The sequence below is a fragment of the Grammomys surdaster genome, unplaced genomic scaffold (assembly GCF_004785775.1).
Source record: "Grammomys surdaster isolate TR1022 unplaced genomic scaffold, NIH_TR_1.0 140, whole genome shotgun sequence".
NCBI classification, from domain to species: domain Eukaryota; kingdom Metazoa; phylum Chordata; class Mammalia; order Rodentia; family Muridae; genus Grammomys; species Grammomys surdaster.
Window position 1 is genome coordinate 2,022,458 of NW_021604598.1, and position 69,150 is coordinate 2,091,607.

The 69,150-nt window shown below is 49.2% G+C and overlaps 4 protein-coding genes across 6 annotated transcripts in view; all 4 read right to left on the minus strand.

Moving 5' to 3' along the window:
• Nucleotides 1–23,459: 23,459 nt before the first annotated feature.
• Nucleotides 23,460–28,255, minus strand: Zglp1 (zinc finger GATA like protein 1). Its single transcript, XM_028763946.1, has 5 exons — nt 28,108–28,255; nt 27,209–27,559; nt 24,401–24,483; nt 23,971–24,064; nt 23,460–23,791 (listed from the first exon to the last, which is right to left on the minus strand). Exons 1-5 carry the CDS (start codon nt 28,245–28,247, stop codon nt 23,662–23,664), a joined length of 798 nt encoding a protein of 265 aa, XP_028619779.1. The 5' UTR covers nt 28,248–28,255; the 3' UTR covers nt 23,460–23,661.
• A 428-nt stretch (nt 28,256–28,683) lies between these two features.
• Nucleotides 28,684–34,316, minus strand: Fdx2 (ferredoxin 2). Its single transcript, XM_028763735.1, has 5 exons — nt 34,181–34,316; nt 34,056–34,110; nt 33,860–33,966; nt 29,214–29,301; nt 28,684–29,098 (listed from the first exon to the last, which is right to left on the minus strand). The coding sequence occupies exons 1-5, from the start codon at nt 34,296–34,298 to the stop codon at nt 28,942–28,944; spliced, it is 525 nt and encodes a 174-aa protein (XP_028619568.1). The 5' UTR covers nt 34,299–34,316; the 3' UTR covers nt 28,684–28,941.
• Nucleotides 34,317–34,963: 647 nt separating this feature from the next.
• On the minus strand, nt 34,964–52,779 carry Raver1 (ribonucleoprotein, PTB binding 1). 2 transcript variants are annotated; one of them, XM_028763736.1, is made up of 13 exons: nt 52,545–52,779; nt 51,044–51,110; nt 46,560–47,029; nt 41,478–41,669; nt 41,270–41,399; nt 40,937–41,049; nt 40,327–40,414; nt 39,826–40,037; nt 39,434–39,739; nt 37,409–37,483; nt 36,804–36,947; nt 36,385–36,468; nt 34,964–36,296 (listed from the first exon to the last, which is right to left on the minus strand). In XM_028763736.1, the coding sequence occupies exons 1-13, from the start codon at nt 52,761–52,763 to the stop codon at nt 36,150–36,152; spliced, it is 2,247 nt and encodes a 748-aa protein (XP_028619569.1). In that variant the 5' UTR covers nt 52,764–52,779; the 3' UTR covers nt 34,964–36,149. The 2 variants fall into 2 exon arrangements, with proteins under 2 accessions (XP_028619569.1, XP_028619571.1); XM_028763738.1 differs by having other exon boundaries at nt 40,327–40,416; nt 40,945–41,049; nt 52,545–52,771.
• A 10,230-nt stretch (nt 52,780–63,009) lies between these two features.
• Nucleotides 63,010–69,150, minus strand: part of Tyk2 (tyrosine kinase 2) — a 24,664-nt gene continuing 18,523 nt past the window's right edge. The window contains exons 18-25 of one of the 2 annotated variants that reach the window (XM_028763725.1): nt 68,960–69,110; nt 68,647–68,744; nt 67,871–68,063; nt 67,465–67,583; nt 66,482–66,654; nt 66,093–66,210; nt 64,217–64,327; nt 63,010–64,136 (exon numbers count right to left, since the gene is read on the minus strand). In XM_028763725.1, the coding sequence (XP_028619558.1) occupies nt 64,002–64,136; nt 64,217–64,327; nt 66,093–66,210; nt 66,482–66,654; nt 67,465–67,583; nt 67,871–68,063; nt 68,647–68,744; nt 68,960–69,110 (1,098 nt within the window). In that variant the 3' untranslated portion in view covers nt 63,010–64,001. The remainder of the gene's footprint in view (nt 64,137–64,216; nt 64,328–66,092; nt 66,211–66,481; nt 66,655–67,464; nt 67,584–67,870; nt 68,064–68,646; nt 68,745–68,959; nt 69,111–69,150) is intronic. The other variant, XM_028763726.1, reaches the window with a different exon arrangement.

A 69,150-nucleotide genomic window follows, 5' to 3' on the forward strand; every position in this document is an offset into this window, starting at 1 on the left:
TTGCCACAGGGTCTGAGGAAGCAGAGACAAGGAGATCTCTGAGTTTGAGCCCAGCCTAGACTACGGCGAGAGCTCCAGGACAGCCAGGACTACACAGAGAAACCATGTCTTGAAAAAACATGTTCTCCATTCAGAGCACTTCTTTTCTTCTATTGTTATGAATTCCCATGTTTCCAGTATGCTCCAAGCTGTCCCTGTGCCGTGAGACCTGGAGTGTAACCTCCTGGTACGATCCAGCTTCCTGTAATCAGAGGACACTTTGGCAGGGTGGAGACTAGCTTCTTTCCCTTTCTGTCTTAGTTAGGGTTTTACTTCTATGAACAGACACCATGACCAAGGCAATCCTTATAAGGACAATATCTAATTGGAGCTGGCTTACAGGTTCAGAGGTTCAGTCCATTATCATCAGGGTAGGAACATGGCAACATCCAGGCAGGCATCCTGCAGGAGGAGCTGAGAGTTCTACATCTTCTTCCAAAGGCAGATAGAATACCAGCTTCCAAGCAGCTAGGACAAGGGTCTTAAAGCCCATACCCACAGTGACATACTCCCTCCAACAAAGCCATACCTCCTAATAGTGCCACTCTGGGGGCCAAGCATATGCAAACCACCACACCTCCCTAATGCTTGTCTCTTCTGCCCAGTGGCTGGCCTCTGCCCTCAGTCCTCCAAGGTGTGAGTATAGGTGGTTCTCCCAGGCCCAGTTCTAGACAGAGCAGGTCCCTTAGCCAGCATGAGCACAGCCATCTTGCCCCTATCCTTTTCCCCAGCCTGAACCCAGTCTGTGGGTTTCTGAGATGAAGAAACCCTGTTTTTCTGGCACTCTAGACGGGAGAAGGGAGGCTCAGAAGTTGAAACCAGTCCTTGGATGAGCGTTCAGTTGGAGGCCAGTCTGAGATAAGAGTTCTCTACCACAAAAGCAGAGCAACAGAATGTTATAGGGGCTCAGTTGGTAAAGGGATTGCCACAGGGTCTGACTACAGCACCCAACACTGACATAGAATTAGAGGCAGCTGTGGGCTGGACAGACAGCTCCAAGGGTAAGGGTACTTGCTGTACAAGTCTGCCAACCTCAGATTGGTCCCCAGAAACCAAAGGAGGGTGGAGACAACAGAGGTGACCTACACACACACACACACACACACACGCACACACACGCACACACACAGTGGCACTCATGTCCCTCATAGCACACACAAGGGGTGTCACAGTCATGGGAGGTGGAGACACGCAGCTCTCTGTGGCTTTACTGTCCAGCCAGTCTAATGTTACTGGCAAGGTCCAGATCCTGGTGGGGATGGGCAGGGGAAAGGGTTTGACAACAAGCCCATTGATGTGAATTCAGTCCAGGACCTCCACGGTAGAAAGAGAAAACTGACTCTAAAAACTGTCCTCTAACCTCTAATTGCCCCCAGAGTGGCATTTTTAGGAGGTGTGGCCTTGTTGGAAGAAGTGTGTCACTGTGGGCATGGGCTTTAAGACCCTTGTTCTAGCTGCCTGGAAGCCAGTCTTCTCCATTCTGCCTTTGGATGTAGAACTCTCAGCTCCTCCGGCACTGTGTCTGTCTGAACACTGCTATGTTCCTTCCTTGATGATGGACTGAACCTCTGAAGCCAGCCTCAGTTAAATGTTGTAACTGCACACACACACCCTCAAGGCAATTTAATTATTTAACTAAAAAAAAAAGCCACAATGTGGATGACACCTGAGAAAGCCAAGGAGGTACACCTGAGGTTAGTTTCTGGCTTTCACACTCACATAAACATCCATACACACGCTCACATGCACATACACACGCTCACATGCACATACACATGCACATGCACATAGACACACAGCAATGGGTTCTAGCTTTTGAGGTGTTCCTCCACTTGAAGAGGAAACCACTGCCCAAGTGTAAACACTTTCTCCTTCCTGTGTCCACCCATGTCTCACTTTATCCACCCCCCCACCTGCCTTTCCACTTTGCCTCTCACAATTCACTGTAGATAAACAAGGGGATCAGCTGCAACCCCTGACAGTATAACCTCACCCCCCTCCCCCTCTGAGGCAGAGGCAGAAGGAGAGAACAGCTGGGCCTTCTCCCTGCTGCCTCCTCCTCATTTTCTGCTCCCTGAAAAGCAGGAACACACAGCTCCGGGAGGGATCTGGGTCTAGGCAGCTCCTACCTCCATTGGTTGCTCAGATGCAAACATGTAATGAGCAAAGATAAGAACAGGAAGCAGAGCAGGAGACAGCAAAGCTATGCCAGGGACAGAAGCAAGACAGCACAGGCGAAGTGTGAGCCTCTGCTGGGCCCTCCCCCATCTCTGAATCTTCTCTTCATGCCTATCTGCCACCTCAGGCTTTCTTGAGGTTCACAAAGTCCTGGTCCAGGGCAGTTTCTGTTGGCTTTTGTTGGTTTGGTTTGGGTTTTTTGAGACAGGACTTCTCTGTGTAGTCCTGGCTGTCCTGGAACTTGCTCTGTAGACTAGGATAGCCTTGAACTCACAGAAATACAATTGCCTCTGCTTTCCCAGTGCTGGGATTAAAGACCTGTGCCACCATGCCCATCAAATCAGAGCTCCCAGGAGAAAAAACACACAGAAGCTAGTCTGTGTGCCAAGGAGCTTCTAGAAGGCTGTAAAACCTAGGGAACCGTTCCCAGAAGACCTGTGCTAGCACGATACAGGGGGAAGATAATCGAGCCTGTCCCAAGGCTGGTAATTATCCCCCAGACTAAGGAGGGTACATTTTTCTCCAGCAAGGGTTATGTTAGAGGTGGAGGTGGCTTGCCTAGTCACAAACTCCCTGAACGGCCAGGTGTGTGAGTGGAGAAGCTACAGCCATAGTGCCAACCCATGGACTGTCTGACACCAGGAGCCAGCGGGAGCACAGGGGTGAAAGCAGCCACATTCACTTCTGTCCTTGAGTAGGTCTGCAGAGATCAAGTCAGACTCACTGAGCTTATCAGAGGAGTAGAAATGTAGGGAGGCTCCAGGGAAGAGCTCTGGGATATGGAAAGGTAATGCCTCAGAGAGAATGACTGAGAGTTACAGGAGTTAATTAAGTTAGCACCTCCTGTCCATTCTTTGTACCCAACCTTGATCTGTGGAGCAGGCACCTGATACAAATGGATGGAGGGTCCCTGCTGTACTAGAGCTTGCTTACGTTTGACTTTAGTATCTTCTTAGTTGTGAGCCTCTGGTATCACCTAACACTTGACTTTCAGAGAGCTTCCCCAAGGTCACCTTTGTAACCCACCGTTTGTTATTGGATGATGGCTAGGGATGTCACCTTGTCCTATCTTCTAGAAGAACTAACTTATATGTGTGTGTGTGTGTGTGTGTGTATGTGTGTGTACTTATATAATATATTGTATATATAAAGTATATGTACTTAAATATAACATAGAATCACATACACATAAAGTAGATTTTTACAATGGCTCCCAGGCTATGATCTAGATGGTCCAACAATGCCTGTCTAACAACAGAAGCTCCAAGAATCCAGTAGTTGTTCAGTCTACAAGGCTGGATAGCTCCTCTGATCTTCAGTATATGTCAGAGTCCTGAAGAAGTAGACCCTAATGCCAGTGAAGAATGGACTTGCTAGCAAGAATAAGGACAAGCAAGCAAAAAGAGAGCTTCCATGTCCTTTATAGAGTGTGAGCAGAAGGTGTGGCCCAGGTTAGAGGTGGGTTTTCTGCCTGCCATTGAGGGGGCCTGGAAGAGCCAACTCAGCAGCTGTCTGGGCCCAGACCCAGTCCTCTGATTCAGCCAACCCCAACACCTACTCCATCTATAGGCTGCTGGACCTTGAAGAGGAACTGGTGTTGCAGAACCAGATCTGAGAGCACATCATTACCACCAAACCTGAAGCATAGCTGTGATTGAAGAAGTCCTGGTGATGGTCTGGTATTTATGGTGCTTCAGAGACCAGAGGCCTTGAACCAGACCAGTGACTTATGGCAATGAGTATTTGCAAGTGACACTCTGCAGTTTCCAATGCTGCTTTGCTATGGAGAGGTGGGAAGGATGGAGGAACAGAGAAAGCAGTGCATATAAGATGAAGAGAGGTTGAGCCACGTCAGTGACTGAGGCCTGAGGCCTGAGCTACTGTCAAGAGGTTGTGTTGGTGTGCGTGGCCTATATTGCCCCCTGAGGCCATGTTGATGTCAGTGGTCCATGCTACTGCAGGCTATGTCTTGGTCCAGTTGCTGCCTGGGGTCATGTTGGTGTCTGTGGCCATGCAGATGTCTGTAGTCTGTGCTGCTGCCAGGGACCATGTTGGAGTCTGTGGCCCATACTGTCACCAGAGATTATGCTGAGGCTTGTGGCATGTGCTGATGCCAGAGGCCAGGTGGGTGTCCATGGTCTGTGCTGTTGACAGATACCCAGTGGAAGTCTATGATCCGTGCTCCAGCTGACCATAAAGAACAAGGAAGCTTCTTCTGCAGTGGTATCGGTGGCTGCAGACTCAGCTGAGAAAGAGGGACATAGAAGGCTTCTGGGACAACCCCCCCCTGAAAAAGTAACAGCCTCGACAGGAAGCAATCAAAGAGAACTCTTTGCAGTTGTGATAGGATGCTGAAGTGTAGCTCTCCACAACAGAGGGCTGCTGGTTGGGTGACCATGGGGAAGGACTAACTTTTCCTGAAGGGGCTGGCTGCCAGGAGTCTGACCGTGCTCAGTGACTATGTGAACCGCACAAATTGGACTTGTTGTTGTTGTTTGGGTTTTTTAAATCTTTTTTGAGGGGACAAAAGAGTGGGGGTGGGGAGTGGGCCTGGGAGGGTTGGGAAGTAAGGGTGATTGCCAAATAATCAATAAAAGTATTATGTTTTTTTTTTTTCTTCCTTTCCCCTTCCCTTCTCCCTCTTGCTCTGGCTCCTTCTTTCTTGGTGGTGAGAGGGGCCAGGTACAGTAACTTATCCTTCACCCTAGATCATGGTGATTCTAGGCTTAAAATAGTTATTAGTCATGTCATCATACAGTTCACTTTGCGTGTGATGTCCATTACAGGTCAGGGTATTATTGACACTTCTTTGTCTATGCTGCCCAGTATGATAACTGCGGTCACCTTGCCTTTGGTGACTTAGTGTTACCACTTGGCCCCTGCTACCTCAGAGGCCAAATGAGCCCATTGTATTTAATTCATTCAACTGAGCAGCAGGGTCTCCAATCCTGAGGCCTGTCCCAAGGGAAAGAGCAACAATAAAGCCCTTCTCAGGGACTAGTGCCCCTCTCACATTTTGCGTTTTACAGGATTATAGAAGGCCATGTAATCTGAGCCTTTCCATTGTGAAGGATTGGGTTTTACACAGAGTGCCCTCTACTAGCAGTCCAGTCTCCTTGAGCCTTAAAATCTTCATCAACAGTAAACAAGGGATATGAGGCATCTCCAGCTCCTTCTCGGTAGGCCATCTTTTGACAAATGCTTCAGCCAATCATTTAAATAGACTTCGACACATTTGTTTTTAAACTGTGAGCTTCCATATTAAACCTAGAACCTCCACTCCGAAGGTACATATCAACAAATGCAGCCTAATCAATTTCATGTTCATTCTCTAGAACATGCCCATTCTCCAGAAAAGGTTTGTTATACAAACAACATAAAGCTAACCGCTGAGTGTTTTGCAGATTTGTAAAGTCATGAGAGAGACAACTAGGTACAATGGTACTAACTGCCTTGCAACCCTACTGGGGCTGGGTTAATTAAAATAAATAAATCCAAAAGGTACTCCACATGGGTGAAAAAGGACACTCCCATAAGCCAAAGAGGTCAGCTCAGGAACTTTGGAAAGGTCATGGGACACTGGCATGATGAAAGAGGCTAATTAACATTCCTTAGACCACAGGGAAGGGAATCCACCTGTGGATGGGGAAGGCCCAGAACACGTAGACACATTCTGCAGGACAGATTAACTCTTGCCACCTACAGACAAGGGAGGTCCTTGCCATCTCATTCCCTAATGACCAATCAGTTTAAAAGTCACACTGTTCTGCCAATCATATTGTGCCTAGTCACTGTTTCTCTAGTCTACCCCTTAAACTGTATAAAAACTGACCAAACGAGCTGCCTAGGGTCACTGCCTCTCCTGTGCAGGACGACCCCAACACATTGGAACAATAAAATTCCTCTTGCTTTTTGCATCGATTCATGACTCTGCGTGGTTCACTCAGGGGGGTCCCCGGTAAGCTAAGGCTCCCCAGAGTCTTATAAGGCCATGAAATTACTGAATGGAATAGGGGTCAGGCTTCCTGTAAGTGTTACAACTATGAGGGAAAAGGCCTTCCCCAAGGACGTGTTGCTGCTGTAAGGGAAAAGGAATCCTTTCATTCAAATCTGAGTCACCTAGAGACCGGACCTGGAACAGCTGTTGAGGTCAGCCTCTGTGGTTGCCCTCGTGAACTCTGTATAAAAACTGCTCTCAGATTTTGCTCGGGGTTCCTCTTGCCTGCATGTGAGGGAATCCAGTGCACTGGTTATCATTAAACCTCATATTTTTGCAGCGAATCCCCTGTCTGTGAGTGTTTCTGTGGGAGTGTGTCCCCCGGTTTTGGATCTTTGGGTCCAACATTTGGAGGTTCCACCGAGATATGCATGCTCTCTCAGACCCTGAGGCTCAGGGATTGGAGGTCCCCTCAAGCAGGTGTTTGTGTGCTGTCTGTTTTGTGTTTTGTGTCTGTGAAGTGTATAACCTGGTTTCTATGCCTGTGGCAGGGGCAAGAACCGGGCAAGCCATGGAAAGCAATCTGTTTTGAACCCTGGGAAAGGGTCAGGTTTTGAGTTCTGGGAACTCATCAGAAGTGGAATCTGTAGGGTAGACATGCCGGCACACTGCACACTGCATTGGAGGACACTCCAGAATCTGTTTGGGAGGTAGGATCGGATCTGTTAGATTTGGTCCAGCGTAAGCTGGCCAAGTCACCTGGTTAAACAGTCCTCCTCCGTCTGGCAAGCCACCTGGGGCAGCATCTGTTGCTCTCTTGTGGCAGTCTTGTGTCAAACGTCCATGTCTGATTCTGTTTGTGTTGTTTATTGCTTGTGGTGTTGGATGTGCCTGTGACAGGGGTGAGCTGTCTGTGTTGTCTTTCTCTGTTTTCTTGGTGAACTGTCTGTGTGTTGGTTGTTGTTCTTTGTATTCTTGGACTTTGACTGACGTTATTTTGGACTGATTCTACTGTGTTAAACATCCTAATTAATTACTAGAAGAAAGTTAGAGCCAGGCGGTGGTGGCGCACGCCTTTAATCCCAGCACTTGGGAGGCAGAGGCAGGCGGATCTCTGAGTTCCAGGCCAGCCTGGTCTACAGAGTGAGTTCCAGGACAGCCAGGGCTACACAGAGAAACCCTGTCTCAAAAAACCAAACCAAAAAAAACGTAAGCTCTTCCGATCTGTGAAAATGAAGAAAGGAAGAAAGAAAGAAAGAAAGAAAGAAAGAAAGAAAGAAAGAAAGAAAGTTAGGAAAGGAGGTAGGTAACATAGTCACCAGAGGAGGAGATAGAGTCTGTGCAAAAGAGCTGCTACAGAGCAGAGACACAGGTCCTTTGGGGAGTGGCCACTGCAGTCAGGCAGCCCACTGAGTGTAGGGTGTTCTCCAGGTGGCACTGAACGGAGGATGCCCTCGCCCAGCCTGAGCTTGGCAAGTGACAATTCGCGGCTCCCTTAGCATGTTGTCCTTGACCTGCTCAGGTTGGCTGCCAAGAGAAGGAAGCTCTGTCCCTTCCCTCTTGCTGCTGTCGGGGTCCCCACCCCATGGACTCCACCCTGTAGTGGGTGAGCGGTGTAGCCCTTGGGGACAGGGTGATCCAGCAAGGCCGAGGCAGGGCAGCAAAGGCTCAGTGCATGCGGACAGCTGCCTAGCCTGGCATGCATTGAACAGCCCCAGAAGCTTCCCACTTGCCGCTTGTAGGGACCTTGGCCACTGGCCACTTCTAGTGCAAGAACATGGTGGTCCAGGTAGCACCGTGTATTTTCGAATTCTCACCCATTTCAGGTGGTGTGTTGGGAGCCGACTCTGAGCAGAAAGCGGCTATCACCTTTGCAGCCATCTCGAGCCATATACCCTGACAAGAGACTTGTTTTCAACAGCCTTCGACAGCTGAGCGCACTCTGATAATTATCTTGATATACCCATGATTTCCTTTCAATCAAGGCCAGGCAGTGGTGGCACACGTCTTTAATCCCAGCACTTGAGAGACTCAAGGCGAGACTTGAAGAGACTTGACCAGACTCCCTGTCTTGTCTTCATTCTTCGCATCTCCGTCCCCACTCTCTCTCTTGCTAGGCCCTGACCGTGGACTGGAGCAGCAGAACGGGCCGTTACAGTGGTGCACCAATTTCAGGCAAAAATTCACTAGAAATTTAAGACCTCTGAGACAAACTGCCTGCAGGCAGGTCACCTGCTGCGAAAAGTTACAGGCTGCCCTGAGTCAGAGAGCCAAAACAATAGGCCTCTGTTTTGGCGCAAATACTAATTTATATTAAAAAAGGGTAAGTTAGTTACTCTCTACTTCTCCAAATGGCCCACCTTCCGAGTAGGGTAGCCACCCATAGGGACCTTCAGACAGGTGATCAAAGCAGTAAAAAAAAAGGAGTCTGTTGTTTTTTTTTTTTTTTTTTTTTTTTTGGTTTTTCAAGACAGGGTTTCTCTGTTTAGCCCTGGCTGTCCTGGAACTCACTCTGTAGACCAGGCTGGCCTCGAACTCAGAAATCCGCCTGCCTCTGCCTCCCAAGTGCTGGGATTAAAGGCGTGCGCCACCACTGCCCGGCTAAAAAAAGGAGTCTTTAGACCAGGATCCCTTGGGCACCCAGACTCTGTATAGCTACCTAGATAAATCTAGTAGAGGAACACCCTTCCTCCAATAAAAGCCCTTCTTCCCCAAGACCCTTGTAGGTTTTGGCCATCAGGAATGCTCTTCAGGACCGAAGAGCAAGACAGAATACCAGAAAAAAGAATGTTTCCTCAGACACGGGGGCACCATCAATTGACCAGGCTGTGGTCAACAGTGGATTGCTTCTGATCAGATCTGTCTGCGGCCTTCATGTGGCAGAAGGTAAAGGGCACCTAAAAGCCTACGCCAGATTCCAGTGGCAGGTCTCAAGGGGGCTACATGAGGCCCCGCTAATTTTGACCCAGGCACGTGAGGTTAAGCAGGGATCAGATGAGTTGCCCACAGCCTTTCTAGAATGGCTCACAGAGGCATTCTGTCAGTACACACTGTGACCTTTCTAGACAAGGCTATTAGATATCAGAAAAAACGCTTCAGAAGCTAGAGGGACTGCAAGATAAGTCGTTAAAGGATTTAGTGTAGGTTGCTGAGGAAATCTACCATAACAGGTAGACATAGAAAGAGAAAGAGCAGAGGAAAAAAAAAGATGAAAGAAGAAAAAAAGGGTGACAGGAAAGGAATTTATAGTCGTTATGGGAAAGCAGAGAAGGGAGACTCCAATCAAAGGGAGATAGAAAACTCCTTGAAAAGGACCAGTGTGCACATTGCAAGTAAAGGAGCCAGCTGCTGAGCCCCAAAGTGCCTTAACAAATGGAAGCTGGGGTCAGGAAATCCCAGGCCTTGGGAAAAACACCCCCAAATGGCGAAGATATTAGCTCTGAGTGAAGACAGCAATTGGGGTAGATGGGGCTTGGACCCACCCAACTCTTGGTGGACATAGGGACTCAGTATTTGCTCCTCCTCTAAGCCGATGACCCCATTTCCAAAAAAGATCTTGGTTCCAAGGAGCCACTGATTCCAAAATGTATTCATGGGCTACCCGAAAAATGGTGGACCAAGAGATGGGCTAGGTATCCCATTCATTTATGGTCATCCCAGACTGTCCCTACCCTTTTTGGTGTGAGACTCTCCAGGATGGGGGCCCAGATACACTTCCTGCCCTATGGGCTGCAACTAGCTGGCCCAAAAAGAGAGCCCACAGGTGGAGAAAAGACTTCTACTAACCCCTGCTGGGAGCTGAGGCAACCTGCTTTACAGACAGGAGCAGTTTTCTCTGTGCTGGTCAGAGACAAACTGGTGCTGCTGCAGTAGATGCTGCAAATGTCATCTCGGCTGAACTTCTACTCTCCTCCCCCCCCACCCCCCGGGCTCGTCTGTGAAGAAAACAGCCTTGGAACTTGGGGCTGGCAAGAAAATTAACATCTACACAGACAGTAGGTATGCCTTTGCCACAGCCCGTGTCCACAGGGCTATATACCAAGAGAGAAGACTGCTTGCATGAGAAGAAATCTTAGATTTCTCGGATGCCCTGATGAAGCCAGCAACTGTGAGTATCTGTTGCCCGGGACACCAGAAGGAAGGAGACTCAGCGGCCTGAGGCAATAACCAGACAGATCAAGTGGCTCCAGAAGTGGCTATGCAGGAGCCTGTCCAAGTTATGGGCCTACAAGAGACACCCACTAAAATATGGAACTAGATTAAGAGATGGCCTCACTTGAAACACACAGAAGAAGAAAGGACTCAGATTGCTAGCCACCCTACCAACTATTACCTAGAGAAAAAAGGGCAATGGCACACAAGAAGGGAGAACTATCCTCCCCAGAAAGCAAACAAAAGACTTACTAGGCCAAATGCACAGATGGACTCTTGAGAGATAAGCACATACAATCAGTCAAGAGATCTAAGGTGTATAATGGACCTCAGATTTTGGGCCAGAGAAATAGTAGAACAGTGTAAGGTATGCCAGCAAGCAAAGCAAAGGCTTATGAGGCTAAGAGTAATCAGGAAAAATACCTAGGGGAGAACAGCCTAGAGTATATTGAGAGGCAAATTTTTCAGAAGTTAGGCCAAGAAAATATAGATACCCTGTAATATTTGTAGACATTATCTCTAGATGGGTTGGGGCTTTCCCCATCAAGCAGGAAACAGCTACTGTGGTGACCAAGAAAATAAGAGAAGAAATCTTCGTGAGATTTCGAGTGTCTGAGGTAATTGGATCAGATAACGGTCTCACTTTTGCTTCTAAGGTAAGTCAGAGATTGTCAGAGATATTGAGGACTAATTGGGAGCTCCATTGTTCGTACTGTCCCCAGAGCTCAGGACAGGTAGAGAGAATGAACAGAACCCTAAAAAGAGACCTTAACTAAATTGCCCTTGGAAACTGGTGCTGGCTGGGAGGTGTCCCTTGTCCTGACCCTGTTCCAAGCCCAGAACACCCCTCTTGTGTGGGACCCCCACTCCCTCGACCCCAGCTCTTGACTTGCCCCTCTCCTGGAAATGACTTTTCAGGCTAATAAGGATATTATGGCTCAATTGTAAGCTTTCCAGATCAGACACCAGGAACTGTGGCCTACAGTTAGTGATCTGTATAATGCAGGTCCCCCAGAGGTTCCACATGAGTAAACAAAGTAAAAGAGGCTGTTCCTGGTGCTGTTGACCATTCCGACCTCTGTTGAAGTAGATGGAGTAACTGCCTGGGTTCACATAACTCAGACCAGTACCTGCACCTGATGCCAACTGGAGAACAGCCAGACACCTGAGCAACCCCCTCAAGCTCAAGATCACCTGCTGTTCTGCAAGGATCTTCCCTCTTGTGTGGAGCCTTAGTACCACACACAACCTTTCCAAAGTGACTTGGCAAGTACTCTTAGCCACTGAAAATGTGGCTTAGTCCGCTACAGTAGAACACCCGCCTTGTGCCTGGCTGCCAGATCTTGTCTTTGATCTCTGTAAGTTAGCAGCAGGCCTTGACTCCTGGGATATCCCCGTCCTAGAGACACAGGGGTGGAGATTACCCAAATGTCAGGGACAAGAGATTTTTGAATCTAAACTGTGTCTCAGAAACAGCCTTAGAGGGTGGGGCTTAGAGTGTGTACACCTAAAGTTGAGAAGTGTCCTGCAAGAAATCTCGTACATGTGTGCTCCTGAGATGAGAGAAGCCGGCAACAAGACCATCAGTGTATGTGTATAAAGAGACAGCTACTTTTTCTGTGTTACCTATGGGTGTAGAAAATTGAGAGGTACATACTGGAGACCATCCAGGGGGTGGGAAAAAGTTAAATCGATTGGTTAGACTTGTTAAAGATCGTGTTAATACCATACAAGTGTTATGCTTAGACAACAATATCACGCTGTACACCAGGATGACAGCTTGTGATTTCATGATTGGAATCACCCACAAGAAAAGGGGGGAATGTAGGAATTTCAGGTCTTAGTTTAAACTTAAAATTGAAACAAATCTTAGGTTTCAATTTAAACTCAAGAATTAACTACCCCAGGACACATCTTGGGAGGAACACATTCCAAAGACTGACACACACATTCCAGGGGAAGGGCCCAAGATAAGAGGTAATCAGGAAGCTAGGCCCTTAACATAATAAACCTGGGCAAATGGAAGCCACTTAGCTAACACTGATTGTCATAAAAATAATGTGTAAATCTGAGTCACCTAGAGACCGGACCTGAAACAGCTGTTGAAGTCAGCCTTTGTGGTTGCCTTTGTGAACTCTGTATAAAAACTGCTCTCAGCTTCGGCTCGGGGTTCCTCTTGCCTGCGTGTGAGGGAACCCCAATGCACTGGTTATCATTAAACCTCATATTTTTGCAGCAAATCCCGTCTGTGAGTGTTTCTGTGGGAGCGCGTCCCCCAGTTTTGGATCTTTGGGTTCAGTAGCTTCCAGGCAGCTAGGACTAGGGTATTAAAGCACATGCCGACAGTGACACATCTACTCCAACAAGGCCACACCCACTCCAACTAGGCCACACATCCCAATAGTGCCACTCCTTGGGCCAAGCAAATTATGTAGTTGGATGAAGAGAAGGGTTATGTTAGGCTATAGAGCATTTTGGGGTATCCCATATGCAAAGATGCACCTGGGAGACTGCCACAGGAAAAGTATATAAGATTGTATGATTTGGAGACGGAAGGAACAGGTCCTCAAGCCTGGGGTCAAAAGGATTGGGGGAACAAAGGAAATAGAGGCTCCCACTTTGGTTAAGAGGGGGTCTCTTCCAAGCAAGGGGACACGACAGATTGGTACCACTAGGAAGGAGTGGGTAAGGTAAATACCCCAAAAGATACAACTAAGTGCTGGAGTTTGCTGAGTAAGGTAAGGCTCTTCTCCTACCCTCACAAATCTCAAAAACCCCGTCAGGACTATGTAGGTGGCCCCAGTGTCCAGAAGGAAGGAAATGGATTTCCCTGATAGTGTGACTATCTAAGGCTCTCTCTTGGAGATGGCAGTAGATGGGAAAAGGAAGCCAGCACCCTAACCCCAGTTATCCATGGCCAGACCTAGGACACTGGCTACAGGGTAATATGGGCTTGATGTCCCCATGCTGTGAGAGCTGTGGTCGCAGTCAGCAGCCCAATGTCCCTCTTGGTGTCACCTTGGACATGGTCAGTGGAGTTTGTGAGGGTTTGGGCAGACCCAGGCCTAATGACCTTCCTGACCACATTTGAAGCAGGGACTGGGAGGTTCTCGGGCTTTGGGAGCCTTCAAAGTTGTTTTGGCTGCTAAAACCCTTAACCAACATGAGATATTTTTGCTTGGGAGCTTTTTCATCTCTCTCATGGGTACACCTTGAAGTCATGGCTAAGACATTTGCCTATGAAGTCAGAAGTCCTTTCTCTAGACGTTTAAATTTGGCTCCAGTGTCAGGAAAACCCTGGGAGAAGAAGTAGGCCGTAAGGAGTTGTTTTCCTTCTGGGGTCTTGGATCCATATTGGTATATTGCAACGGAGCCTTTGTAGAGAGGTCTAGGAATTGAGATGTGATTTTGTATTTGTTCTGGATGATCTTTTTGATACACACACACACACACACACACACACACACACACACAGACACACGCAAAATTATCTTTTAGAGACTGACCAGGAGGCAAGTTATAAATTAGTCTTTAGCTAAAATGTCCCCCACCCCCAGGGTACTGTTGTTCCCTTCAGGATCACAGTTGGGGAGCACCTTAGCCCAAACTAGGTAAGCAGCATTCGTTTGGTGTATTTCTTCTGTATGCCCTCTAGCCTGTTCTCAGACTCACCTATGCTCCTTGGGGAGAAGGTTGCTGGTGAGTGTCATGTAAATGTCATGGATGGTGAGACTGTAAGACTGGGTGATATACTGAAATATTTTAGTGAAAGTGGAGGTTAGTGGTGTAAGAGCCCAACCTCTTTTCTATCTGAGAGAGATCACTTAAGAAGAAAGGCACATGTACCCTGACAGCCTTCTGTTGTGGATTTGGTTTAGTAATTGTGTTATGTTAATTGGGTTCCCAAAATTATACAGGAATTAGCACACGTCGGCATGTAAGACACTGAGTGTCCCTGCCCCCAGTTGAGTTTGATTGGTAAATAAAGTTGCTAGCACCCAATGGCTGGGCAGGGAGACAGAGGCAGGATTTTTAGGATTCCTGGGCAAGAAACACAGAAGAGAGAGAGAGCAGGTTCACCATGCCAGGAAAGGGAGAAGACCCAGACTTGAAAGTGGCAGAAGAGAAAGTGTGCCAATCATGTAAGGGCCAGGGAAAGCGGCCCAGGGCCCCTCCCCTCACTGGGTGTAGGTTAGAGAAGATAGAATATAGATTTTAGTAAGTAATAACTCAGGAATATTGGAGGGGCGATGTTAGCAATGTGAAAGTTTGGGAGTGGCCCTGCTATTGAGATGATTAAGGCATATCAAATATAAGGCTGTGTGTGTGTGTGTGTGTGTGTGTTTCATTCAAGAATCCACAACACTGGGGCAGTAGCAGTGGAGAGATTACAACTATAGCAACAATCTTCTGTAAAGAGAGAACTGGGCTGGGTTGGTCCTGGCAGGGAAAGGAAGAGGGGTCACATGGTGGAGCAGGAATGAGTAGTGAGAGGACTAAGGGCTGCTAGTGGGCTGACCATGAGGGCAGGGGGATTTGATTAGGCAGCCCGTCGCTGGAAAGAGAGAAGAGAACAATGGAGAGGCCCAAGGTGAAGACGCTATGGATTGAGCCAGTGTGGGGAGGCTCTCTATGCGCCATCATCTGGTTTGGGATTCATAGCTAGGAGAAGTTAGCTGAGGGAACAGAAAGAACAGAGAGAGGGCTTGGAGCAAGGAGGAGAGAGGCTGGAATGCAGGCTGGGACATCTCTTCCCATTCCCCTGCGTACTCGCAAGAAAGGATCCAGAATAATATTGGGATCTAGGGTGGCATTAGGCAGCCATTTGAATTGCTTATCTAAAGGTTATTGAGGCCAAATTTTAGTGCAAAGGTGAATAAATCTGAGGCCCTACAGGTCAGGTGCCAGGTGGAAAGGCATCCCAAGGGGGAATGAGAAGATATGGATGTGCCTGACATCAGAGTTTTCAAAGAAACCCAAAAGCTTGCCTAGAGGCAAAGCAAACAAACCAACCTGAGCTCAGGGGCAAGGCCTCATCTACAGGAAAGGGGTAGGGGATAGAGTCAAAACAGTATCCTAAAAGTCATGAAAGTCTTACAGAAGCTGTGGGATTCCAAGCAGCTCTGAGAGGAAGGTGGGCGAAGATGGCGAGAAGAGGCTCAACAGCATAGTCAGGTCTAACTGCAGGATTATACCCCTAAGGGTGGAGGAGGATGGGGTCAGGTGAAGAAGGCCAGATGTAACCCTAGAGACAGTGGCTGGGGGTACTTCTGTCTCTAAGTGTATCAGAGGGGTTCTGGACACTCGACAATCACTTCCTCAGGACTTGGACTGAAAGGGGGAAGTTACTGAATTACTACTGGCAGATGGGGTGCTAAGTGACCAATAACTACTGGGAGATGGGGTGCCAAGTGACCAGTAACTACTGGGAGATGGGGTGCTAAGTGACCAGTAACTGGGACGGTGGCTCTGCTGTAGGTAGACTGGAGATAAGGGATAGGATCCCAGTGAGGCTCAGACCCTGAGGGTACCAAAGGCACTAGAAGAACCTATCCAAGTCACAGTGAAGGGAGTTGGAGAGATGGCTCAGTGGTTAAGAGCACTGACTGCTCTTCCAGAGGTCCTGAGTTCAATTCCCAGGAACCACATGGTCGCTCCCAACCATCCCTAACAGGATCTGATACCATCTACTGGTGTGTCTGGAGATAGCTACAGTGTACTCATATGCATAAAATAAATCTTAAAAAAAAAAGTCACAGTGATGATATTAATAGCTCTGAAGGGAAAGGCTTCCCCAAGGGATTAGCAGATTTAGAGCTCAGATTGGTGGAGTTTTGAGCCCAGGATCAGTGGGGTTTGGTAGGTTTTGAAACCTGGAAGTGAGCTCACATCTTTACTCTACACTTCCTACCAGTGAGTTGTTGGTCTGGGAAGTCCCTAAGGCCTCACGGACTGTGTAAGCTACTGCTTCTGCAGTAGATTTTATGGCAGAACTAGACGGGTCAGAGCCTATAGATGAAGACACTGCATGTACATGTTTTGACTGTAGCACGTAGAGAGATTAAGATGGGACTGAACTGGAAACTGCCACCCTGTGCCTGGCTTTTGTCATGTCAGAAGGGCCCATGTAGGCTGCTAGTGGAGAACTGTCCCCAACAATCCCGCTTGGCTCTGGATCTTGTGTGCTAAAACACCAGCATGCCGGGCAGGATGTGCCTGATTGTGTGCAATAGTGGCTCAGCTGTCATGGGTAAGACCAACACTCTTCCAATTGTATTTAAAGCCCACTCCACAAGAGGGAGTTTGAATTTGGTACTGTAAGCCAGGGCAAAAACTTGTGGCTTGGGAGGTCATAGGTCCCCATGGAAAAGCACCTTGTATGGTTCTACTGGATGGATGTGATGTGCCTGTCAGACTGCCTTCTAAACATGTCTTTACACCCACTTGTCATCAGCCTCAAGTCACAACGCCCGGTGGGCTCCTAAGAACAAGTGGCTGTTGCTCCGGCAAGGTGGCCTATTTCTTAGCTACAGGTGGACATCTATAGTCACCCGCACCAAGACTCTGTGATCATCGTGGAAGAGGGGGCAGAAAGAATGTAAGAGTGGGAGGAAAGCCAAACAGTTTGCTCCAAGATTGAAACATTTCATCCTGTGGTTCTTTAAAAGGGAGGTAAACAACTCAGACTAGCTTTTTGGAGTCCCTAAAACTGACCAATTTGCTACCCAGAGCCACAAGGCAAAGAAGGATGTGAGAGCAGACCAGTTGCCTGGAAGAGGTTTAGACCAATTGAGGGACCTGGAACGGACACTCTCCAGCCTGTTGGGCTGCCTGCAGGCTAGGCAGTGTGCTTCTCAAAGAAAGAATGGAAGGATCTGAGTTCTATCCCCAACAACACAGAAAAGCTAGGTATGAATGTATCTGTCTGTAATCTCAGCGCTAGGGAGGCAGAGACAGACAGATCCTGAGGGTCACTGGCCAGGCAGCCACCCCAGACATTGAGAAATTTTGTCTCAAAAAATAAAGGGGAGGGCCTGGAGACATGGCTCAGTGGTTAAGAGCGCTTGCTGTTCTTGCAAAGAACTCCAGTTCAAGGACTCTAGTTCCAGGTGATCCAGCTTTTGACCTGCACATAAAGAAAGAAAGCAAAAGAGAAGAAGGAGTAGAGAAGGAGACGGGGAAGGAAGCGGAGGAAGGGGAGAAGGAAGAAGAGGAGGAGGATCTGAGTGAGTTGGTGTATGCCTCAAATCCCAGCATTTGGGAGGCAGAGTAAGGGAATCTTAGAGGGGCAGAAACTGGAGGAGAGACCATCCAGAGACTGCCCCACCTGGAGATGCTCCCAGATGCAATCACCATATGCAAACACTGGTGTGGATGGCCAGAAGTGCATGCTGCCAGGAGCCTGATACACCTGTCTCCTGAGAGGCTCTGCCAGAGCCTGACATACAGACACGGATGCTCACAGCTAACCATCAAATTGATCACAGGGTTCTCAGTGGAGGAGTTAGAGAGAAGACTGAAGGAGCTGAAGGGGCTTGTGGCCCCCTTGGGGAGAGCGACAATACCAACCAACCAGAGCTCCCTGGGTCTAAACAGCTAGCCTGGGAACACACATGGAGGGACCTATGTCTCTAGTTGTATTTGTAGAGGAGGATGGACTTGTCAGGCATCAGTCAGAAAGGAGGGCCTTGGTCCCTTGAAGGCTGGATGCCCCAGTGAGGGGAAATTCAAGGGAGGGGAAGTGGGAGTGGGTGGGTGGGTGGGTGGGGGCACACCCTCCTAGAAATAGAAGGAGGGAGAATAGGCTAAGGGGTTTCTGGGGTGGGGAATGGAGAAAGGGGATAACATCTGAAATGTAGATAAAGTACCCAATAATAAGAAATAATAAGAAACAAACAATCAACAAACAAACAGATAATGGAACTGGCTATGCAGGCGAACGTTTGAGACACTTAAGCAGCAATTTAACATTATTCATACTACAGGGACTCCTTGTAACTGTCAAGGACAAGAGACTGTGGGACGGGCCCGTGGAACTTTAAAACAGTACCTTCATAAAATAAAAAAGGGGGACATACCCCTGTATACCACAAATTTATTTAAATCATATTCTTTTTATTTTTTATTTTAAAGTTTTTTTTTTTTTAAATTTGGAGGCCAAGGAACTTTCTGCTGAGTGTCTATGTCACTCTACAACTAGGCATACTTATGCATAGGTGTAAGGGAAGGGTCCACTTACTGCCATAAGGCATGATCCCGATCAGGTATTTAATATGGGGAAGAAGGCATGTTTGTGTTTTTTTCTGCAGGATGCTGAAGGAGCATGGTGGCCACCAGAGCAATGGGTGAGACATGATGATGCCAGGACAAAGAATGATGCTGACCTGTGAGCTTGCTGAGTGCCCTGACAATGGTGACTGGGAAGCTGTATTGGACATAAAGTTCCCGACCCACCATTGCTTACCTATAACCCTGATGGGACAAGCTGCCTTGCCTCAAGTTCTTAGACCTTGTGGAACAGAGAATCAAAAAGAGAAGTTATAATGCCTCTTGTATTGTTATTAAATGTGACCAGTTATTCGGACTCAATCATGGACTGATCTAAAAAGAGTTCAAGGCTATCCTGATCTCTACTGGTGACTGTAGCTTTTCTCGGCAGACATACACTCCATGCTCTTGACATTGTCCAGCATCCTGAGGGGCTTGACTGCAGCCTTCCCTTCCCTCCCCAGCTTCCTACAGGGTCCCTTCAGACACTCCTCAAGTGTAATCTGTCTTTGCTTCACACTACCTTGATCCCCAGGCTTTGTTTGAATCTGGGAGAAGTCTCTGTGATGCTGTGATCTTCGTTGTGTGCATGCTGTGCAAACCAGCATCCACTGGACCACACCAAACTCTGACACTGGCTTGAACAGCACTCTTATCCCTTGGACCACAGCTATAGCAGCTTCTAAGTGCTTGTGTAACTGAACCTAGAACCACATTTGTCTGAGTGACCCTTGAGTGCAGGGTATCCAGAGCTCTGGTCTTAAAGCAAAGCATTTCAACTGAATTAGAATCCTTTTTGTTTTTTGTTTCAAATTTTTATTTTTATTTATATGTTTATGTCTACACAAATATATGGCACAAGCATGTGGGTATGTTTTAGTTTTGGTTACTGTTGCTATGATAAAATACCATGATCAAAAAAGTTGGCCGGGCAGTGGTGGTGCACACCTTTAATCCCAGCACCTGGGAGGCAGAGGCAGGTGGATTTCTGAGTTCGAGGCCAGCCTGGTCTACAGAGTGAGTTCCAGGACAGCCCGGGCTACACAGAGAAACCCTGTCTCAAAAAAAAAAAAAAAAAGTTGGAGAGGAAAGGGTTTATTTAGCTTACATTTCCAATTGTAGTCCATCAGTGAAGGAAGTCTGGACAGGAACTCAGACAGGATTGGAACCTGGAGGCAGGAGCTGATGCAGAGGCCTGGATGGGTGCTGCGTACTGGATTGCTCTCCCTGATTGCTCAGCATTTCTTCTTATAGAAACAAAGAACTGATAGCTCAGGGATGGCCCCACTCACAATGAGCTGGGCCCTCCACCATGGATCGCTAGTTAAGAAAAGGCTTTACAGATGGATCTTAAAGAGGCCTTTTCTCACTGGGCAGTGGTGGCACACGCCTTTAATCCCAGCACTTGGGAGGCAGAGGCAGGCGAATTTCTGAGTTCGAGGCCAGCCTGGTCTACAGAGTGAGTTCCAGGACAGCCAAGGCTACACAGAGAAACCCTGTCTCGAAAAACAAACAAACAAAAAAAAACAAAAACAAAAAAAAAAGAGGCCTTTTCTCAATAGAAGTTCCCCTTTTCAGATAACTCTAGCTTGTGTCAAGTTGACATAATACTAGCCAGGGAACATGGGTTTCTGTGGAGGCCAGAGAGGCCCTGGAACTTGAGTTACAAGCAGTTGTGAGCCACTTGACATGGTATTGGAACTGAATACCACAGCACGTGTTCTTTAACTTCTGAGCTGTCTCTCCAGCCCCAAGGTTAAATGCAATTTTTTTTACCTCTATTTGTGTGTGTACTAAACCTCTGAACCTGTAAGCCAGCCCCAGTTAATTTTTTAAGTGTTGCTGTGGTCATGGTGTCTCTTCACAGAAATAAAACCCTAACAAAGACAAAAGCTGCTATCAGGAGTGGAGTATTGCTGCGATAGGTTGGACCATGTTTCTGTTTGGAGGAATGTGGAACACTTTGGGTCTTTGGACTAGAAAAACAGGGTTTAGTGAACCATCTCAAAAGGAACATTGAAGGCAGTGGTGGTGAGGGGGATTTGAACTGTGGGAGTCTAGCTCAAGGGAGAATGTTTGTGTGTGGCTTAGAGACCATTCTTGTGATATTTTGTTGAAGAATGTGGCTGCCTTTTGCCCTTGTGCAAAGAGTCTGCCTAAGGCTAATTTGAAGAATTTGGGGATGAGTAGGTAGTTTCCTTTCAAGCCAATAAGTTTCAATTTTGCCCTCAGGTCTCTGCACTGACAACATTGTCTGGATCTGTTTCTGCCTGGGGAAATCCCTCTAATCTCCTGCAAGATGCTTCCCCTGCTGGCCTGGGCTTGAGGCCTACCCCTCCAGAGGGGTACTAGGGCTGACAGTCAACTTCTTAAGGTCCTCTGCTAAGATTCTTGCTTGAGTTGGCTAAAATCTCAGGGGCATTGTGTACATAGGATATCTGAAAAGTCCTAGAGTCAGGTTTGGTTTTAACATTTGTGATAAGTTCTGCAGTCACGGGCAGAAGCCTCAGAAACTAGCACCGATTTCACTGGTGAGATGGCTTGGTGAGAAAAAGTGCTTGCCGCCAAGCCTGACAATCTGAGTGTGATTCCGAAGACCCACTTGGTAGAAGGAGCATAGCAACTCCTGTGAGTTGCCCTCTGACCTCCACACCAGGGCGGTAGTGTGTGTGCCATGGACACCCATGCAGATACAACTAAATACATGTAAAACAAACAAAAACAGCTTTGAATAAGATTGCTTAGCCCTGGAAGAGATGAAAGGCTAAACTTTAACAAGCAGTATGAAGCAAGAGGACCTATGTATGTGAATACACTGCAGCGGTCTTCAGACACACCAGAAGGTGGAATTCCATCCCACTTCAGATGGTTGTGAGCCACCATGTGGTTGCTGGGAATTGAACTCAGGATCTCTGGAAGAGCAGTCAGAGCTGTTAACTGCTGAGCCATCTCTCCAGCCCTCTTTCCCTTTCTTTTACTCTTTCTCTCTTTCCTTCTTTCAGTCCTCCCCTTCTCCCTTTGTATGCAGGTATGGCGCTACTGCACAGATACCACAGTACACATTTGGAAGTCAGAGGACAACTCAAGGGCTTTGGCTCTCTTCTTTCCCCATGTGGGCCCCAGGGATGTAATTCGGGGCAACGGGCACCTTTGGGGCTTCTGCCATGACAAGATCACAAATGTTTAAATTAGCTTTGACCCTCTCCCCTCCCTCCCTTTTCTAACTCTTCCTTCTTCTGTTTCTTTCTTTCTTCTTCTTCTTCTTCTTTTTTTTCAGAGCTGAGGACTGAACCCAGGGCCTTGTGCTTGCTAGGCAAGCGATCCACCACTGAGCTAAATCCCCAACCCTCTTCTTCTCTTTCTTTCTTTCCATTCTTAACATAATCTTGCTGTGTTGACCAAGTTTGTCTCAAACTCCTGGACTTAATCCTGACTCAGCCTCCCTAGGGATTTGCTAGAATTGCACTCCTGCACCCCTGGGCCCTCTTCTCCTATGCAGGATGTATTCATTTTAGTATTGACACAGCACTGCTTGGCCTGGATCTTATTGTGTAGACCAGGCTGGCCTAGGCACAGAGATCCACCTGTCTCTGCCTCTTGAGCACTAGGATTAAGTGTGTCACCTGCCCTGTCTTCACACTGCATGCCTGTATGGGAGCTAGAGGTTAGTGTTGGGGGATCTTCCTCAATGGCTTCTTCTCGTGTGTGTGTGTGTGTGTGTGTGCGTGTGCGCGCACGCGCTCACATATGTGGGGGGACCTGTGCCATGTGGAAGTCAGAGTACACTTTTTGGGAGCCTCTTCTTTCTGCTGGGGGTGTCTGGAGTCCATGCCAACATCCCTAGTTTAAGAATCTGACTTGAAAACTAAAAAGATGGGGCTGGGAGGCCACTTGTCTATAACCTCAGCCCAGGGAAGGCAAGACAGGTGGATCCCTGTGTCTCCTGGATGGTCCGGGTCAGTTTAGCTAAAGTGGTAAGCTCTGTGTTCAGGGAGAAGACTTGTCTCAAAGAATAAGGTGGAGGGCCAGCAAGATGATTCAGGGCCTACCTAATGGCCTGACTTAGGACCCACACAGTGGAAGGAGACAGCCAATTCCCACAAGCTTTCTGCCTTCTGAACTACACAGGCATGCTGTGTCTGCATTTGCAGACACACACATGTACACACACAATTAAAGTATCAAAACAGCAAGGAGTGGTGGTGCATGTCTACAATTTTAGCACTGCAGAGGTTGAGGCAGGAGGATCAGGACTTAAGGTCAACCTGAGTTACATAATAAATTCAAGGCCAGTCTGGGCCACACAAAACCCTGTCTTAGAACATAAAAGAAAAGCAAGTATTGAAGCAATTCTGCTACACCCAGGCCAGTCTCTGGTTTGTAGTCCTCCTACCTTAACTTTCCCAATTCCCTGGAAGAGCAGCCAGTGCTCTTTATCGACCCATCTCTCCCCAGCCACCCTCTCTCCATTTAAAATGTCTCTCACTCTGTGCCACAGTATATACTGACTGTATATAATCCGTGTTTTTACCACCCAAAAGTGGAAACAGGCCTTATGTTCCCAGGCTGGGGACGTATGTGGAGACACACAGGGTAGGATCCAGAGCTCCTCAGCAGCTCGACCTCTAGCACAGTGTTAACAGCAATGATGAACATTGCCTCAGCTGGGTTGTGTGGCTCTGCAGGTAAAGATGTTGGTAGCCAAATCTGATCACCTGAGTCCAATTCCCGGAATCCACATGGCTTTGGACAGTGAGAATCAACTCCTGAAAGTTGTCCTATGTTTTCTAAAACAACACCAGGACACACATATACATAGGCACACACAAAAACACACACAAATACATGTAAAAGCAGCTCTGAAGTAAAATAATTAAAAATAATTATTTCTGAAATGATTTTCTTTTATTTGGGGTTCATCCAGGACTGAGTGGAGAAGGGGAAGCCAGAGGGTGGGTGACCCCCACAGGTGGGACTCTGGGCCTGAGGCCTGACTCTCCTATGGGGGTCCCTGCCAGCCTCCCAAGTGATAGCCCCCTAGAGAAACTGACACAAAACTGACTCAGCTAGATAAAGAAGGGTTTACTTTACAGTTCCTGAGTTGGGCCTAGGTGGGGATCTTGGGACACCCCACACCTGCCACATAGCCTTTTGGGCTGGATGCTTTTCCTTGGAACCAGCCAGCAACTGGAACAACGGGTGCCATATTTCTTGTACCTGGAGGTGGGAATGAGGGAGTAGGGTATGAGAAACCACCATTTAGGATACAGTGGAGAACTAGAAACCACCAGGAGGACACTGTTTTCTTCAAAAGGTGGCTGCTTTTCTTTCCCTAGTTCCCACACCAGCTGAGCTCAGATTGACTGCCCCACCTCCCATACCCCTAGGTTGAGGACCTGATGCCACAGGCATTGCAGAGGGGGGTTCCATCTTCAGCATCTCTCCAGAGTGGAGTCCTTTGGGTCTTACAAGAAGCACATCGCCTGGGCCCTAGAGGGTCAGAAGTCAAAAGACAACAGGGTCAAAGGCCAGAGGTCAATTCTAGAGGCCTGTGAAGGGCTGAGAATCTGGTAGTGGTGGTGATGGGGGATGGGGAGGTTCTGTTACGGCTTCAGTAGCTCTGGGTGTTGTCAGATAGAAGGCGAAGGAGAGCCAAGGAGCCAAGACAGATGGTGAGTCAGGTGGTAAGGCTCTGCTGAGGAGGAAGCTGGGGGTGGGGTGACTCAGTCCTGGAGAGAGGCTCCTCTGAGTGGGTCTAAATGAGGAACTGGGATGATGAGGGACACGGAGAACGATGACAGAGAGGATGTGAAACGGGAGCCTCACCAAGGGTCTCAGTGCTTCCTGGGCTGGCAAGGGCCTTGGAAGGGCTTGCAGGGAGCTTTTGTGAACAACTTCTGCCAGGCAAGCTGTGAAAGGACAATATGTAGCGTTGTGGGGGGGGGTCCTGTAAGGTGGTCCCCAAATGACACTTCCCAGGCCCTCACATGCCCAAGCAAACGTCACCACGGAGCTAGCTCCAGCCCTCTACCTTTTTAAAATCCAATAATTTTATACACTTACTTATAGATATATTAAATCACAACAGAATAAATTTAAAAGTAAAGTAACACTGTCACAGGAAAAATAAAAATTATTAAATTCTTTTTTTACTTTTCACTTTGAGACAAGGTCTTAGCATCTAGTTTGGTTGGACTACAGGCCTGCACTATTTCTTTTTTTTCTTGCTGTTGAGACAGGGTCTCTATCACCAAGGCTAGCCTAGAACTTGCTCAGCCTCCAGAATGCTGGGATTGCAGGTGTGTGGCCTAAGACCTGGCTGGAAACAGCACGACCTCATGGAGCCCAGCCTGGCTTGAGTCCCCATTGGCCCAGTGTTCCATCTGGTTCCATCTGGAAAATGCTGATTACAGGCATGCTCCCTGTGTCACTGCCAGCTGACTTATTATGCACAGCTGGGGATAGAACCCAGGGACTTTGGAATGCTATGCAAGAGCTCTACCCACTAAGTCACAGCCCAAACTCATCACCAAGGTTAACAGACCCCCCTCAGGAGGTATCTGATACCTCAAGGTCCTGGCTTTGTACCTCACTAGTAGCAATGAAATAATTAATATTTTATTTAGTCGGGTGTATTGCATTCCTGAAATTCCAGTTTCAAGAGGCTAAGGATACCATATGGTGAAATTCTAGGCTAGCCTAGTCTACATGAGACCTTGTCTCAACAATTAAAAAAAAAAAAAAAAAAAAAAAGCTGGATGTGGTTGCCAGGTAACCCAGCATGAGGGAAGGAGTGGGAGGCAGCAGGATTAGAAGTTCAAGGCCTGGCTGGGCTACGTGAACTCCTGTTTGAAAAAACCAGTAACATAAAGAGAATCCCAGGGCTGGAGAGATGGCTCAGTGGCTAAGAGCACTGACTGCTCTTCCAGAGGTCCTGAGTTCAATTCCCAGCAACCACATGGTGGCTTAAAACCATCTGTAATGGGACCTGATACCCTCTTTTGGTGTGTCTGAAGACAGCTATAGTGTACTCATATACATTAAAAAAAAAAAAAGACTCCCAACCAGGGCCTTTGTGGTGGCTCAGTGGGTAAAGGCACTTGCTGCCAAGCCTCAGAAGCCTAATGACCTCAGACTGACCCTTGGAACCCGCATGATAGGAGAGAACTCCTGTAAGTTGTTGTCTGACCTACATTCTCTCTGACCTACAAACCTATATGTGTGTGTGCACGCACACACATGGCACATATATGCTCCCTAAATAAATAAAATAATAATAAAATATTTGGATGGGTGGTGGTGGCGCACGCCTTTTGTCCCAGCACTTGGGAGGCAGAGGCAGGGGGATCTCTGAGTTCAAGGCCAGCCTGGTCTACAGAGTGAGTTCCAGGACCTACGGAGCTACACAGAGAAAATCCTTCTCAAAAAAGTTTAAATAAATAAATAAATAAATAAATAAATAAAATGTTTGCATGAGGATGTGTTCTAAGCAAACACAAACAACAAGTGTTTTAAAAGCCATTTATGTGTGTGTGAGTATCTGTGTACCACAGTGTTTGTTAGTGTGTGTGCGAGAGGGGAGCAGAAGATAAGCTTTGGGAGTTAGTTCTCTCCGTCCACCACCTCTGTCTTACGGATGGAACTCCGGGCATCAGGCTTAGCTACAAGCACCTTTACCCACTGAGCCACCCCACCTGCCTATATCTATGTACTTTTGAGACAGATCTTCAACTCAAGTTCCTCCAGCTTCATCATCCTGGATGTTGGGATTACAAGCTTTTGGATTTAGGGTGGGCTTTTGTTTGTAAAGATTATCATTATCATCATCATCATCATCATTTTGGTTTTGATGGCCTCAGATTCAGAGATCTGCCTGTCTCTGCCTCCCAAGTGCTGGGACTAAAGGTTAATTTAGAAATTATTTGTATTTATCTACATTTGCCTGTGTGCATGAGTTTATGGGAAGTGAATGTGCAGGAACCCAGGAGGCAGGAACCCAGGGAGGCAGGGTCCACTAGGATAGGAGCTGCAGACAGCCATGAACTGCAAAGGGGAGTACCAGGAACAGAACCAAGGCCCACTATCTCTGCAAGAGAAGTGCTCTATTTTTTTAATATATATATTTTTATTTTTCATGCTTATTGGTGTTTTGCCTGCATGTATATGTGTGTGAGGGTGTCGGAAGAACACATGGAATTGGAGTACAGTTGTGAGCTGCCATGTGGTTGCTGGGAATTAAACCTTGGTTGTCTGGAAGAACAGCCAGTGCTTTTAGCCACTCAGCCATTTCTCTAGCCCAAGAAGTAAGCACTCTTAGTTACTGAGCCATCTCTCCAGGCCTCTGAGGTGGATTGTCTTGTGTCATGTTGTCTAAGCCAGGCTAGCTTTGAATGTACCTCAGCTCTTTCCCAACATGCCCCTCTACACCAGGCTCTCAGCCATTTACTCTGTCTTGAGACATTAAGTTGCACAAGCCGGCCTTGAAGTCACTGTGCAGCTCGGGCCAGCTTTGAACTTTCCATCTCCTTCCTCAGTCTCCCAAGTAGCTTGGATGACAGGCGTCTACTACCAGCCCTGGCCTGAGTATACTGTTATTACACATAGGTGTACATTATCATGGCTGAGAATGCCTACCTGTAGGTGGGTACAATCTGGAGGCTAAAATCCGGCTGGATCTGGAACTCCAAAGTTACCCCCTTGAACCTGGGGTCCTCTTTCTCAATGCCCCTTCGGGGGTTCAGCTGCTTCCGTGGTCTTCTCTGGAGTAAGGCAGAAGTAGCACTGGACGTTTCCAGGTTAGAGTACTGTGTACTCTTGGGATTCCTGGCCATACTTAGGTGGTCTGACATCCCTATGACCATCAGCTCGCAGCACGACCCCAGGACCTCGGTGGCCGGCGAAGGGGAACCCGGCAGCCCCTTTTCTTTCTCTTGGAGGAAAGGCAGTGCGGTGCTGACCGAGTTCTGGCATGCAGGCCACAGAGACCTGGGGGATAAGAAGCGCTAAGGCGTGGCTACCCCTTTCCTGGGGGCTTGGCTTTGATAGGTAAGGAGGGGTGTGGAGCGTCACTCCGTTGGTACCTCTTCTTTAGTAACCCTGTGCCTCACCTAGGGCCACATTCTTGGGTTATTAGGTTTAAAAGTTGCAAAATAATTGTTAGCCGACACCGATTCCCCTGTGGCTATCAGCTCTCCATCGGCCAAACCCCACCACGAACAAAGCAGTGTCCCACCCTAGGCAATCTGCCCGTCTGTAGCAGTCATTAGTCAATCATCCCAGGGACTGTTGTTTTTTAGTAGGTTACCCTCATCACCCCACAGATGATCCCTCAGTGGCACTTCCTTGGGCCATACAGCCACAGCAGGGTGGGTGGAGTGAAATCACCGGTCCCTTTCAGTGCGTAGGGTCTGAAACTTATTACGTCCCGGTACCCAACAGGGGAACAGCTGGGATCGTGACCCCCCCGCCCCCCATCTCCAAGCCTAGTGAGGCATTAGCTGGGATTGGCGGTGGGAGAGTCTCGCACCACGCACCTGCCATTGGGAGTGAGGCATCTCAGGGCTCCAGGCTCCAGCGCGGGGGGTCGGCTCTTCCGGAGCGACTCCGTGTCCAGACAAGGTGGCGCCAGAAGTTCCTGCCCGCGCGTCAAGTCGCGAGCTTGTGCGGCCTCCATGCCCACTGTGGGCCCAGCTGTGGAATCTCTCTGTCCCGCCCCTCTTAACCCCTCCCCCAGGGATAATAAAGCCCGAGGATGAGAGAGGCGAGGGTGATGAAGATGGGCGCCACCTGGGCGGAGGCGAGCGGCGCAGGTCACGTGGGGGCGCTGTTTGCATCTGGGAGCACTTTTTGCCGTGGCTGCCAGGAGCCTCAGCTACGTGGCTCATGATCAGGAAGTCCCTTCTAGTTCTCCCCCTTGCTAGCTATCCTCTATCACACAGCACAGCCCTTAAGGTCGGGGTGATGTGGATCCCTTGTCTGCAGCCGGGGCGGGGCCTGGCCACGCATGGGCATCCCCAGGAAGAAGGGTGTCTAGGGCGCTATCACAGGGGTGCGGGCACTCAGAGCTGGACAGACCGGCACCCCCCCATCCCCCAAGGATACAAAACATGTCGGAGATATGTGTGACTTTTTATTGCAGCTCTGGTTTGAGTCCATCCTTAATTTATAGTTCGATTCTCTCTGGTAGACTGACACATCCAAGATGGAGACCCATCCCCCTCAGGGCTCAGACACTGGCTGTCCCAAGTGGCAGCTCTGGTCTCACACTGTGGGTCCAACTTCTCTTTCCTGGGCAGTCCGTGCTCTGTGGTAGGAAGCATGGTTTTTCTTTTCAGTTCCATGGCTCTGGTCGGTCCGGTGGCCTCATGTCAGTGGGGCTTGGGGATGTGGCCATCCACATAGAAGTTCCTGGTGATCTTGGGAAGAGTAAACTCGACTCCTTCCAGCTCAGGGGTTAGCACAATCTGGCAGCCCAGCCTCGAGTTCTCCTGGAGCAGTGGAGCCATGTCCAACATGTCGTCCTCCCTGGGACAAAGGACAGTGGTCAGGGTTGGGGTAACCTGAGGCAGCTGGAGGTGGCTAGTAGAGCCTTGGGACAGGGAGGCAGATGCCTGCAGTCTAGCTGGGGACTGGCACTCACCTCTCCTCAGGAGGAGGCAGGAGATCCAGGTGGGCCTCACTCACATACACATGGCAGGTGGAACAGGCCAGAGATGCTTCGCAGGCCCCTGGGGACAGGAAGGGAAAAGCATAGCCTTGTGAGGAGCAACCTCCACCTCAGCTCCATAGCCGTATCTTTCTCATAACCAACTGTTTCTAAGTTGTCTGTAGGCTTTTAAGACAGTCTGATGTAGCCCAGACTAGTCTTAAATTCACCACGTAGGCTAGGGTGACCTTGAGCTGATTCTCCTGGCTTACCCTCCCAAGTCCGAGGACGACAACCATTATGCCTCGTCCCACACTGACTCTTACTACACTAACTCCTGGACCCATGGCCTAGAATGTTCTCTACTTTGCTTAGCTGTATTCATTCAAGACTCAACTGTTTTCCCGAGTTTCCTCTCCACTTGTTTTGTGGCATTTATCACCTTTTAAAATTTTTATCTATCTGTCTGTCTATCTACCTGGATTTCTGAGACAGGGTTTCTTTATCTTGTAGCTCTGGCTGTCCTGGAATTCACTGTGTAGACCATGCTGGCCTCAAACTCAGAGATCCACCTGCCTCTGCCTCCAGAGTGCCGGGATTAAATTAAAGGTGTGTCCCACTACTGGCTTCACCCTGTAACTTTTTAAAAAAGGGTATTAGGGATTGCTTCTAGAGTCTTGAACAAACAAGTGGTCTGCACTAAATTCTACCCTCAGTCCTTTAGAAGCCTTTTCTAAACACCTTGTTATTGTGTATGCAAGCATGGGGGGTGGGGCACGCTTGCCAGAGCATCCATGTGGACATCAGAGGACAGCATGTAGAGCCTCTGCCCTCAGTCTACCTTGACCTGGGAGAAGTCAGTGCCTTTATCCACTGAGCCACCTCATCATCCTCCCAAATTTATAATTTCTGAGACAGAAACTCCTGGTAAATTATCCAGGCTGGGCCAAATCTGAAAAGAATCTACAGCTTTGCTTTTTGCAAGTCGTTTTAAAGACAGAGTCTCACCATAAATTCCTGGCTGTCCTGTCCTGAAATGCACTCATAGACCAGGATGGCTTTGTATTCAAGAGATCTGCCAGCCTCTGCCTGCAAGCGCTAGGACTAAAGGAATGAGCCACCATGCCCAGCTCTTGAGAGCGTTCTTAAACATGTCTTTATGTGTGTGGGAATCTGCACACCACCATGCTCATGGGTAGGTCGGAGGACAACCTGAAGTGTTGTTTCTCCTTGAATGTCAGTTCTGGGATTGGATTTAGGTCATCAGGCCTGGTGGCAACTGCCCTTTACTGGATGAGCCAACATGCCAGCCCAACCAGGAACCTTCCACTCCCTGGTTCAGCTTCCCAAACTGCTAGGACTACAGGCCTGAGCCGTTGAGTCTTGATCTTTTTGTTTAAACTAGGACTGTGTGGTCCAGGTTGTCGGGAGCCGACTCCCAGCAGAAAGCAGCCATCATCTTTGCAGCCATCTCGGGCCATATACCCTGACAAGAGACTTGTTTTCAACAGCCCACAACAGCTGAGCACACTCTGATAAACATCTTGTTTTTCTCAGACATATTTTGTTTTGTTGTTTAGTGTCCAGAGATGCAAGGCGCACGTGGTCAAGTGTCTTCAGCTGCACTCCCCTGCTTGTGCTTATCTATGCCCACAATTGCCTTTCAATAAACGGGACTTAGATCAGACACCCTGTCTTGTCTCCATTCTTCGAGTTTCTTGCCCCTCCATCCCCACTCTCTCTCTTGCAGACCCTGTTGACTGACCTGCACGGGCCGGGTCATAGGTTGGTCTTCAAGTCCTAGGCTCAGTAGACCTTCTGATGCCCAGCTTCTGAAGTGCCTGGAGCCAAAGCAGGGCCCACCACGGAGCTCGTGTACTTCTGGCCAGGTAATCTATAGCCACCTTTTTATCTCGGGGCTGTTGATCTACCCTCCTCTCTACCAAGCATTAAATAGATCCTCACAGCAAGCCATTGAGAGTGACGCTAAATCACCATTTATAAAGAAGCAAAAGGCTCCAAGAAACCCACTTAGAGTTTACAAAGCTGGTGAGGCACCCTAGACATGGACTGTTTGCTTCTAAACTGTTTACAAATCCTGTTTTGCACAGTGCCTGTTGGACTTGGGAACAGAACCACCATCCACACTACACCCCCACCCCAACCTCTCTAGTGGTTTTTACTGGTTTGGTTTTTGTTTTGAGAAAGAGACTGTGTATGCTGTCCTGGAACTTGCTATGTAGACACCAGGCTGGCCTCAAACTCACAAACATCTACCAGCTTCTCCTCCCAAGTGCGGGAACTGAGTGTGCACCATCATGCCTGGCACCTCTGCCAGCTTTATTTCACTCAGGCCTCTTATTGCATTAACCCAGCACCATCCCTTCCAACTGGTCTGTCAATGAAAACCTAACAGTGTCTTTATTCTTGGGCTTATAGTTCCTGTTAGGCTCAGAGTGGCATGATATGACAGAGGATCTGTCACTTTGGTACACACAGTAGATAGTATCCACACAAAGACTCTTGTCATTTTGGGGAGTGGTGGTGGTAGCATTTTTTTCATATTTTGTCATAATTCTTGAGACAGGGACTCTTGCTAAGTTACCCAGGCTGGGTGTGAGTCTAAACAGGGTCTTGTCATTAGTCGATGGTTGGCCTGGAATACACTCACTGGATAACGGGGTTACCGCCAAAGCCCAGTGACCTGAGTTCAATCCCTAGGGAAAGAATATGGGAGGAGTGATCCAACTCCCTCATGTCATCCTTTGATCTCCAGAGACACACACACGCGCACCACATAAATACAATAAGGAAAGCATTCAGCAATACTCAGACAAGGGCAGGGTACGTGAGAGGCCTAAAAGCCCCATGTCTGATCAGGTTTTCCATGTGACTTTTGCTTCTGGACTCTGCCTACCATAACACAGTGAACAGCTCCCTTCTCTGCAAGGTGGAGTTACTGCCTCCTCTATTCCTAAGCTGTCCCAAGGAACTGGCACTCAACACACACGGATCTCACACCTGCTTACACGGAGGATCCTGGGAGACCACAGGTGGTGAGCATGAGGCTCACTGTGGGAGATGTCAGCGAGCAAAAGAAACCCAAGCTCTAAGAGACCACTAAATACAGACAGACATGGGCACGGGGGCTTAAGCTGGGTGAAAGAATGCCAGGCTGTTAAGTCTGAAGAATGACAAGGAGCCAAGCAATTTTCTGGGAAAACACTTCAGACAGAGAACAAGCACAGAGGTCCTAGGATAGGACTGAGCTTTGAGCCCTGAAGAACAGCAAGAGGACAGTGAGGGAGTTGGGCTCTGTGATCCCACCCCGGAGAGACCAAGATCCTGCCTCAATACCGCCTCTCCCCAAAATGTAGCGAGTAGCTGGGCTAGAGAATGGAGGGCCAACATGAAGAATCCACACACTCCAAGAGAGCAGACTCTAGCAGCCTGTAGTAAAAGCTCAGGAAGGGCTGCTCCAAAACCTAGTTTTATTTTAGTGCTGTTTTTTTTTTCCCCCTTTTTTTCCGAGACAGGGTTTCTCTGTGTAGCCCTGGCTGTCCTGGAACTCACTCTGTAGACCAGGCTGGCCTCGAACTCAGAAATCCACCTGCCTCTGCCTCCCAAGTGCTGGGATTAAAGGCATGCGCCACCACTGCCCAGTTTTGTTTTTTTGTTTTTTTTTTTTTAAATTATTTTATGTACATAACCACAGTGTCCTTGACATACCAAAAGAGGGCATCGGATCCAATTACAGATGGTTGTGAGTCACCATGTGGTTACTGGGAATTGAACTCATGACCTTTGGAAGAGCAGCCAGTGTTCTTTAACTGCTGAGCCATCTCTCCAGCCTACATTAGTGTTATTTTAAAGTGTTTATATATGTCTCTGTGCGGGTTGTGCATGCGAACACAGTGCCCATGGAGGCCAGGTGAGGGAATGTGCCTGGGAGCTATTGTTACAGAAGGCTGTGAATTGTCTGGCATAGAGCTGGTGGTAGGAAGAGAACACAGGTCTTCTCACACGCCATCTGCCACTTCAGCACTGGGGACCTTTCCAGTCCCATTACTGCCACATTACTGGCTTTAGCTCAAACAATAGAGACAACCTGTATTCTCAGAACTCTCAAGCTAAGGCAGTACGACCAGCCAGTAGGTTTAAGGGAAAGTCACAGAGACTCCTTAACCTTTTTGACACTAAAGAGGTGGAGGGTGGGTTTGAGCCTAGCCTGGTTGCATTGCTGCTTTCAGATCAGACTGAATAACATGGACTCTATCTCAGTTAGTCCCATCCCTTCTGTATGGTGATATGGTAGCAAATGCTGTAGTCTCAGGACTCAGGATGTGGAGGCAGTAGGTTCACTGTAATGAGTCAGAGAATAGCCAGGAATACATACTTAAGTTCCTGGACGGCCTAACAGAGTGAGTCGACCCACCCATACCTCACCTAAACAAAAATATTGGATTGTGGTAGTGCACACTAGCTCTCAGGAGGTGGAGGCAGGAAGGTCAGAAGTTCAAAGCCATCCTCCGATGCTTAGTAAGTTCAAGGCCAGCCTGAGCTATATGAAACCTCGTCTCAAAATTACAAAAAGGTATAAAAAAGAATACCAAGGGTCCCCCTAGTTTCATATGACCTACCTTCCAGATCCACCCCGTGGCGCTGGGCCAGGTACAGAACATTGTCCCCGACTCTGCCCCTCACCGGGATCCGCTTGCCAGAGCGGTCCACGAACACCACGTTGACCCTGGGGACAAACAGGGTGCAGGTGCTGAGCCGGAGGCTGGCCTGAGAACGAGTGACAGGGCGGGGAAGCGTGGCACGGCGGGCACTCACACATCCCGGGGCAGCTCGGGGCCGTCCACCTCGTCCTCGCCAGCACGCCGCTCGCCTGTAAACACACGAGTGGGTGAGCGGCTGCGGCCTCGCTGCCCGCCGCGGCCCAGCCCAGCCCTATGTACCTGTAGTTCCGAACGTCCTAGACGTTACTGCCGCGTGCCCGGCCCTGGGTCCCCAAGATCCCCCGGCCGCCCGTAACAGGACCCGGGCGCTCACGCCACGGGCCATGGAGGCGGCCATGATAGGCCACGTGACCGGAAGACCGAGCATGCTCTGCGCGTCCGCAGCGACCGTAAACGCAGCGTTTGGACGCCGTGTGAGGTCAGAGGTGATGTACCGGGATCCAGCTGGACTTCCGGCCTCGCCCCGTGGTTGGTTTTTCCCTCAGGCCTTATTTTATGTGTTCTGCTTATGTGTGTGAGCACTAAGTGGGTGTCTACGGAGCCTAGAAGAATTTTAAAGGGTAGTGTGGGGCCTGGGAACTAAACTCCATTCCCCATTGCAAGAGCAGCAATCAGGACCAACCTCTGAGTCTAATTTTTAGATAGGATCCCCTTGTTTGGCCTTGAACTCTGAACACCACTGCTGGAACTAAGGGTTATGTGCAACCATGCCCACTATTTAAATTCTGTTTGAGACAGGGACTCTCTATATAGACTGTTCTACAATTCATAAAGTAGACCAGGTTGACCTCCAAGCCCAACTTAAATTTTAGGGATTCTGTGTGTGAGCACATCTGTGACATGAGTGTAGGTTTGAGGACGGCCTGTGGGAGTCCATTCTCTCCTTCCACCATTTGGACCAGAGGGATAAAACAAAGGTTGTCAGGATTAGTGTCAAGTGCTGTTCCAGAATACTGAGCTATTTTGCTGGGCCTATGGTTTATATCAAGAACCAGCCAGCTCTGACGTTATTGTTAAAACCGTTTACTTACAAACTTTATTTCAGCAAAGGTCTGTGCGGGGAGGAAAGATACGAGGGGATAACCCCCACTGGAGTGGGTTTGGGTATCAGGTTTCAGGAGGGAAGGCTGGTGGTGGCTCAGCTGGCCAGGGGCAGAGTTCCTAGGTCCCCTCAGATGGGCAGAGAGGCCTGCTCCAGTGATCCAGCCTGGGGATGGTGATGATCTGGGTTTGAAGGAGCATGGTAGAGGTCCAGTGGCCTGGGTACAATGGTCACCTTTCAGATAGTAGGGCAGACTGTTGAAGCCAGCAGAAAATACTGGTCTCTGCACCCAGGCTTTGGGCAAAAGGGGTGGTTTGCCAAGACCAAGGCTTTGGCCTTCTGTACACAGGGCAGATACCCTGGAGAAAGGATGAACCCTAGGCCAGAGCTCTTTGGTCCTGAGTGGAGCTTTTGGAGCTCCACATCTGAGAGGCTCTGACCCAGCAGGACCTGTGGCCCAACTTTAAGGCATCAGAAGGCAAGGATACTGGGGCAGAGCCTGGAGATCCTGGGGCTTAGGGTACTGGCCAGAGTAGGCAGGCAGGGGTATGAGACAGCTATACCTGCAGCAGATGATTGGGAAGAGGGTTAAGCTGTTGGAACCTCCGCATGTGGAATAGAGGCCTAGGTAGGCCAGACCCTGAAGGAATCAAGTTGGGGCTTTTCTGGAGGGATGGGGGGAGTGGATGTGGTCACCATCCTGGTTGTTATAAAAGGAAATCAAAGTCAATTGTCGAAGTTTAAAAACGGGGACTGTCTCTGATCCTCACAGGTCAGGGACACCTCCAAAGGCACTCAAAAGGCCAGAACACAGGAGTGATGAGGCAGGAGAGGAGGCCTGGAGAGCCGGGCACAGAAGGCCAGGTGCTGGGGAGGGAAAGAGAGCAGGCTAGGCCCCTCTCTCTTAAGGCTGCAGGGTTTGGCTCCAGGAGCAAGCCCACAGGTAATGGTGTGGCCCCCAGATACCCCACATTCCTTGAGCTCCAGGTGGTTGGTCAGCGAAGTCTTTTGCAGAGATTTCTCTATTACCCAAAGAAAGGACATCAAAAAATAAAAATAAAAATAAAATCCCACAAAACACAAATACCAGAAAAAACCCAAAAGCAACTTGGTGCAGGCCCTTGGAGCATCTCTGGCGCCGACCCCTTAGAAAATCCTCTTCCGCTTCAGGTAGGAGTCCGCGTAGTGGCCGCCGAGGCCCTGGGAGTGCTGGCCCACGTAGCTGCCCTCTGGGCTGGGCTCAGGTGAGGGCAGCAGGTGGGAAAAACTGCGTTTCTGGCCACCCAGTGGGGTCTGGAGACAGACAGCAGGGGAGGCCAGGTCAATGGCCTCCCAGGGCCAGGGCTGCCCAGCCCTGTGCCTCCCCTCCTCCTGACCGTACCTTCAGCAGGTGATTGTGACCATTGGGCCCAGGGCCCAGGCCCAGGAGCCCTTCACTGGAGCCCATTGGGGAGGAACCGACAGCCTAGGGAGTCAAAGAGGTGGGACAGGTCACCCTGGGGCCACCTAGCCTTGTGCCTGCAACTCAGAACTATGAGGCCTAGTGGTAATCCAACTGTTTCTCATCTGTCATCTGGGGCTAAGACCACCCACACCTTAGGTCACCTTGAGATGAGGGGAAGCTGAACAGTGGGAACCAGGGGAGCATTACTACTGTGGCATGAGCAAGATTGAGCCCTGCCACCAGTGGAGCCATGGCCGAGACCCCTTGGACAACAAGGTTACAGAGACACACAGAGACACACAGAGCCCGGCATCCCAATGGTCCCTAAAGACCAGTCCCTGGTAGGGCAGACTCACCTTGTTCAGGTGGCTCTGCTTGAGGCCAGCCTGTAGGCCACTGGTGAAGTAGGAGGTGGGTGAGCCAGAATAAAAATGAGAGAGGGGTCCCCCACTGCCTCCACCACTGCGAGGCTCATTGAAGCTGCTAGGTGGGGGGGACATCTGCAGAGAAAGATTCAGCTGAGTGAGGAAAATCATGGCAGGTACCCCTCCCCACCATGACTCCGCTTGTCTACAGTTATCTTCTAGGGAGCTCTGGGACCCACAGCCACTGTAACAACTTCAGGCTGGACCACAAGAGGATAAACTCTGAGTGGCTCGGAGATATTACGCTCTCAGCCCAGTGACCTTCATTTCAACAGATGACTGACCACCTATGTGTGGCCATGGGGTGAGCACCTGGTGAGCTCCCAGGGAACCACTTACTGCTCCACTGAAGGGTGATAAATGCTTGAGCCTAGAAGTTTGAATTGCACAATGTAGCAAGATTGTCTCCAGTTTGTGAAGTTCAATTACAAAGGGAAAGCATTTCTTGTTACACAGCTAGTGCTGACTGCTACATCCACTTTATTATATAGCCAATACTATATAATGCAGAACACACAGGATATCTTAGCTCTTACCTTGTGTCGGCTGGGGCCATGAGCCCCTAAGGTTGGTTCCCGAGGGTGAGAGAAGAGCCGCCTAGGTCCCACATCCTAAATTAAAGGGATAGAAACACGGAGGAAGGGGATTGGTGCTTGCCAACTTTATCCTGGGCCAGTTCTACACCAGTTAACACTAGGGGTTCCTCACCCATACTTGGGCCTGCAGGGGCTTCAGTAGGATGGCCCAGCTGCAGCCAGAGCAGATGTGTGCTCTGAAGGGACAGATGTGCCTGGACCCCAGGGATGAATGCTGTGAAGTGACTGTGTATTGTGCTCAAAATGGGAAGAGAGATAGACAGACAGACAGACAGACAGGATGCTAAGCCCTTTCTCAAGGGACAAGGCATGCCTTGGGACTTAGGCAAAGCACCTGCCCAGCTAGGATGCATGAAGCCCTGGTTTGCGTCCTCAGCATCATATACATTGAGTGTGATGGAGAAATCCTAAGATTTCAGCACTCAGGTGGTAGAGACAGGATAAGACATTCAGGCTCATCTCTGCTACATAGTGAGTTAGGCCAGCCTGGGCTATATTAGTTCTTGTCTCAAAAAGCTCCAAAACCAAATAAAAAGCCAGCATGGACTAAAGTCACAAAGATGGGCAGGAAACTCAGGAAAGAAAGAGTATCAGCCACAAACTCCTGACTGCCCACTTGACACTAGAGAAAATACATCTGCCTTTAATAGAAGTCCCTGGACTCAGGCCTGCCCTGGATTTTGGAATACTCCATAGAGAGACATGGGGGCAGAGAGGTATCCCTAAGTCCAATGAGAAACTCACTTTAACATTTTGATGACACTTTTGTGCCTATGTGTACCATGATGTCACAGGCCTAGTGTGCAGCTGAGAGGACAACTTGGGGAAGGAAAGCATGTTCCTCTACCGTGTGGGACCAGGAACAGAGCTTAGGTTTTCAGGTGTGAAGACAACACGGTTGGTGGCTGGAGAGCACAGCAGCCCACACCTTTATTCTAATTTTCTTTTGCTTTTGAGGGTCTCATGTAGCCAGGGCCACTTTTGAACTTCTGATCCTCCTGCCTTCCACCTCCCAGGGCTGACACCACACCTAGCTGACAGTGTGTGCTGTGACTCACCACATAAAAGTCAGATGTGATATGTCCCACCTGCAGAGTCAAGCAGGGTCTCCAAGACTTTTGGAATTCAAGGCTGGATGAAGCCCATGCTGGAATACCTGCCTCTTTCATGGATGTGTGTGCACGTATGTGTGCGTGTGTAACTGTGTGTGTATATGTATGAGGCTGTGTGTATGTGTGTATAAAGGCCAGAGGATGATGTTAGGTCCTGTTCCTCAGGAACTGTCCACGTATTTTTCTATAGTTTTTGGTCAGTGTATTCATGTGGGTGTAAATGTAAGTATGGAACACAAAGATGACATCAGGATCTCCCCCACCTCACTCACTGAAGCAGGCAGAGCTTGCCAGCTCCGTCAGTCTGGCTCACCAGCTCCCTCCAGAGGTGCCTTTCCCACCTCACACTCGCTGGGATTACAGGTAACTTGCCACACCCGCCCAGTTTTTACACTGGGCTCTGAGGATGCAGCCACTGAACCATTGATTGTTCCAGCCCTGTCCACCTCTTTTGGAACAAAGTCTCACTATGCAGCTGTGGTTTGTCTGGAACTTGCTATGTAGAACAGGCTGGCCTCAAATTACACAGCAATCCCCCTGCTTTGTCATCAAACCCAGTTAGAATAGGATCTCTTTCCTGGCCTGGAGTTTACCTACTAGACTAGAATGCCTTCCTGTCTCTGCCACTTCAGAACTGGGGTTACAAGCACTCCAGCCCCCCGGCTTTATACTATGTGGATTCTGAGATGAGACTTAGGTCCTCATGCTTGAGACTAAGGGCATTAGATACATTTCACATTTTGGCTGTTTGGACCAAGAAAGCTCACACTGCATGGTTTGCAGATGGACCTGCTCTTGAGGTGTAAAGGACCACCCTTAAGAAAGGCAGAATACAGGGCAGCCCAGTACTCACTGTGGGGTAATCAAAGCCATAGCTGTCAGGCAGCCCTGGCTCAGGGGGCAGGCGGTTGCTGGCGATGGGGCTGAGCAGGCGGGACTTCATTTGGAAGGCTTTGTTGCCATTGTTGCTACTACTGCCTCCACCAGGAACTGCAGGGCTAGGCAAGGGGGGCTCGGCTGGGCGGCGGCCTCTCCCAGAGCCTCCCCAGCCCCGGGTCTCCTTGCCTGCCAGGTTACTGGATGGAAGCAGGCTGTGTAGATTCAGGTAGGGATTGAGGGGGATGCGGTAGTCCTTTGGGGGTTCCCCCAGCAGTGAGACCTGAAATAGGAGGGTTGGTTTTGCTAGGGACCTGGGCAGAGGAGACCTCAAAGGTAGGGGAGGCTGGAAGCAGGGTAGCACCTTACCCCAGGGGGCGTTGGCAGGGGCCCACTGTCCTTCGGGAGGCCTCTATGACTGGAGCCTCGGAGCCCCACAGGGGCTGGGGGTGGAGTGAGCTGGGATGCTGGGGGACCCAGACCCATGGGCTCCCGGTCACCCCCAGAGGGGCCCAGCAATGGTGGTAGTAAGGGTTGTGGCTTCCCTCGGCGGGGCGGCAGTTCCGGGGCCAGGCCCCCCCCTAAAGAGAGAAGGAAGGTATTAGCTAAGGTCCCAGACCTGAAGGGCTACTCTACCCATGGTCCTGAAACAAGGGACAAGAACCCTGTGCCCTAGAGGCAGTTCATGACTCAGGGTCTCTTTGAGTGCCAGGATCACTGCCAGCTGCCCCATAAAGTAAGCACCAAAGCAACAGACAGAACAGCCCAGGCAGAGTAGATCACCCACCCAAGGCCACATATCAGAATTTACTGGGGCAGGGGAGGGGGACAGTATCTCTAGAGAGGTAGAGTGGCAGGGTCTGACTTTACCTGCAGACAGCTCCCCAAGGAGGGAGTTGGAAGGCTGGGCCCCGGCCTGGAGGGTACCCAGAGGTGAGTCTCCCAGGATCCCAGGTTTCTAGAACAGAGCACAGTTAGCTGGGGGTGGGGACAATATGGCCTGGGAAGCAGGCACAGGACACCCAGAGTCCTGGCAGTCTCAATGCCCAGCATCCCCAACTCGGAACTTAATCACAGGTAGACACACACAGGCAGCCCTCTAGCACCGGTGTCCCCGCACCGCGATTCATCACCTACTCGTGCTCTATGGACTCCAGCATGCCTATGCACTGGGGATATACAGGAAACACTGAGCATGTCAGGGCTGTCACTCTACAATTTCCACCACTGTCACATATACCCAATGACAGTCCTTAGCATCCAGCCCCCTTGCTCATCAGAGAACAATTTTGACCAGGGGTAACTACATCCCAGCTGTTCAAGGTTGGGCCTTCTTAGTCATATTCACTTCAGGAATAGGTATGCATGTCCTGGCCACCCGGCCCAGGCATCTCTCCAGAGCAGAGGGAAATGTAACTTCTGACGTAAGAGGTGGGCTTGAAAAGTCCCGGTGGGGCTGCCCCTAGCATGAGGCTGTTACCTTCTGGCTCTGGCTCTGGCTCTGGCTCTGGGTCTGCAGGGCTAGCTGCAGCAGTGCAGTGGACAGGGCAGGCCCAGTGAGCAGCGGCATGGCAGGGGGTGCACCCAGGAGGCCTGAAATAAAACATGGATGCTCTGTGATAACCCACCTCCTAGCACAACTTCAAGTGCTCAGCATGATAGATGGTCCTGAGGGGCCCAGGCAGGGAAGGGTGAGGCTTGCCTGTTGGAAGCCCTGCTCCCTTTTGGGACCTCCATCCTCATGCCACAGCCACCAACATGGGAAGAGTGGCCTCTGCATGATACCCCTGCCACCATGCATGGCCTGTCTTACCCTGCTTGCCACTGGCGCCTCCATGCAGCAGGGGGTTGAGGAGCAGCTGGAGGGAGGCAGATGGGCCCAGGTTGTTCAACAGCTGCAGGATATTTGGCTCAGGCAGGAGTCCCTTGCCTCGATTGAGAGCCTGAGAAAGAGGCCAGAGGGTGGTTCAGAGCAAAGGCAACAAAGGGGAGAATTGGTGTTCAAGGGGTGCCCTACTCACCGTGGCCTGGGCAGCAATGAGTGCTGCCAACATGCTGCGGCCAGGGGGACCTGGGGCACAGAAAGACACACGGAGGTGGCTGCCACCCAGGGCCAGGCCGTCTGCCCGCTCTTGTGCTGCCTCTGCCATCTCTGCTGTCTCGTACTCCAGCACCGCGAAGCCCTTCAGCTGCCCATCCTGGCCACATGCCAGCTGTGGGAGATTCACTTATGAGCACCAGGTAAGACCACAAAGACCAGACACTGACCCCAAACACATAGTGAACCCTCGGAGAAGGTGATTCCTTGCCATTCACTGTCCCCAGCCTTGTGCCCATTAACTGGTCACTAAATTTGTACAATGACTACAGGAAGCCCTAGGTCAGTTTGCACAAGGCCACATGGCTAGCCAGAGGGCTGAGAAAGGACACACCTCACCTGTAGCTATTATACTATTATTTGTGCTGAAACACTGGGAACAAACTCTGACAGGGACTACCAGGAAATCAGGAGGTAAGATACAGCTGTGCCCAGGCCTGCCAGGTAGCCAGGACCTCCAGGCTGCCTATTCAAGGCTGTTATTACTACTTGAATGTGGAAGTCATGGAGCCAGTGTAGAGAGATACTAAAGTCACAGCCAGAGCTATTTGACTTCACCAGCCTCCTCCACAGCATCCCAGTGGTTTGTTGAGCCCATACTCTTCATCTTCTATAAAAGTTCAGACTGGACATGTTCCAGGAGTGAGACTGAATGGAAGCTAGATTAGTCCAATGCTACCTATACTGTGTTTAAAATTTATTAAGACAGGATCTCAGGCAGGAGAGAGATGGCTCAGCAGTTAAAAGCAGTGACTGCTCTTCCAGAGGTTCTGAGTTCAATTCCCAGCAACCACATGGTGGCTCACAACCATCTGTAATGGGATCCGATGCCCTCTTCTGGTGTATCCAAAGACAACTACAGTGTTCTTACATACATAAAATAAATAAATCTTAAAAATAAAATAAAATAAAATAAAATAAAAAAGACAGGATCTCACTGTCCTGCCCTGGCTAATCTGGAACTCATAGACCAGCATGGCCTTGAACTCAAAAGAAATCTGTTAGCTTATGCCTTTGCATCCTGGATTAAAGGCATATACCATCACACCCAGGCCTCAAAGAAAAAGGTTGCTATACTTGAGAGAGGCTGTGTTCTCTGGTCAGTCTCCACTCCTTTGAGGCAGGCTCTCTCCCTACACCTGAGGCTCACATGAACTGGGCAAGGGTGGAAATCAGCAGGGGATGTTCCCGCCCCACCTTCAGTGCTGGCTTTACATAGTTATATATATTCAAAGACACCGTTTCTAAAGAAAGAGGAAGGAAGGAAAGAAGGGACGGTGGGAGGGAAGAAGAAAAGCTAGATATGTTGGTATACTCCTGTAACCACAGCACTCAGGAGGTACAGGCAAGAGGGTCAGGAATTCAAAGCTGGCCTGGACTAATAGCAAATCTTAGCTACATCAAGGTAATTTGTCTCCAAAGAATTAAGATATCAGCTCTTGCCCTGTCAGAAATAGTATGGCCTCAGTGAAATGTCCAGTAAGGCTGGAGATCACTCAGCATGCAAGTGGCAACCCTGCTCTGCCAGAGGACCCAAGCTTTGCTCCCAGCACCCAGGGAGAACCCAGACATAGAATCAGCCCCATAAACATCTGGCATGTCCCCCAAGCTGCACTCTAGGCCCAGGAAGACAGTGGCTAAGTATGTTTCCATAGCAACTCCCCTGCATAAGAGCCCAGGCAAGTGGAGCCCTCAGACCAGTTTTCTTACTTTTTTAAAGACATGGATCACTATGTAGCACAAACTGAGCTGGAAATCAGAGAACTTTTTGCCTCTACTTCTGGAGTGCTGGGATTTAAAGGCATGCATCTCAGCCAGGCACAATAGCACATGTGAAGTGGGTTTGGCTAAATGCTGTTTGTGTTATAATGTTAATTTTGGTTCCCAAAACTGCTTACATGAGAGACTACATATAAGACACTGAAGGACCCTGGTCCCAGTTGGTTCTGATTGGTAAATAAAGATGCCAGCAGCCAATGGCTGAACAGGACAGACAGACAGAGGTGGGACTTTTAGGATTCCCTGGCTTGGGAGAGGTGGAAAGGAAGAGGCAGAATCACCTTGAGACGGGGTGTAGGATGGACCACCCATGTAAGAATTTGGGTAAGCGGCTCTAATGGGCACCTCCTCAATTGGGTCTGGGGTAGCAGAAATGAAATATAGATCTTAAAGGATGTTAACTCTGGGAATACCGGAGGGGAGTGTTTGCTAGCCACAGGAAGGATTAGAAGATTCCAGCCTATGAGTTAGTCAAGTCAAGGCTTATCAAAATTAACAGCACATGCATGCATGCATGTGTGTATCTTTCATTTGTGAATCCAGAAGGCTCTGGTGGGTGGCTAAAAGAGCAACCCGCTGGGATTTAACCCAAAGCCATTTAACTAGTTCACGGCTACAGATGGCGCCCAACTTGGGGCAAGAACTCAGTATTAACAATTATTTAAAGATTCTCAGAACACACACACAAATGATATTAAGTCTCCAGTAGGAGGGGAGAATTGGTTTCTCAGCAAGCCGAGCCAAGTCACATGGTTCTCACACAAGCTGTATAACTACCCCGGGCCCTTCTAAAAGGATTCTAGCCGCCTTAGAGAGTCTTAGCTCAGAGATGCTGGGAGCTCCTACTATATACAAAGACAGGCTGGCCGCTCCAAGGCAGAGTCAGATGGTAGATGCAGCCTACTTCCTACAAGCAAAGAATCAAAGGATCGGGATAAATAAAATTTGATTTAATTGTTTCTAAGGATAGAAGGGACTATAAGGGTAATTGTTTAAATGTTCTTAAATATACATAAAATAAGGAAATCTAAGCCTTTGATCTCAAATGTAGAAAATAAAGATAAGAAGGGAGAATTTATGGAAATTAAATTCAAAACAAAACAAAACAAGCCAAACAAAAAACCCCAACTTGCCAGGCAGTTGTGTCGCACACCTTTAATCCCGGCATCTGGGAGGCAAAGGCAGAGGCAGGCGGATTTCTGAGTTTGAGGCCAGCCTGGTCTACAGAGTGAGTTCCAGGACAGCCAAGGCTACACAGAGAAACCCTGTCTTGAAAATCTTAAAAAAAAAAAAAGAGAGAGAGAGAGAGAAAGAGAGAGAGAGGGAGGGAAGGAGGGAGGGAGGGAGGGAGGGGGTCTTGTTAGGGCAAATACTCAGAGCCTTTGAACATGGTCCACATGGGAGTTCTGGGATTGTTCTGTCTGGTATGACAAATCTAGAGCTGAGAATTAGGTGTATTCAATAAGTAGAGGGCAATTTATTAATTATATAGATCAATAAATACTTTTAGGCTTTTGATCTTAAATTGTAGGTCATAGGCAGGAGATAGGCAACCTAACCTATCTCAGACAGTAGAAACCCAGGCCTTGATAATGATATAGAAAAAAAGGGGACATAAGTACCCACAGAGATATTAATAATCTCCATAGAAGAAATAATTTACATATGCATAGATGGATAAAGAATTGAGGCTTTTCATCTTTAAAAATTAGGTCAATAAGCAGAGGGTAGGGAGCCTAATCTATCTCAGACACACTACACACACACACACACACACACACACACACAGACATACGCACACACACAACTTTAATTCCAGCACCCAGGAGGCAGAATCATGTGAGTTCGGGGTCAGCCTGGTCTACAGTGTGTGCTCCTGGAAGGTCAGGACTATATAGATAGACCCTGTCTTAAAAAACAAACAAAAGCAGACCAAAGTCTAATGATGGGATGGAATATAGCTCTGTGGTAAAGCACTTGCTGGGCAAGGCCTTTTCCATTGCCAGTATTAGCAAAATAAATAAATACATGGAAACTAAGAATGAAGGAATCATTCATAAGGCAGCAAAATGGCTCAATAGGAAAAGACTGTTAAGCCTCACAAACTTAATTTGATCCCCAGTACCCACATGGTTATAGGAGAAGTGACTCCTGAAAACTGTCCTCTCTGAACACTACATAGGTACCATTGTGTGAACACTTGTATGCACATACACACACAAGCAGCATACAAATACATAAGTATACAAAAGTTTTTTTTTTTTTTTTTTTGGGGGGGGGGGGGGGGGGGGGGGGGGGGGGTTGAGACAGGGTTTCTCTGTGTAGTCCTGGCTGTCCTGGAACTCACTCTGTAGACCAGGCTGGCCTTAAACTTAGAAATTCACCTGCCTCTGCCTCCCAGGTGCTGGGATTAAAGGTGTGCGCCACCACTGCCTGGCTTAAAAGTTATTTTTTAAAACACTTTAATACTTAGCTTATGTAGACTAAGTACTGTGTTGTATGTCTTTAATCCTAGCACTCAAGAGGTAAAGGCAGGCAGATCTCTGCGTTCCAGGCTAGCCATGATTACACTGGAGCCCCATCTAGAAAAGAGGTAGAGAACAGGAGAGAGTACGGTACAGGCAAAAGGACTTGCCCTCAACATCAAGGAGGGCTGAAATCCATCCAAGCCCAACTGTCCTGACTCTGGCATCTTCCATGCCTCGCTTGGCCACAGATGCTCTAGACACTGTAATGGGTCCTGGGGCTGGGGCTGAGCAGGTAGAGCTATAGTGCCTAGAATGCAAGAAGCATTCCAACCCCCACACCACATAAACTTAACATGGGGAAGCATGACTCAGTACTTGAAAACTGGGGTCCCCAGGATCTAGAATTCAAGCTCATCCTCAGCTACATACCAAGTTCAGGATCAAAATAACAAACATGAGTCAGGCAGAGTGCCACCTACCAGTAACCCTGACAATCATGGGGCTTAGGCGAGAGGATGGTGTTTCTAGGCTAGCCAGAGCTACATGGTGTAAGTAAGCATAAGTAATGAGTATGTGAGAGATAAGGGTGTGAGCAGGACTCCCACCCTACCTACAACAGATGAGCCAAGGAGGATTTGCACTCTGACCTTTGCAACATTTCCACATCTAGGCTCTTAACCACCATATCCCAGAGCCTCTCCCAAGAGCCCCATGCAAAGCTATATGACAGCTGCCTCACCAAAGGACCCAAGACCTACCTGACAGAAGGTGGGGGTATAGACCGCTGACAGGGCCCGGCGCAGGGCATCCACATCGCTGAAGCCAGGTGGCAGGTGGTCCACACAGAGGCAGCGAGAGTGCAACAAGGCAGGGGTCAGCTGCCCAGCATCTGTCCAGTGCACGTATAGTGTGCGTGGGCCCAGTGGCTTGCCCAGCAAGTCAGACTTGGCCCTGGCAGCCGAGTCTTTCTTCATGTACTCTGCAAAACCATAGCCTTTAGAGTGGCCAGTGCGCTCACTGTACACTAGGAAGCAGCGCTCCAGGCTGCCAAAGGGCCGCACCAGCTCTTCAAATTGCGCCTGTGTCAGACTAGGTGGCAGGTTGGCCACGCACAGCAGGGCATCAGTAGGCTGCAGCTGAACCGACAGCTCCCGCTCTCGTAGGCGGCTCTGGTGGAAGGTGTTGATGGCAGCTTCAGCCTGCTCCCCATTCAGCAGGGTCACAAAAGCTGCAGGGTACGAGAGAACCTGGGGTCAGAGTGACCTTCTGTCTCTCTATCCTGGGCCCTCTAAACCAGGTGTGAGAGCAGAACATCAAATACTATTAGCAAGCACAATCCAGTCAGTTGGAGCCTTGGATTTCCACCAGTTCCCTTCTGACATCTCTCCACACCACATATGTTCTTGGTGCCTGTGGAAACCGGAAGATGGTTTCCTATCCCCTGGAACTGGAGTTATATACATGGTTGTGGACCATGGTGTGGGTGCTGGGCATCGAGTCTGGGTCCTCTGGAAGAACCATTATCAAGTTCCAACTCCAAACTCTCTTAGTTTTTAAAAGATTTATTTATGTATTTCATGTATACGGGTACTTTATCTGCATGTATATCTGTACACCAGAAGACAGCAACCGGCAGGCATGAACTTCCATGTGGGTGCTGGGAATGGAACTCAGGACTGTTGGAAGAACAGTGAGTGCTCTTAACCATCTCTCCAGCCCCCAAACCCCAAACTTTTAATGGTTCTGACTTCTTAACTGTCAAATGGGAATAAGTTACCCTTCACACCCACCATTTTTGGTAGAGAATCAACAGGCCCAGATCAGCACCCAAGAGCCAGGCTGTGGCTGTAAACCCAACACTTGCAAGACGGGAGCAGGAGGACAGAATTCAAAGTCAGCCTAGACTATCTAGTCAGATTCTGTCTAAAAACCCAAGGGCTGGGACTGGGAAGAGCTCAGTTGGTTAGAGTGTTTGCCTAGCATACATGAGGCCTTGGGTTCTAGCTATAGATCGACCAGGCATGGTAACACTCATCTGTCACTTCAGCACAAGACTAAACCAGGGGTATCAGAAATTCAAGGTCATCGTTGGGTACATAGTGACTTACACTGTCTCAAAAAACACAAATTGAGGCCTAAGGATGGAGTTAAAAGTGTCTATCTTTAGCACTACAAAATTAGGAAAGGAAAGATCAGGACTAAGGGTATACTGAGGCCACAGGGAGTTCCCTGGCGAGCATGAAGCCCTAAATTCAATCTCTAGTATCACACACACAGACTGTCACAAAATCAAGTAAGAAATTAAAACACAGAAGGGTAGCCAGGGTTCAGCATGTAAAGGCCCTGCCACCAACATGGCGGGATGTGAGAAATGACTACTGTACCCACAGGCACGCCAGGGCACGCACACGCACACAATGAAGACATACAACGCAACACTCAGGTGGTTAGTCTCCAGGGGCATGTTCTGCCACCACTCTAGGCTCCTCACTCACAACCTGTCTTACAGCCACGGGAAACTTGGTTCAGAGAATCTCAGGCGGCCCAGCTTGTGAGCTCTCCCCAGCTCCCCTCACAACACTCAGCACTGCTTTCTGGCCCCTGCCAAGCAAGTCCTGCCTGGGCTCTGTCCATTTACCTGACTGCCCTACCCAATCTAAGCCAGTTCCTGTCTTAGATCCTGGCTCTGTACCCCACAATGCCCCCATTGCTTTTGATCCCATAACCCCATTTTGCCTTCTTCCTTTTCTGAAGGTCTCAAGTACTGTCCTCAAATGCATTATGTAGTCAAAGATAGCCTGATCTTCTGATGCTCTCCCTCCAAAGTCAGCACACAACTAACTTTCAAAACAGCTTTACCCACTGAGCCATCTCACTTGTTCCTAGGACAATATTTGCTTGTTTTTTTTTTTTTTTTTAAATTTTTATTTATTTTATGTATATGAGTACATTGTCACTGTCTTCAGACACACCAGAAGAGGGCATCAGATCCCATTACAGATGGTTGTTAGCCACCATGTGGTTGCTGGGAATTGAACTCAGGACCTCTGGAAGAGCAATTCATGCTCTTAACCACTGAGCCATCTCTCCAGCCCAAATTTTGTTTTTGTTTTTTTTTGTTTTTTTTTTTTCGAGACATGGTTTCTCTATGTAGTCCTGGCTGTCCTGGAACTCACTCTGTAGACCAGGCTAACCTCGAACTCAGAAATCTGCCTGCCTCTGCCTCCCAAGGGCTGGGATTAAAGGCGTGCGCCACCACCGCCCGGCTGCTTGTTTTCTTTCTCTATCTTCCTTCTTATTTTTGTTTTGTCAGTTGGATTTTTTTTTTTTTTGGTTTTTCGAGACAGGGTTTCTCTGTGGAGCCCTGCCTGTCCCGGAACTCACTGTAGACCAGGCTGGCCTTAAACTCAGAAAATCCGCCTGCCTCTGCCTCCGAAGTGCTGGGATTAAAGCTGTGTGCCACCACACTCTGCCATGTTATTTTCTAAAAGGGACTTAAACATTCTTGGATTTTGGTATGCTCCAAGCTCTGTGGAGGGACAGTTGCAACTGTCTGCCTTGTTGATACTTAGGACTCTAATCTTTTCTTGCATATTATGGGTATGGTAAACAGGTGTACAGGTATGTTTACATGTGAGTGTGCACACAGGTACAGGTAGACACAGTCTCTAATTGAATGCCAGGGCTTGCTAATTTGGCTAATCTACCTACTCAGCGTGTTCAGGAGACTGTCTCCACCTCCCACACACTTCTATTACAAGTAGGTCATCAGGTCCACTCAACATCCACGTAGCTGCTGTGGTTCCAACTGCAGTCCTCCAGCTTATCTGGTAAGTGCCGAGCCATCTCCCCAGCCTTTGGCACCTGTGCTCTAAGCAGTCTGTGCCAGGCACTCTCAGTCTGCCTCCACCATTGTTACTCATATACAATCGCATAGAGCAAGCACAGACCAAGAAAGATTCCAACCTGTGACCGTGTGCCTTCAGTGGCCAGGATCTTAACCACCGCCTAGCCTGTCAGGTAGGTCTTAAAAGGGACACGCTCCTCTCCACATTAAGTTGTCAGAAGGTTCTACATGATCTAAACACCTGGCACAATACTGGAGAGCACAGACAGTCATTAATGGCCTCATAGGAAGCCAACGTCTTACCCCAAGGGCACAGGACTGGCCATTCCATACAGGGGCAGATGTGCCAGCCTTAGCCTATAATGACAGTAGGGTGCCCAATGGGCCTGAGTCAGGAAGGGACAGGTAAGAACAGTGGAGGAGCTGAGCACAGTGATACATGTCTTGTAAGCCTCGTACTTTGGAAGTGGAGGCAGGAGAATGTCCTGATGTTCAAGGCCGTCCTCACTTATACAATAAATTGAACTCTAGTTTGGGTTATATGAGACCCGATTTAAATAAAACCTGAAGTCCAAAACCAAAAATGGGGCTGGAGAGATGGCTCAGCACTTAGAGCACTTGCTACTTTTGCAAGGATGGGGTTGGTTCCCAGCACCCACGTGGCAGCTTACAACCCTCTTTAACTCTGGTTCCATGAAATCTGGTGCCGTCTGTGGGCCTCCGTGGGCACCAGACATGTAAATGGTACTCAGGCAAAAACCACATCAAATAAAGATAACTAAAATGTAAAAAACACAAAGGAGTGGTACAGCTAAAGACTGCTACAAGCTTTAAGATGGCTGGGCTGCATCATGAATTCCAGGACAATGTGGGCTCAAAGACAGGAAAAAAGAAGGCTGGAAAAAGGAGTCTGCTGCCATACCTAATAACCTGAGTTCTAGCCCCAGACTCCCACGAGTACATGCATGCTCTCTGTCACATGCACCTGTCATCACAGCTCTTAGTCTAAGATGGGAGAACTACCCAGAATATACAGCAAGACAGAAACACAAGAGATCCTGCCTCAGTCAGGGGACGCTGACTTCAGAACGCTGTCCTCTAACCTCTACACTTGTTCCTATGCTCACACTCTCACACACACAACAGAGAAACTGACAAGGGGAGATGGTGTATGCCTTTAACCCCAGCACTCAAGAAGCAAAGACAGGAACGTGAATCTCTAGGAATTCAAGGCCAAACTGAGCTTAATGTGAGTCCCTGTCTCGAAAAATTAAGACATGGACAGGATGTTTTCTCTGAGACAATACAGGACCTACAATTCAGAATGGATGCTAGGCCAGGTCCTGTCACCACTGGGGACTGTCCTAATTGCCCTTCTATCCATGGTCCACAAACCTGTCCCTTTGTATTTGTCCACGAAACAGTACTTGAGTTCGTAGTCACTCAGAAGGTCGTGTACTTCCTGCAGAGACACAATCAGAAGCCAGGGAGTCACTGGGCAAGCCTGCCTACAGGTGGACCCTCCATACAAGTAGATAAATGAATAGCTCCGTTTGTCCATACAGCTATCTTCTACCCTTCTACAACCTATCCTGTGCAGGGCAAGACTGCAGATTACATGCTAGGAACACCAACAATTCAAACTGCATGCCTTCAAGGAGGTTGCCTAACTTGTTTGATTTCCCCCATGCAAGGTTGAAACACGTTCACAGCTAATTACTAAGCCATTTTCTCCAAAAGGAAACAAACCGAGGAGGCTGTAAGCAGTGAACCACACAAACTGTCACGACAACAGGGGGCATGCTACCCAGGGACACCTGACCAGGGACTCCACTCACTTAACTGATCCTACACTGTGTGGTTGTACAAGCCACCCAAACTCCCTCGTGTTGACAGGGCTGCTGTTCTGAATGCTGGCTTCCAGGGCTAGCTTCCTGACTTCCTTGCACCAAATGACCTGTGTGTGAGCCCAAAGAGATAGGTCGGGCAAGTCCAGATATGCATGAAGTCATGCCCACCAGTGTCTACTCCAGGTCTGTTCCCTTATTCTGCTTTCTGCTCCCCAACACCTCTGGAGCTTCACTAGCCATGCGCCTACACAGTGCTGGGTACCAGGGTGAGCCAGTGAGCAGAGATTCTTAGCAGGAATCACAAAGGGCCTATTCCACCACCACCGGGCAGGGCAACATAGATACCACTTTCTTGGGTCCAAAGAGCATTGCACACCCTGCTCTATGTAGATTCCCAATAGAAGGGCACTCCCAGCAGACAAGATTAGCCATAGGGAAGTGTCACAGAACACACATCCCAAACCCCCCCACCCCATCCTCCAGCATGTTAACGTCAAAGTCGAAGGGAGACTTCATTTTCCCAAATCCAATTCTAGTAGGCATTTGAGGGATGCAGCTCTAACTTCCAAGTCTACCTCTAAAAGGTGTGGATGTATGCTTGATAAAAAAGGCCATGCTCTTAATTCTGAAACTTCCAGATTTGAGCGCCTGTCACCCTAAGGCAGAGAGGAGGGAAAAGTACCCTCTGAATATGCATGGGTTAGCTGGAATCTATTTCAATCAATCCATTCACAGTCCCCCGTACAGATTTCAACGGGGCCACAGCTGCCTGCCCCTTCCAACTACCTGCACCCTTCAACCACTTGGCCTCTCCCAAGCCCGATGGTCACCCCAGCAACGTCGGCCCGCACTTCAAAGTGAGTTTTTTCCTCTTCCTGACTATGCCCTTTCCACTTTGTTCTTAAATGTCTCACGACCCTGGGAGAGGCTACACTAAGGAGAGTCCCCACGCACAGCAGCGTTGGTACCGCCCGGTTTCCATCTCCCCCCGCCGCGCACGCGCACCGTGGTATTTCCCGCCACGCTCTCACCCCCACCCCCCATACCTGGTTGGTCACGTCCCCCGGGAGGCCTCGGATCAGTATCTTGCGGCGGTTACGGAACTGGCGCTCAGTGTGTTCCAGGCGTTTCCGGATCTCTTCCGGATCGAGCGGCGGCAACTCTTGTTCGGGCGCCCGGCGATCGACGGTCTCGGGAGTTTCCGCTTCGGCCTCCACCTCCGGGCTGAGCGGCGGCCGGTGAGTAACGGACACGTCGGCCGCCATCTTGGGAAACCCGGCGCCTTCTGGGACCAGCGAGCTCAGGGCGGAGCGACATAGAGCGGCAAGGAGGGCGCGCGTAGTAATTGGTTGGTGGAAGCCCCGCCTCCCTCCTGGCCCCCTTCAGCCTATTGGCTGGAACCAGCGCCGCGAGCGTTGCCCCCTTCCCCTGACTCTGGGCCATTGAGTAAAAGGGCGGAGCTGCAGCAAGGAACCGCCTTGCAAGGTAGGAACGAGAGTAGGCGTTCTATCCCTCACTTCACCTAAAGAGCTGGTCAGGCCCACACGCCTGTAATCTAAGCCCTCGGGAGGTGAAGGCCGATCTTACGTCATCCGCAGCTACACGTAAATCAAATTCATAGGGATCCTGTCTCAAAAAGGAAAACAAAACGACAAAAATTAGGTGTGCTGGTGTACGCATGCAATTCTAGCACTTGAGCAATGGAAGCTGCAGGATCAGAAGTTCGAAGTCTTGACCCTACGTTACAACTCAAGTTTGAGATAAACCTGATTCATAAAGGAAAAACAAAAAACGAACAACCAAACCAAAAAACCTGGTATTATTTCCAGCACTTTGAAGGCCTAGGCAGCCTGGTCTACATAGTAAGACACAGTTTCAAAAAACAAAAAGGACCGACTGCTAAGCATGGCAATCCTCGAGTTTCATCCCCCGCAGACTTGGTAGGGGTACTTGTAAGAATTAGGGCGCGGTTTAGACAGAAAACACAAGTCGATCCGGTTCCACAGGAGGGGGTTTATTTAGGGAGGGGAGTGGGAGAGAGAAGTGGGGGAGATGGCGGAGGAGGCGAAGAGAAGAGGAAGAGGTTGGGGCGGCCTCGATTATTTAAGTGGGTGAGACGTGTAACTTCCCAGGTGTAGGTGAGCGAGACAGGTGAATCCTAGGAGCGGTTGCCTCAGTAACGATGCAGGAGTCGCCTGGCCTCTGGCCCCTGAGTATGACGTCACTGGGTTCCGACTTATACTAACAGTACTAGAGATAGACAGCCCAGGAAGCAAAAGGTTGAACAGGAGCTGAAGAAGGAACTGGCAAAAGATACAATCAAGAAAGAAGATCAGCAGTTTATGACAGACCTGAATCTCTAGCATCAGAAAGCTACTTTCAGGAGTATATGGGCAAGTGCTAGTCAATTTATATACATACACATTTTTGTTTTGTTTTGTTTCATGACAGGGTTTCTCTGTGGCTGTCCTGGAGCTTACTCTGGAGAGTAGGCTGGCCTTGAACTCACAAAGATCCACCTACCTCTGCCTCTAGAGTGCTGACATTAAAGGTGTGCACGATCACACCTAGTGGAACTAGAAGGTTTTATTGATCTGGAACTTGATACAGAGCCTGGCAGTGGTGGAGCACGCCTTTAATCCTAGCACTTGGGAGGCAGAGGCAGGCGGATTTCTGAGTTCGATGCCAGCCTGGTCTACAGAGTGAGTTCCAGGACAGCCAGGGCTACACAGAAACCCTGTCTCAAAAAAACAAAAATAAATAAATAAATAAATAAATAAATAAAATCCCACCAATCCCTGAGCTTGCCCTAAGATCAGGCCACAAAATCTCACCAAATCCTAGGACATCCTGGAAGGCCTCATTTCCCAGGAAGCCTTATTTAAAGCCTGTCTTCTACTCAGGTCTTTGCTACTGCTTCTCTCCTGAGCAGAGGCAGCCACCCACTTGTGTTTGTCCAATAAATCTCTTGTGTGAAGTTTGTTGTATGGTGTGACTTTGTGGTATTCCTTGGCTTCTGGCTGCCAAGATGCCTTTCCCCTCAGAGCTGTAATTCTTAGAGTGGGACACTCTTTGCAACACAGAGTGCTGGGGACGTTAGGCACGATCAGTCTTAGAGTAATCTGTAAAAGTACCCTGTGATCAGACACTCCAGAACTCCCCAGAAGAATATCGAGGCAAGGGAAAAGTCAAGACTTTCCAACCATGATGGAGGGATGAGATCTTAAAAGGTCTGAATGGCTAACTCAACAGGACATGCAGGTGGACAGTGGTGCTCTTATTCGAACCCAGCCACCCACCTCCAGAGTGTCATTGCATAATACATGCCCATTGTCCCTCTGGGTGTTCTGGAACTGAAGCTGGGCTAGCTTCCAAGGAGAAGGAGCAGGATCACTTTCCAGCATGACCAAGACTTGGAGCCCACATGTGCAAGTCACATGGACCATGGACAGCTCTATAATACTGGTCCTGCTCAGTCTTAGAATAGGCCCTGGGAAACATAAAGGAGAAGACATAACTCAGAAACTACTAACTCCATGACTTCCCCTGGTTCAAGCCACACCTTTGCTATGGCCTGGTCCACCTACCCTTGGTGCAGCGCATTCTCTAGCCTTGTGGGCCCTACCTGTGTGGCTTCTGAAGTCCTGTGTCTTTTTTACTGTCACGTTATCCCAGGCCTCCATACTTCTGCATCTGAGGCTCAGGTTATAGGCTGGCTGTTTGACGTCTTCCTGGTTCTGTCTGGCGGTGGCAGTGGCTTTGGCCTGAGCATATCCCCATGGCTTTAGACTATAGTGTTAAGCATCTTGTCCCCAGTGCCATTTGGAGCTGCTTCAAAAACCAGGAACAGACCAGGTCTTATAGGCCTCTCTGTCCCTACCTCCGAGATACTGGGGGGCTTAGGAGATGTGGAGGACTCACCAGCAGTACTAAAAATAAGAACTCACAGAAGCAGAGGAGCCCTAACTAGGGTCCTCCTACCGAGGATCCTCCTACCCAGGGTCTTCCTACCCAGGGTCCTCCTACCCAGTATCCTCCTACCCAGGGCCCTTCTACCCAGGGTCCTCCTACCTAGGGCCCTCCCGCCCAGGGTCCTCCTCTGGACAGGTTCTTTCATCCTGCATCCTGCATACCCATATCACAGCTGTAGGGCCTTGACAAGGACCTTCTCACAAGTCCTCCCCAATTCCTCTTCCGTACTCAGTCTGCACTTGCTTCTAGAGCTAGCCTGCCCAAGACATGCATATACTTCCCAAAAGCCCTTTAGGTCTTAGATATACACTGCCCTGGCTCAGCTCAAACCCATCATCTACAAGCAAGCCCCTTCCTTTACTAAAGTCTCCAGGATGTCTGGGGGCTGAGGTATTCTGGTACAGCCTCATCTGTGTGGCTGGAGGTTCAGTTCTGCATGGCAAGAGAAATTGGCCCCATGGCTATTTCTCTTCAGAAACTCTATGGCTATGACCTCTGTAAAGTCCCTGGAGTCGTCTTCTATGAGCTGTCAGGTCAATCTTCCTCTCCAGGGAGTAGGACCATGGTGAGATAGTCCCAAGGCTCCCACCCCACAACCTGGTAATGCAGTGTAAGGTTCCTGCCGACGGGCTGCCAGGAGAACAGAGTGGGGGCAGCTCAGTACCCTCAAAGAACCCTGCAGAAAAGGGCACACACAAAGCCTAGAGACCCCTCCCACAAGAACAGGGAGGAAGCAGGGTGTGCCAGCTGCAGAACTATGAATTGGGCCTTTAAAAAAAAAAAAACATGCTGTTACAGGCATACCCCCAAGTCATGGCGTAGCCTCTCACTGGGAGAAGCTCACAGGGACTGAGCCAAGCTCCCGGCTACTCTCTCCTAGGGGAAATTCAGGGCAGGGACTCCTGCTGCTCAGCTGTATCCCCAGCTCCTTTGCAGTTATTCCAGGAAACATTCAGAGAACAAATGAGAAATTTCCTTTTGTTCCTTTGCCAGGCACTAAGATAAGAGATATTCAGTTTTCAAGGACATCATAGTGGAGGAAAGATGACCATTCATAGGCTTAACATCTATTGCTATGAGAAACAAAAAAGAGGCCAGAAGTGGCACACGTCTTTAACCCCAGCACTCAGCAGACAGAAGCAGGTGGATCTCTATGAGTTCAACATCAGCCTGTGACGTCAGAGTGAGTTCTACAGAGCCAGGGTTCTACACAGAGAAACTCTGTCTCAAAACAGACACACACACACACACACACACACACAAAACGAGAGAGAGAAAAACAACAAGAAAAGCATTCTTCACTACGTTTTCTGTGTACCCTGAATATGGCTCCGCTGGTAGAGTAGTTACTTAGGACTCATGAAGACCTGGAGTTCATCCCAGTAACTATTAAACCAGGCATGGTGACACACACCATCATCCTAGTACTCAGGAAGTAGAAGCAGGCAAGGCTACAGACATGGCTTGGTGATTAAGAGCATGGGATTCTCTTCCAGAGGGCAGAGTATGATTCCCAACACTTACATGGCAGCTCACAATCATCTGTAACTCCAGGTCTGGGGGAGCCAATGCCCTCTTATGGCCTCTGTGGTGCACAGACATGCATGCAGGCAAAACACCATATACATAAAATTAAACTGAAAAAAAAAGTGGAATAGGGACCCATAATGTGCTTAGCAAGTAAAGATGCTTGCTGCCAAGCCTGAGACCGTGAGGCGAATGCTTAGAACCAAGGACCAGGCTACCTTTCATGGTCCATTGCCCCACACCACATGGTGAAGGAGACCACCGATTCCCACTGTGTCCTCTGGCCATCTCACCATCTCACACACAAGTCAATGTAATTGTAAGTGGGAGGGAGAGGAGTCAGGGATGTAGGAGGGTAGTAATCCAAGGTCATCCTTCCCACGGTACAGTGAGCTCAATGGCAGCCTGGGCCACCGAAGACCTTGTCTCAAAAATGGGGTCAGGAGTACAGAACAGAGACAGAGGGACAGCTCACAGACATAAACGTCCTGACAGGAACACTCATGAATACAGATATATAAACACACATGCACTGGAACATACAGACATTTATAGAGACTCCTACATAGCCATTTACAGAGATGAACATAGACATGAGGCATGCACTCATGGAAGGCATGCAGTGACACCTTGTACCATAATATATACAAAAGCATCTCAGACTGGTCACCGTGCGCAGAGCAGTGTACCTTGCTGTTTGCTGTTCTTTTCTAATTTCTTGAGCTAAGGTCTTGCTACACTGCTTGGCTTTGAATACCTGGGCTCAAACAATCCTGCCTCCTCTTCCCCTAGAAGCATCGACAGGCACTGCCACCACATCTAACTTTCTAGTCTTGCCTTTTTGTTGTGAGCCTAACCTTTAATGGCTGAGTCATTTCTCCAGCCCCTATTCTCTTGCCTGTTTATATGATTATTATTGGGGTCGGGGTTGAGACAGGGTTTCTCTGTGTAACCCTGACTGTCCTGGAACTTAGTCTGTAGATCAGGGAGGCCTCGAACTCATAGATCTGCCTGTCTTAGCCTCCTATGTATTGAGATTAAGGCACGTACCACCGTGCCTGGCTTTATTTTATTTTTGAGACAAGGCTTCATTGTGTATCCCTGACTTGCCTAGAACCCACTATAATCATGAAGCTGGCCTTGAACTTACAGGAATCCACTTGCCTTAGCCTCCCGAGTGCTAAGATTAAGGAGATGCGCCACACATAGCTTTAATTTTTATAACTCCGTTTACTTGGCCATTATGTATGTGTGGGTGGGGGTGGAGTGTGTATGAGCATCAGAGGCAATTTTGCAGAATTTGGTTTTCTCCTTCCACCATGCGGATCTATCCTGGGGATCAGGCTTAGACTGTCAGGCTTGGCTGTAAGCACCTTTACCTGCTGAGTCTTCTCGGTGGCCCACAAATTGTAGAGGTCTTTGCAGCAACAGGGCTGGCAGAGTAATGAGCCATGATCTGCACAAGGCAGGAAGAAAATCCAGTTCAATATGACTCACTAGCTGGTCTTGGTTCAAACTTCTAGAGTCTGACAGCAGGCAGTTTATTTTAGGCATTTTAAAGTACAGTACAATATGGAAATGTCTTCTGGTTTAACAAAATCCTGTGGGGACAAGGAGACATAATGACATTGAAACTCTTCTCAAAGTACTTGTCACTTCTTCCATGAAGATGGGTTCTAAAGATAGGCTGGCTACATGTGTTAGGACAAGGGCCTCGGGGAGGACCTGGTGTGATCTCTGTCATACAGATAATGTAGAGGTCATCTGACCTATCAGCCACCTCCAGTCCTGGCTGTAGGAACTTAGGAGACCTGTGTGTGGCCTGGCCCTACAGACAGTGCAAGGACCACCAGGGTATCAGCCACCTCCATTCCCAGGACTCTGGACAGAAAACAGGTAACAGGTAATACATCTTTTTCTTTGAAAATACAAAGCTGTGGGTTCAACATTCCTGATTTCCCTAGTGCTATCCGTGAGTGCAGGGACCTCTACGAAGGCGCTCAAGACTGACCCCCTAGACACCAGCATGAGGGGCAGCGGAAGACTTGAGCTGTTAAAACCAGAGATTCGGGGACTGGACATGAAGCTCAGTGGTAGAGTGGGGGTCCACTCCCCGCCCTGAAAACATAACTGCTCCTTAGGCTGGGATGGCTCAGTCTCTAAAGCACTTGCCTTACAAGGGTGAGGACTTGAATTCAGTTCCCTGAATCCATGTAAAATTCGCACATGCCTGTGTGGCCCCTGTAAGGTCTGAAGATATGAAAGCTTCTAAGACAGTGTTTCAAGGGTCTGGGAAGGTGTTTCGAGTTAGTAGATGCAAGTTATGAAGGATTTATCTTTTTGTAAACCTAAAAAGATTCTTGTAAGCTTCAGGGAATCCACTGAAATCCACTTACCACAACCCAATGGACTCCAGATAAATACTGTCAGTCAACAGCCTGTTTCCCTTCCCATCTGCCTATTCTTGAGGGAGAGATCTATTTCCCTTTATCTGATCCTGAGACCCTCACACCCCTCCTCCAACTAACAAGACCACGGGCCTAAAAGATTCAAATGTACACCTAAGAAAAAGTTTTTCTCCCGAAACTCCTTGACCCTATCTTCTGTCCCTAACAGATATTTCCTCAGAACCTGTATCCCAACAGCTGCTTCTAAAGCGGCAAAACAGTTACCCACAAGTGCTCTACCCACCCTCACAGACTGCTTCAACTGGGTCTTCAAACAGGGTCTGCATACTCCTACCCACACACGGTCCCACAACCTGGACAGCAGTGAAGCAACCAGCTCTTCCTGGACGTGGCCAGCATTCCAGCCTTTTGCCCACCTGTCATTATGGATGACACCCCAACATCAGCGGGAAGCAGTCATAGATGATTAAGTGGTCTCATTCATTTATTAGCAACAAAAGGCTAGAATGTTTGGTTTTAAACAAGGGACTGAGGTGTATATTTTACATACCAAAGCAGACCTGGCCTCCAGGTTCTCCCAGCATCCCTCAGTCCCTACCTGGCAGACCCTGCCCCGACCTTGAACTTTCCAGCCTGGGGATTGGGTTCCCGAGGAGGCTCCTTCCTATATAAGCTGGACATTTTGGTCTCCCGGCTCTCTCCTTTTCTCTTTCCCTTGGTCTTCTCTCTCTGCATGAGCTTGCTTTTTCTTTTCCCTCTCCTATCTCCTTTCCCAGGGTGACGTCCCTCCTCGGGGCCAGTGAACTCGCATGCCCTAGAGCAGCTTCCCAATAAACCTGCTATATTTAATCTGGCTTGAAATGGCTCATTTCACCAGTGGAGAGATAACTTATTGTCCCCAGGAAAACTAATTACAGCTGCTGCCCCAGAGTTCAACCTCTGCTACCACAAGCGCTAAGTCTAAAGGTATGTGCCACCATGCCCAGAAAGATAGTGTCTCTTAGTTACTGCTGTGTCTGTCCACTGGCTGAGACCCTGGAGCTTCTGTGTGAAGCAGACATAGTAAGCACTACACTATAAAATCCATGCAAATTTTTTGTTTTGTTTTTGAAATGAGGTTTCTCTGTGTAGCCCTGGCTGTCTTAGAACTTGCTCTGTAGATCAGGCTGGCCTTCATCACATAAAGATCCATCTGCCTTTGCCTCTCAAGTGCTGGGATTAAAGGTGTGTGCCACCACGGCCTGGCTCCCAGGGCACTTTTTTAGTTAATTATTTTGTTTATTAACATCCCGATGCTGCCGTCCCCTTCCTGGCCCCCAGTGCAAATTTTTTTTCAACTTTGTTTGTTTGTTTGTTTTTCAAGACAGGGTTTCTCTGTGTAGCCCTGGCTGTCCTGGAACTCACTCTGTAGACCAGGCTGGCCTCGGACTCAGAAATCCACCTGCCTCTGCCTCCCAAGTGCTGGGATTAAAGGCGTGCGCCACCACTGCACGGCTAAATTTTTTTTTCTTCTTTCTCAGTGCAAATATTTAAAAAGGAAAATTTGAATCAAATCCACACTGTGGTTGGAGGACTCACCCTTGTAATCTCAGCTTTTAGGAGGTAGAAGCAGGAGGGTGAGAAGTTCAAAGACAGGACCAGGTGTGCTGGTTACACACCTTTAATTTCGGCACTTGGAAGGTAGAAGCAGGGGTTTTGTGAGTTCAAGGTCAACCAGTTCTACGTAGTGGACCCCAGGCCAGCCAGGGCATCATAGTCGAGGCCCTGTCTCAAAAGTACTTAAAAAAAAAATCACTAGACACAAATTTCCAACCTAGCCTTGGCTACATGAGACCCTGTTGTGGAAAACAAAAACAAGAAAACCTGGAATTCTCAGTGGCTGCAGTAGCTTGGTGGTACAGCCCTTGCCTGTGCTGTAAGGCATTGCACAGCAAGGGACCCTGCTTCTGTGTGGGATCTGAACAACTGCCTACATCACTAATAAAAACCATGAGTCAGGAGTAGTGGCGTATATATGCAATCCCAGAATTTGGAGGGGAGCGGCAAAAAGGCTGGGATTGTGAGTTGTAGGCTCACCCCTGGCTACAAAGATACAGCCTGTTTCAAAAGAGAGAAATAAGAAAAAAAGAGAACTGAAAGCAGGGAGACAGGAGACAGCCACTAGCTGGCTAGAGCTGAGAACACAGCACTGACCAAGAGACGCAGTCTTAGGCCAGGCATGATGGCCTGCGAACCTTTGATCCCAGTGCTCAGGAAGCAGAGACAGCTGCATCTCCTTGAGTTCCAGGACAGCCGGGTCTACATAATACATAGTGAGTTCCAAGATAGTCAGGGCTACATAGAAGAACCTTATCTTAAAAAAGAAAAGAAATCCTGTCCCCTACCTCCAACAAGGTAAAGAGTTAGGATTACCCAACATTGTCGTAGAAACACTGGCAGCACATGCACACATGCACACATGCACAGAGGGCTGGAAAGCTGACTCTGCAGTCAACAGCACAGGCTGTTCTCCTGGAGGATGCAGTTAGAGTCCCAGCACCTGCAAGGACGGCAGGTCATGACTGTCTCCAACTCGAGTTCCACTCAGGTACAATGCAGGCAGGCAAAACACTCATATGTAAAATAAAAATAAATTAAACTTTAAAGACTTTTTAAAGAAAAACCAAGTAAGTTTTGGGTGTTCCCTGTGGAAGGAACCATCCAGAAATAAGTGAATCAGACACGTGAATGTTCTATCATGTTTGGTGGACAGAAGAATGCAGTTTAACTCTGACACATAGCTGACCTATAGACAAATCTACTACACACCTTGGTTTCAACAATAAATATGTTGCAATTGGAAAAAAAGAAACTAGTGGAACCAAGAATCGGGAAGGTTTAAAATGGCAAGGAAGCTGGGTGGTGGTGGCACACGCCTTTAATCCCAGCACTTGGGAGGCAGAGGCAGGCAGATTTCTGAGTTCGAGGCCAGCCTGGTCTACCGAGTGAGTTCCAGGACAGCCCGGGCTACAGAGAAACCCTGTCTCAAAAAAAAAAAAAAAAAGTTTTTTCTTTCAAGCTAGGCTTTCTTTGTGTAGCCCTGGCTGTCCTGAAAGTCCCTCTGTAGACCATGCTGGCTTTGATGTTCTAAACAAGTGATGGGCTTGGTGGCATGAACTTGTCTTCCAGAGCCTGGGACGCCGAGGTGGGAGAGCGACGAGTTCAAAGCAATAATGACAGAATCTGCACTGATGGTGACACGGTATCTCATTAAACAGCAAGCTTGCCCATGACAGCATCAGGAGTTTGATTCACCAGCATTAGAAAGTAACCCTTTGGACTTTATGTGGCTTAAGATCTCAGTATTGATGTTTTAATTCACTTATGATCCTTGGGATGGAATCAAGGGCCTTGTATGATGTGCTAGGAGCTGTATCTCTGAGCCTCGCCCCTAGCCCATCGCTGCCTGGTAGAATGAAGAACATGCCGGCCCCATGGCCGGCCTATGTGAAGTCTTTAGAAATCCTTGGAGAGACGCCTATTTCCCCGCCTCTCACAAATGCCCATGTTCCTAGAACTGATCTGAATCTCACCCCTTCACCCAAAATGTAGGAAAACACCAGAATAGCAATGATCATAAACTTTATTAACTCTTCTCTGTGTCTCCAGAGCAATGGGAATGCCACTCATCATCCGCCCTATGAGGTAGAAGCCCTGACCATCCCCATAGCTGAGATGGGAGGCCCAGAGAGGTCAAGACATTTTCCTGAGGTTACACAGGAAGGAAAGGGTAAAATTGGCAGAGTCCTACGTATGTGACAAATGGCCTTCCTGTGTATATATGCAAATTTATGTGCAGGTGTGTGTGCACACATCTGTGCAGAAGTCAGAGGACAACTCTGGGTATCTTCCAAGGCACTGCTGCAGCATTCTGTTTTGAAGCAGGGACTCTAGTTGGCCTGAGTGTCACTGAATAGACTAGGATTCTTGCCAGTGAGCCCCACAAAGCTGCCCATCTCCATTTCTCCAGGACTGAGGTGACAAGCATGTCCCACCACACAGAGCTAACATGGGTTCTGGGGATTGAACTCACAGCCTTGTGCTTGCAAAGCAAGCACTTCTGTTTGTCTTTCACTGACCAAGCCATCTCCCCAGCCTCTAACAAGAAGCTACTGAGTGCTTTCTGTATACCAGGAACTGATTTAGTCGATGGCTTAACCAACTAGGGAGCCCGTGCTAAGCACAGGCTCTCCCCGGCACACTCCAGCGTGGCTGGTGGTTTAGGGGTGATCAGAAATGTTACAGCTTCTTTTGAAGTCTCATTCTATCTACACATCTTGCTGCTGAAGATGGACCCCCAAAGTCCTCGGGCCCCCAGCAAAGCAGTTTCTTCCCAGCTAAAGAAGACAATGGGTCTCATCTGTGAAAAGATGGATGGGCCCAAAATGCAAAGACTCAGGAATTCCTAACTGGCCCCTTTGCACATCCAAGGTCTGTTTGGGTCACGGCCAGGCTCAGGGCCAAGGAAGGAAACTTAGTCCACAGGTGGGGTTTCAAGGCAGAGTACAGTATAGGCTGTGTGGAGGCCTCTGTGTGGAGCCACCCCCCATGCCTTTGTCAGCACACGCTGAACACTGAAGGCACCTGGCCTTGGTACTTCTCCTGTGCTGTCTTGAGGATGGGCACAAGATTCTGGAAGCTGGGGCGGAAGGAGGCCTCTGACTCCCAGCAGTTCTTCATGAGGTGATAGATCTGTGGGAGAAATGGGTCCATGGAGCCATTCACCTTGTGTCTTAAGGGTGGGGATGGGGAACATCTGTCGGTAGACTCACCTCACAGGGGCATCTGTCAGGCCGAGGCAGCCTCTCTCCTCGTTCCAGCAACTCTGTGAGCCTCAGCACGGTCATCTGGCCCTGGCTGAGGCCGATGAGCTCAATGAATTTCTAAAGCACAATCGACAGCAACTATTTGCACAAGCTGTGAACCAGTAACCCGTGCTTCCTAGTGTGTGTATCTGTGCACATGCAGTATGCACATGCATGGGAAGGCCAGAGGATGACAATGCTGCCCCACTCTATCCCTGTCTGTCTAGTCCTTTGAGACAGGGTCTAGATTCTGTCTCCCTCCCACAGTTCTAAGGTTATATGTTGCACACTCATACAGCCATGCTCAGATCATGTGCATGTATGCTGCATGTGTGTGGGCACATGTGTATGGCCCATGTGCTCTAGCACATACATTAATATGAATTTCTAACATTACTATGGAGATATGAGCTTGAGCTCAGGAATCATGCTAGATCTTATCTTCCACCTTATCCACTGAGGCAAGGTCTCTCAATCAAACCCAGAGCTCCCTGATTTGACTAGTCTGGCTAGAAAGCTTGCTCTAGGAGTCCCATCTCTGCCGTCCTAGGCAGGATTTAAAGCAGGTCAACACGCCCATCTGACATTCAAGTGAGTTTTGGGGACTTAAACTTATGTCCTCATGCTTGCAGAGCAAGTGCTTAACTACTGAGCCATGTCCCCAGCCCTGACACTGTTTTAAGACAGGGTCTTAGGTGGGCATGCCCATTTTAAGCTAGGCTGGGGACGAACCCAGGGCTTCACCCACACCAGCCAGTGCTCGACCCACAGAGTCTCAGCTTTAGCCCCCGTTAAAATCTACTTCCTGAGATAATGATCTTGCTGCAGGCTGGTCTTCAACTGTTAGGCTCAAGGGATTCTCCTGCCTTGACCTGCGGAGCTGAGGAGAAATGCTGTCTTTGGGGCTAATGCTCTCCTGGCTCCTCCCCCTAGCTCTCGGCTAACCAACCACTGTGGCCCAAAACCTTTCAGTGATTCACTGTGAGATGGACACATGGATAGGTTGGGCCTATCAGAAAAAGTCACAGGAATTTAGAGCAGAAAGAGAGGATCCCTTGGTCTCTGTGGCTGAGGGATGTCAAGTGACAGCAGGATGGGTCACTGTGTGTAGGGCAGCCAGCTTCAGACAGCACCTCAGTGAATGTGGGATGGAGCTGGAGACACTGGCTCCTGGCAACACCAGAGGTCTCACTCACATGGGGTCTGAACATAGCACAATAAACACCAGCATTTCTGCCTGTGTGCATTTTGAGTATTTCAGTTACAAACTCCCCTGCAGGGGGAGCAGGCTTGGTGGTTGAAGAGTATTTGTTGCTTTTGCAGGAAACTGAGTTCAATTCCCAGCACCCCATAGCAGCTCACAACTGGCTGTTTCTGAAGTGGTCATGTCCTCACTTCATACATCTAGTGCCACCCTACCCCCAGCCCCCATGTGTGATGTGCACACACACCAACACACAAGAAATGGGTGGGAAAGAACCATTCAAATAAACGCCACGGAAACAAAATAGCTTCCCACACTGCCAAGTGATGCCTTTACAGATCAGGCAGGGCTGGGCAGACAGGCTGGTGAAGAGCCTGCCATTGGTAACGGTGGTGGCACACGCCTTTAATCCCAATACTTCAATGCCCAGTAGAGGCAGGCAGATCTCTTGAGTTGGAGGCCAGCCTGGCCTACAGAGTGAGTTCCAGGACAGCCAGGGCAACACAGAAAAATCCTGTCTTGAAACGCATCCCCCCCTCAAGAGCCTGCCAGTGTTGGGGGGACTGAACTTTAAATGCTTGCTTTTCTAGAAAAGCTCTCTAGCAAACCCAAAGGTAGAGTCGGGTGTCTGTCACTCACCGAGGGAGGACTCTGCGTAGAGTCACAGTATGTCAACAGCTCATACAGGGTTACCCCGAAGGACCAGACATCAGATGCATAGTAAAATTTGCACTCCTTCAGGCATTCTGGGGCATACCTGGAAACAGAAGAGGCTCAGGACTGGCTGACTGGACTTGGAGTTCACAGGCAGGTGAAAGGATCCCTGAGTTCCAGTTGAGACCTCACCCTTCAGGGCACAACCTAAGGGGTTACAGACCTACTAAGCCAAGTCAAACTGGCTTAGTGGGCTTCAGTCAAGTCCCTTTCGTCCTTAAGCCCCGCCCATTGGGCTTTAGCCACACCCGTTTCATTTCTAAGTCCCGCCCAATTGTCTTCTGCCCCATCAGAAAATGCCAGCTCCTGATCACCAGAACACTGGGCTGTCCCCGTCCTCGCGCACTCGGTAGTACTCGTGGCCTTCAGGTACAGCCTTGGCTAGGCCAAAGTCTCCAATCTTGACCAGCCTGTCGTTGTCCAGCAGCACGTTGCGCGCAGCGAGGTCTCGGTGAATGTAGTGCTGCGCATGCAAGTAGGCCATGCCCTGGGTGGGGCAGAGCGAGTCAGGCTCAGCCCCAGCCTGAGCACGCAAAAGGAAGAGCCAGAGCAGGGCTTGGAGCTAAGGCGGCAAAGCTAGACAGCAGGAGGAGTTGCAAGGGACAGGGCTTTGTGGGTAGGGTCAGAGGGAGGAATGTGCAAATCTCTACCACAGTGGTTCTCTGTGTGGCATGACCCCTGGGTCCAGTGAGCCTTTCACGACGGATCGGATCGAGTATCAGATATCCTGCTTATCAGTTATTTGCAGTTCGTAACAGTAGCAAAATTAAAGTTATGAAGTAGCAATGAAAATCATGTTATGGTTGGGGGTTACCAGAACACGAAGCACTGTATTAAAGGATCGCAGCATTAGGAAGGTTGAGAACCACTGCTCTACAAGGTTAGGAGTGGGGCTTTCAGAGCCAAGCTAGGCTGGACAGAGACTGACCAGAGAGGTGGGACTTGGTGGGTGGAACCAAGCAGAGATGGCTGGTTCTAGAAAAAGGTAGACCTCCACCGGATTTCAGGTAGGGCTTGCAGCTACTAGGCCAGGGGAGGTAGGCTAAACAGAGGATAGGGGGCGGGCAGGAAATGGCTCCTCGGGTTCAATGGGAGGGGCTAAAAAAGGTGAGTGGGTCCAGTCCTAAGGAAACTGTAGGGGTTAAGGGTGAGGCCTATGGGGCTGTAGGACACAAAAGAGAGGGAAAGGAATCCAGTCCAAGGACAAGAACAGGGACAGGAATAGAGCCCATCAGACCCAATAAATCTGCAGCAGCAGAAGTGTTCTGTTCTAGGAGGAGGGGCGCAGCTGTCCCACCTCGCAGATCTGCTGGGCAAACAGCAGGAGCTGGGCCAGCCCTACGCTGTGCCTCGGCAGGTAGTCTCGGAGGCTGCCCAGAGGGACATATTCCATGACCAGGTGTACAGACTTCTCTCCTGTGAGGCAGAGACCAAAGGGGATGCTGCAGGAGGGGTCGGAGTCTCTGGATCCTGGAGCCCAGAGCCCTGCACAGCTCCCTCCCATGTATGGAGAAAAGATCATGACCCACCCATGCTAGGACAGGTCTATGTCCTATGGACCCATGTGGAACCCTGTTGCTGTGCTAGTGTTCATCCTACACCCCAAAGGTAACACCCCCAACTGAGAAGGCTGCCCAGTCACACCCCCACAGCTAGTATAGAGATCTTCAGTTGCTCACACCGCTGCGGGCCACCGTGCACACCTTGGTCCTCACAGCAGCCTTTGTACTTGACAATGTGTTCATGGTAGAGCGTCCGCAGGATTTCAATCTCCCGCTGCCAGCCCGAGCGGAGCTGGGGACCACATCCCTCCTTCAGGGCTTTCACGGCCACCATCTCGCCAGTGCCGTCATTAGTTGGATCGTAGCAATACAGGCTGACCTTGCCAAAGTGACCCTTGCAGAAGTGGGCAGGAGAGTCATATGAGGCCACAGGGCTTGCTAGGGCCTACTGACTCCATGTTGAACAATATCTTGGTACTTAGGTATTTTTCCAATTCCCTAGGCCTTCTTTCAAATCTGAGGAATCTTTACCTCTCCCCCTCCCCCGCCCCGTCTGAAAACTATAGTGTTTTGTTTTTGTTTTGAGACTCTCACTATGTACCATGAGCTAGCTTGGAACTTGATATGCAGACCAAAGTAGCCTCAAACTCAGAGATGCACTTGACTCTGCCTCCTGATTGTCAGTACAAAGAATCATGCCTGGCCCTCAAAACTATTCTTAAGAGGTCCTTAAGCCCCAGATTGCTCCGGAGTGGCCCTGCCCCTCAGTCTCAGGCACTTCCACAGCTCTCCAGACACCACTGCAGCTCTCCAAACTGGCCCAGGTCTCCAGATACAGCCCAGCCCTGCAGGCTCCATTCTTTAGCATCTAAGCCCCAAACCCAGCTCTCCCTCCAAATCTTCAAGCCCCTCCCCTACATCTCCATCCTACACCCCAGCTACCCATTCCTACACCCACTCTCCAGGCATGGCCTCACCTCGCCCAAATCCCGGATTTTTTTCAAATAACGCTTGTGAAAAACAGTGGGGTCTGACGCCGGTGAGTCTGAGTTCACAGCCGAAGTACCCACTAGATCTGGGAGAGCCAAAGCCTGCAGTTAGACCCTGGCTCTTCCCCCCACAGTTTCCCATGCCCGGTGCCTGATCCCTGGCACTCCTCTCATTTGGAGACCCTAGTGAATATGGAACTACCATGTACCAAGCCCCAGTGAGAGACCTTAGATGTACAGCCCTGCATCAGCAGGGACCCCCCCCCCAGCCGCACCCTCACCTCCCAGGGCCCTGGCTCACTCTGTGGCTGCAGCCTTGTGAGGTCCCGCAAAATGGTGCGGAACGAGGGCCGCTGTGCTGGTTCATAGGTCAGGCACTGGCGGGTGAGTGTGGCCAGTTCTGGGCATGAGGGCTCAGGCAGCTGATGCTTCTTTGTGTAGAACCGTTCTTTCTGTGGGGATGATAGCGCCAGCAAGTGAGTGCCCCCTTCC

Bases quoted from the DNA above. Each gene is read 5' to 3' on its own strand.
- Zglp1 (XM_028763946.1), bottom strand. From the start codon at position 28,247: ATGGAGGCCGCACAAGCTCGCGACTTGACGCGCGGGCAGGAACTTCTG. The intron at 24,484-27,208 runs GTAGGCATTCTC...GTCCTTTCACAG, and splicing joins CAGATTGTACCCACCTACAG to CTTGCCTGGCAGAAGTTGTT. The intron at 24,065-24,400 runs GTGAGGCTCCCG...CTGACCCTCTAG, and splicing joins AGGAAGCACTGAGACCCTTG to GGCCCAGGCGATGTGCTTCT.
- Raver1 (XM_028763736.1), bottom strand. From the start codon at position 52,763: ATGGCGGCCGACGTGTCCGTTACTCACCGGCCGCCGCTCAGCCCGGAG. The intron at 41,400-41,477 runs GTGAGTAGGGCA...CCTCTTTCTCAG, and splicing joins TCATTGCTGCCCAGGCCACG to GCTCTCAATCGAGGCAAGGG. The intron at 40,415-40,936 runs GTAACAGCCTCA...GCTCTGTTCTAG, and splicing joins GCCAGAGCCAGAGCCAGAAG to AAACCTGGGATCCTGGGAGA.
- Fdx2 (XM_028763735.1), bottom strand. From the start codon at position 34,298: ATGGCCGCCTCCATGGCCCGTGGCGTGAGCGCCCGGGTCCTGTTACGG. The intron at 34,111-34,180 runs GTACATAGGGCT...GTGTGTTTACAG, and splicing joins TAGGACGTTCGGAACTACAG to GCGAGCGGCGTGCTGGCGAG. The intron at 29,302-33,859 runs GTAGGTCATATG...TCCTGTCCCCAG, and splicing joins CCACGGGGTGGATCTGGAAG to GGGCCTGCGAAGCATCTCTG.